This window comes from Taudactylus pleione, unplaced genomic scaffold (genome assembly GCF_031769625.1).
Source record: "Taudactylus pleione unplaced genomic scaffold, aTauple2 ptg001536l, whole genome shotgun sequence".
Taxonomy (NCBI): domain Eukaryota; kingdom Metazoa; phylum Chordata; class Amphibia; order Anura; family Myobatrachidae; genus Taudactylus; species Taudactylus pleione.
In genome coordinates this window covers 789,013-861,101 of record NW_028285933.1, presented here as the reverse complement: position 1 = coordinate 861,101, position 72,089 = coordinate 789,013, and the positions used below count along the sequence as shown (strand labels likewise).

Here is a 72,089-nt window from a genome sequence, read left to right as displayed (position 1 = left end):
CCATTCGTATGCTGACTAGGTGTTGACATGTGTCGACCATTTGCATGTAGACTATATGAGTGTTGACCTAATGACCCTGTCGACCTTCATACCTGTCGACCTTGTTACCAGTCGACCTTTAGTGTGTAGACCTTCTGACCCTGTCGACCTATTGCCTGTCGATCTCCTGTACCTGTCGACCTTCAGTCCCTGTCGACCTATTGCCTGTCGACCTTCAGTCCCTGTCTATCTATTGCCTGTCTATCTTCCATTGTCTACCTAAACACTTTCTATCTAGACAATGTAGACCTAAAGACCGGATACCGGTCTCAACACGCTGCAGCCTCTGCAGTTGGCGGTGTGGGTTGTGTACCCGAGATCCAAGTTGCAGCAAAGTTCCAGTTTGTATTGAAATTCAGGGCCTGATTTAGACCCATTCGCTAGATGCGATCGCTCGCTCCCTGCGTATGGAAATTCGGCCAAGTGACGTAAAGGCATCCGCTCGCAGGACAAGTCATAAGCACGCCTATGTCTTGGCGAGCGATCATTTTGTGTTTGTAGATGCCCACCAGCCTGTCTTAAGATGCCCACTTGTGTATGTCATCTCCAGGAAGTGTATGCAACCATCGGTACATCGAGCACCATCGGAAGTGATAGCAGCACTTGAGGTTGACTATACCCTCCCACAAGCACTGCGAGGACTTCAGTGTATTTTTCAACCAAGTGATGCATCCTATTACACTGGCTGTTAATATTATGCACGCCTCTAAAACGGCGTTGAACACAGGCACGCCTGCGTTCGCACCTCCACTCCCCCATTCCAAGTGGCCTGCCCCTGACACCACCCACAAACGGCTTGACCTGTCACTCATTCGTTTAGGCTGTCTATGCTTGGCGAGCGACAGTTTTCACATCGCACTTACTAGTTCGCACACGCGCATTGTGAAGCGTACACATGCGCACATTGAAAAACATCGCTTGCTCCGAGCGATCGTTTGCTAGCGACCGGGTCTGAATCAGGCCCTCAGTGTGGACATACAGTATATGAATTGGTAACTACTCTTTATGCATTCGAGAAGACAGTACAGCGGCTGGTAATATTATCTATGTATATATATATTAGGGGTGAGCGGGTTCGGATTTCTGAAATCCGAACCCCCCCGAGCCCCCCCGATCCGAGTCCGATCCGAGTTAGGCTCGACTTTTCCCGCCTGACTCGGATCTGAAATCGAGGCAAAACGTCATCATCCCGCCTTCCGAGTCTCGCGGGTTTTGGATCCTATATAAGGTACCCGCGTCGGCGCCATTTTCTCACTCGGCTGTGGACAGTGAAGAGGGAGGGTGGGAGTTAGGGCTGTGTAGTGTAGTGTAGTGTAGTGCTGCTGTTGTCCACTACTTCAAAGTCCATAGGGGCTGGCTGTGTTGTGCTGTGCTGCTGTTGTTAATAGGGGCTGTGTCCACTACTTCAAAGTCCATAGGGGCTGGCTGGACTGTGTTGTGCAGTCAGTTCTCCATAGGGGCTGTGTCCACTCCAAAGTCCTGTGCAGTGTCCCAGTCCTAAAGGAGTGCTGTAGTGTTGTCCAGGGGGTGCTCTGTCCATCAGGGGTGCTCCCCCCAAGTGCTAAAAAAATAATATATTTTCTGTGTTTGTGAATTGTGTGCGCAGTAGCCGCACGTGCATCAACAAAGTAGTGCCAAGCGTGCGCCTGTGTCATAAGTAAAGGGCCGGCTGGCTTGACCGTTAAAGGGTGCTGTAACCCCCGAAAGTACACTCCAGTCCAAACCAAAAAAAAATTATTTTCTGTGTTTGTGAATTGTGTGCGCAGTAGCCGCACGTGCATCAACAAAGTAGTGCCAAGCGTGCGCCTGTGTCATAAGTAAAGGGCCGGCTGGCTTGACCGTTAAGGGTGCTGTAACCCCCGAAAGTACACTCCAGTCCAAACCAAAAAAAAAATTATTTTCTGTGTTTGTGAACTGTGTGCGCAGTAGCCGCACGTGCATCAACAAAGTAGTGCCAAGCGTGCGCCTGTGTCATAAGTAAAGGGCCGGCTGGCTTGACCGTTAAGGGTGCTGTAACCCCCGAAAGTACACTCCAGTCCAAACCAAAAAAAAAATTATTTTCTGTGTTTGTGAATTGTGTGCGCAGTAGCCGCACGTGCATCAACAAAGTAGTGCCAAGCGTGCGCCTGTGTCATAAGTAAAGGGCCGGCTGGCTTGACCGTTAAGGGTGCTGTAACCCCCGAAAGTACACTCCAGTCCAAACCAAAAAAAAAATTATTTTCTGTGTTTGTGAATTGTGTGCGCAGTAGCCGCACGTGCATCAACAAAGTAGTGCCAAGCGTGCGCCTGTGTCATAAGTAAAGGGCCGGCTGGCTTGACCGTTAAGGGTGCTGTAACCCCCGAAAGTACACTCCAGTCCATACCTAAAAAAAAATTATTTTCTGTGTTTGTGAATTGTGTGCGCAGTAGCCGCACGTGCATCAACAAAGTAGTGCCAAGCGTGCGCCTGTGTCATAAGTAAAGGGCCGGCTGGCTTGACCGTTAAAGGGTGCTGTAACCCCCGAAAGTACACTCCAGTCCAAACCAAAAAAAAATTATTTTCTGTGTTTGTGAATTGTGTGCGCAGTAGCCGCACGTGCATCAACAAAGTAGTGCCAAGCGTGCGCCTGTGTCATAAGTAAAGGGCCGGCTGGCTTGACCGTTAAGGGTGCTGTAACCCCCGAAAGTACACTCCAGTCCAAACCTAAAAAAAATATATTTTCTGTGTTTGTGAATTGTGTGCGCAGTAGCCGCACGTGCATCAACAAAGTAGTGCCAAGCGTGCGCCTGTGTCATAAGTAAAGGGCCGGCTGGCTTGACCGTTAAGGGTGCTGTAACCCCCGAAAGTACACTCCAGTCCAAACCAAAAAAAAAATTATTTTCTGTGTTTGTGAATTGTGTGCACTGTGGCTGCACGTGCATCAACAAAGGAGCAGCGCCAAGCGTGCGCCTGTGTCCCATAAGTAAAGAGCCGGCTGGCTCATTTCTTAAAGGGTGGTGTAACCCACAAAGTGCACTACTCTCCAGCAAAAATAAAATAATATTTTCTGTGTTTGTGTGCGCTTTAGCCGCACGTATATATATCAATATAACATAAATGGAGGACCAAACTTTCTCCGATAAAAATAAAATAGGGAAAGATCAAGAACCTCTTCCTCCTAGTGCTGTTGCTGCTGCTGGGAGTTGTTCATCATCCCAGAGAGGAAGTAGGAACATCACTACTTTTACTAAACAATTGACCCTCCAACAGTCCCTAGCGATGAGGATGAAGTACGACAGCAGTCATCCTGAAGCAAAACGTATAACTGAGGCCTTGACTGCTATGTTGGTGTTAGACGTGCGTCCGGTATCCGACATTAGTGCAGTGGGATTTAGACAATTGATGGAGGTAGTGTGTCCTCGGTTCCAAATCCCGTCTAGATTCCACCTGCATCCTCAAAGCAGCAGCGACAAGCGTGCGTCTGTCTGTTAAAGGGTGGTGACACCCTCAAAGTGTGCTACACAAACAATTAAAATATTGTTCTTTTTTCTGTCTTTGTGAAATGTGTGGGCTGTAGCCGCACCTGCATCCTTAAAGCAGCAGCGACAAGCATGCGTCTGTCTGTTAAAGGGTGGTGACACCTCAAAGTGTTCTACACAAACAATTAAAATATTCTTCTTCTTTTTTCTGTCTTTGTGAATTGTGTGGGCTGTAGCCGCACTTGCATCCTCAAAGCAGCAGCGACAAGCGTGCGTCTGTCTGTTAAAGGGTGGTGTAACCCTCAAAGTGTGCTCCACAAACAATAAAAATATTCTTTTTTTTTTTCTGTCTTTGTGAATTGTGTGGGCTGTAGCCGCACTTGAATCCTCAAAGCAGCAGCGACAAGCGTGCGTCTGTCTGTTAAAGGATTACATCGGTGACAGCATCCAAGTAGGCATGTCAGACAGTCCGTACCTGTACTGGCAGGAAAAAGAAGCAATTTGGAGGTCCCTGTACAAACTGGCTCTATTTTACCTGAGTTGCCCCCCCTCCAGTGTGTACTCCGAAAGAGTGTTTAGTGCAGCCGGGAACCTTGTCAGCGAAAGGCGTAGGAGGTTGCTTCCACAAAATGTGGAGAAGATGATGTTCATAAAATGAATTATCAACTCTTCCAGGGAGACCAGCCTCCAGAACGTACAGAGGGACCTGTGGTTCCAGCAGGGACGAATTAATACTCTGTGAGGATGAGGATGTACACACTGAAGATGGTGAGGAATCGGTGGATGAGGAGGATGAGGATGACATCTTGCCTCCGTAGAGCCAGTTTGTGCAGGGACACATTAATTGCCAGCTTGTTTTGTGGGGGCCCAAACGAACCAATCATTTCAGCCACAGTTGTGTGGCAGACCCTGGCGCTGAAATGATTGATTTGTTAAAGTGTGCATGTCCTGTTTATACAACATAAGGGTGGGTGGGAGGGCCCAAGGACAATTCCATCTTGCACTTCTTTTTTTTCTTTGCATTATGTACAGTTTGGGGCCTAGTTTTTCTAACTGCCATCCTGTCTGCCACTGCAGTGTCACTCCTAGATGGGTCACGTGTTTGTGCCGCCCACTCGTGTCGCTTAGCATAGTCATCCAGCTACCTCGGTGCAACCTTTTGGACATGAAAACACTATTGTGAGGTGTGAGGTGTTCAGAATAGACTGGAAATGAGTGGAAATTAAGGTTATTGAGGTTAATACTAGCATAGGAGCAGAAAAACCTACAAAATCTGTGATTTTAGCTGTTTTTATGCTTTTTTAAAAAAAAATACAGATCCAAAACACAAAACCCAGAACCCAAAACACGGAAGGGTGGTTTTGGCAAAACCAATCCAGATCCAAAACACGAAGAAAGATCCAGATCCAAAACCAAAACACAAAACACGAAAAGTGGCCGGTGCACACCCCTAATATATATATACTGTATGTTCTAAAGACAGAGCAGGAAAAGCCCATATAGTGCATAAACAGTTTGTATTTTTAATAAGCAATCAATATAAGAACAGAACTTGCCATGTGTACCAAGGGTTATAATGTTATAAATCACTGCAAGTAAACTAGTTAGAATCAGGCTTCTCACACAGGAATCGTAGTTGACATTAGGCCAACGCCCCTAAGCAATTCCTCATTGAGACTTTATTGTTTATCTTATATATGATAATAACAGAACGCTGATGTCCAAAGGTTTTACCTCAGTATCTTTCAGTCAGTAATAATGGTCAGAGCAGTACAGCGGCCCCAATGACGCAGCACAGGGGCGAAACCTCACGTAGGTCTCATCATCAATCAATTCCAGGTCACGCATATACTGTATGTCAGTCCAAATTCTCAGGTATAAGACGATAGGAACATTTAAAGTCACAGATCCCATATGTCATTTGTCCTTGATTGTCAGTTCTGCAGACAAGTCCTTTATGGTTGGCACAGAGGCTCTGAATCAGGGCCGGGCTTTTTTTTTTTTGGAACGGCCTCTTGGCTGCTCGCATAGCTGTGGGTGACCACCCACAGCTATAGCGAGCAGCCATGATGATGGTCGCAATGGTCAAGATCATCGCGACCATCGGGCTTGCGACGAGACCCTTGTGGTAGTGTCTCGTGGCCGCAAGCCCCAGAGAGCTTCTGGCTCAAATTGAGCTGGAAGCTCTCCCACTCAATGGGGCTGCCCCCAAACGGTAGGCGTTCTCATGGGAACGCCTCCGTTTGGGCAGCCACCCGCCCACCAAAAGGGGCGAGCTGTCACTCAACATCGACAGCTCGCCCCCTTTGGAGCGAGACCCGGAGCTAGCCGGGTCTCGCACATGCGCAGGACAGAGCCGGCTCCGTCGTGCGCATGTGCTGTGGGCCACCATTGACCCGGTTGCGAGTGCTCAGCGCTTGCGACCGGGTCTGAATCAGACCCACAGTCTCTGGACCTCTAAGGAACTCATCTGATAGCCCAGCCTTCATCCTGGTACTATGCAGTCACAGCGGGTCCTTGATGCCATCAGACAATTGGGGACATCCTGAGGTGTGGGACTCCATGTCCTGTAGATTACAGCATAACACAAGCTTTAGTACATCATAAGGCAGAAACATCTTTGCTACCTTCAGCACCAGCACTTTCCTAGGAGCCATTCTAAAGTTTAAACTGCAATAAGACAAGCACTAGATGGGAAGGAGATACACCAACCGGTGGCACGTCACTTTATAACTCTACGACATCCACTATCCTCTCTGGTATACAAGATCATCGTTCATATTCCTCTGAATAAGAAGGGAGGTGAAAGAGAGAAAAGACTTCTTCTGCTTGGAACATTTTGGATTCACAAAATTAATACCGTGTCCCCATTTGGTCTTAACGAACAATTATCCTTTTCATGTTTCTTTTAATCAAAAGATCGTTATCTTTTGTTGGAACATGTGGATTCCACATTCACAGACTGAGTATTTGTTACTCTAGTGACTGTCCTTTGGCTTTGCCACAGTATTGCTGTTACCTTATCATTTCAATGTTGCACTGTCTATTGCTTTGCAGTACATCTTTGCCATTTCTTTTGTTCATCTGGTGGACAGGTTGGACATATACACTGGAGTATATCTGCATTTGCTACAGCCATACTACATTGGATACGCCTTATACCGTTCGATCTTTGAAGCTAAGCAGTATAGGCCAGGCTAGTACTTGGATGGGAGACTCCCTTGGAATACCTGGTGCTGTAGGATGGCAGGTTCCGTTGGTTACCCCGTTCCGATATGTCTACCACCTTGATTTGTCATTTTGTGGCTTATCTTTCATCTTCAGACATATCTTTTTCTGTTTCTTTTTACCTTCTACCCCTCTTAGAGCATACCCTTGGCACAACTTGCCCATTCTCACAGTGTGGTCTTCCTTATTGGTAGTTATGTATGGCACAGTTTGCCTTTATACTTACCTTGACTACCACCCCTGTGGATATCATGCATTTATCATCCCTTTTGTTACTTTGTGCCTTTGGCTGGGTGTCATGTGACACAGGATCACAGGCACTTGTTTTTCCAACTGTCACTTGATAATTTGTACTCAGTTGTTATATGTCTGCTGCACATCTTCACTTTGGTTGTTTTTTGTATCTGTATTATTTTCCCCATCCTTTGTATCTATGTTCACCATTTGTCATATATGTCCCCTTTTCTTGTTTGTTATGTTTCTCACTTATTTATTATCAGCCTGTCATTGCATCCACTCAGTGTTCACTCACACTGTGATCACAGCCATTTCTTCGTGGATCTCTTACATGTCGTTAGTTGATTTTACAAGTATTGTTTGTTGATGTTTGAGCATTACCATATCCCATGCTGAATCCACCACTCCGGAAGTGTCTGTCACGGAGTGTATGCAGACCATCAGCTGCGTGTGGTGCAGTTATGACACTGAGCTGTGTTGCCCTGGCTGGTTGCCATGATGGCGACACTCATATCTGCCGCGTCATGATGGCGGCGCCGGTCCCACACATGTGACGTCACTCACCCGGCGGACGGCACTGGGCAGGCTGCACGCTTTCACTATTGGATACTTCCTGGTATGTAGGTATGTACTGGTTCACTGTGTCCTTTGTTCTTGATAAAAGTCGTCCAGACTGAAACGTTGAACGCAGACCCTTCGGAGTCGTGAGTCTTCTTTATCAGGGCCTGTGAGTGCCGCTGGTTACTTTACCATCAGAGGGCACCCGGGCAAGTATCCCACATATGGTGGAGTGCCGGCATTACGACATTATATATATATATATATATATATATATTATATATATATATAATCTGTCCTTCAGTTTGGCAATAGGAATTCAACTCCTCCTGGCTCCGGTGACCTACAACTACAGATCTGCATGTCCAACACTAATATTTGTCTAAACCCCACTAACAAACTTTACCTCCCCCCTTTTTGTGTCTCTCCCCCACTTCCCCCCTTGCCCACTCCTACTTCTGCTCTTATTTTCCTTACCCTATTACCCCTTCTGTGAGGGCTCTAAGTCCACCATTGCCATCTACTGGCTCATTTTATTAATACAGTTACTCCAATATATCATTTTTATCTAACTGGGGCTTATTTTATAGTGATCGTTGCCTTTGTATTGTCTAAAAAATTCACTACTGTCATTGTCCCTAGTCATTCCCTTGTAGGGTTTTTAACCTTCCACTGTATTGTACAGGACCAGCTTCTCTTTACTTTTAGCCGTACTCTAATTGTGGTTTTGTGATTTATCAGTCACACCACTGCCCCCTACTGGTTAGTTTTATACATACAGTAACTCAGCTAAATTATTGTCTCTTCCCATCTACAGTAGGATAATGCCTCCTAGTGACCTTTTTCTTTGTCACTCTCAAACCCATTACTGTTAAGGCCAATCGTAGTAATCTACTTATATTTAAGTTAGGTTTTGTTTAAGATTGTGTTTGTACTGTGTGATCTGCTCCATTTTCATTATAAATAAATAAGATACACCAAACAAAAATGGGGAGGGACACACAAAAAATACAACAAAAAACATCGGAAAATATAAAAAATAAAATAAAAAATATATCTAGAAATAAATAAATAATACCCTTTTGTTCTTTCACTTGCTTGTCCTTCAAGCTCTAATGCATTTCAGGCTTTATCTCCGATATGTGACCCTCTCCGTCTCCTTTGGGGTGATGACCTATTTCTCTTCGACAAGAAGCGCTCTTGTATTTCCATTATTCTTTTGCTTTTCAGGCTATGGGCAAATGCCTAGGAAAACCTACAGGTTCCAACATGAGCAAATCAAAGGGACATACAGCTAAATCTCAAGCTTCCAAAGGTTCTCCGCCTTCTCCGGATTTGTTATTCACTCCTTCTGATATGTTTCCCTCTCAGGCTTCCCGGCTACCTGCTGCAAACGGAACCACCATAAGATAACTTTCTCTACTCCATCAACCGCTTATACAAAAATGGGTAATATCCAACAGTCTCTCAATAGTACTTTATCTCATCTGGGATCAAACACCAAACGTATAGTAGAGCTTGAAAAATGCACAAGTGATTCCAAAGATACCGTATTACTCACAACAGGAAGATACTATCCATGCGCTGTCAGACAAGTTGGATGACCTGGAGATCAGTCATCGCTGCAATAATTTGCGCTTCATAGGAATTCCAGAGAGCATTAAGGGTATTGACCTCCTGGATTTACTCAATACTGACTTAATCCATGTTCTCAAGGTCCCAACGTCCTCTGGGACAATTAAAATGAGAGAGCCCATCACTCGGAGCCTGAGAGAGGGGATTCTGCCCAGTTTATACGTCCAGTCATTGACAAATATTTCTACTATTAAGAATATACTAAGGTCCTATTGTAATACACAGTCTCTACAGATCTGTGATTTTAAGGTTCTCATTTTCCAAGACTTCTCAGCCCCAGTGATGCAGAAGAGAAAGGAGTTTCCCCTATTTGTAAATCTCTCGTTGACCATAACATCAGGTTTGCCCTTCTGTATGAGGCTAAGCTGAGGGTCTTCTCCAACTGCAACATCTTCTTCTTTGACTCCCCAGCTGCAGTTAGAATTCATTTGCATTTGGATGATCTGCTACCCCCTCTACTTCTCAATCACCCCCCACCCTCTCTTGGTGGAATCTGGCATCCTTGCTATATGGTTTGGCATTTATTTGCTTGTGCTGTCTCCTTGTGTTAGGCGATAATAGCGTATTGACATTTTTCGTAGAGTTAATGTATTGTCTTTGCTTTGTTCTTCTATATTGTTTTCTATTTTTTTTTATACTTGACCGTTTTGCTGGTTTTTCTCTTCCCTTTGCCCTTTCCTTTCCAGGTCCTTCTTGGGAGCGACACAGTGTCCCCGGCCTACTGTTACTAGACAATGTGGAATTCTCTTTTTCTCTTTCAACCTTGGCAGCTTGACCCAGCTTGTGGGGATAGGGTTGGATCCATCTTAGACATTTCTGGCATAATACTTCTGCAAGACAGGTATAGGACTGCTCACACCCCTAACACCACACAGTTTTCATCTATGATGGTCTCTAATACCCTTCATTTTATTTCCTGGAACGTAGCTGGCCTCAATTTGCCTATTAAATGCTGGAGAATACTTACACACCTTAAATCACTTCACCCTGATATCATAGTGTATCTCCGGGAAACCCATTGGCCAGACACTGGGGATAGTACACTGTGAAGTCCCTGGCTTAGGGAGTGTATTTCAGCCCTTTTACCAAGAAACACCGTGGGGTTGCGATACCCTTTAGTGCCCATCTCCAATATGAGACTCAGGTTGCTCTGATAGATCTAGAAGGTAGGTGCGTGTTCTTATCCGGGGAGAACACTTTATGTAGCTGATACTCCTAACCAATCTTTTTATAGGAAAATCTTCCAACTGTTGCTAGAAGCTGATATCCCCAACCTAATTCTAAGGGCGACTTTAACATTGCAGACCATCCATCTTTAGATAGGTTGTTGTGCTTGAGTCCCTTTCCACGTGCCCTGGGGTGGGATCCATATTTTAAATAATTAAAGTAATTCTGTATAACTTTGGATTCTGGATCTACCCCCTTTTACATCAACCATATAGTTGAAACTTATTACACTATAAGACTTTTGTTTTCTTTTGTTTTTAGATCCGTGGGGAGAAAATCCTGAGTTGAAAATCTGAACATTTGGATGATACAGAAGAAAGGGGGTAATATTATGCCATTTTTTTAACACATTATCTTTTTAGTAGTTTATTTCCTTCAATGGAGCGCGACATTCTCTTTGAACTGTGTATATTACGTATGTGTTATGAATCCCAAGAAGAATCTCTTTAACAGGAGGCAATAGATCTGAGGATTATTATAGCGATAGGATCAACTGCGGGATAGTGCAGTTGTAACCCAAGACCGTAGATGTTTGGCAAAGGTGGTGACCTGATGGTCACGGAGCAGCCTTGATGGCTGGAGATACTTGGCAAGATGGTGACCTGATGGTCATGGAGCAGCCTGAACGGCTGGGAATGTTCCGAGATGTAGAGCAGCGGAGATAACCTTGGTGTACAATAAAGTCCACTCAGACGCTACACGGTGGTTAATGCTGCCTGGATGGTACGGCAATTGTGATGACTGAAGACGCAGAGCAGCAGAGATTGCCGTGATGTTTAGGCTTAGTCCACTCAGGCGTTACACTGCGGTTAATGCGACCGGGAAGTGATGCAGAAACTGGGAGATGATGTGTACACAGACTGCGGAGGTAGTTACGGTGTAAGGCTGTAGACCCTCGGATGCAGCAGTGTGCACTGTGCCACCAGAATATGACATGGCACTTGGAAGGCTGGAGGCACTCTGCAGCAAAGACAGCCGCAATGTTACACTAGAACCTCAGACACTGCAGTGCGGTTAATGCGCTGGGATGTTATACAATGGGAGACACGAAAGACTCAGGACTTTAGATGCTGATAATCACAATGAGAAATACCAACTCTTTGGAACCGGAAACGCGTGTAAGACGCTATCACCGGCATCAAGCAACGCACCAGCAGGACAGAAAAAAGGAGGAAGAACCAATCCAGTCCCGGCAGGGATGACTTACAGCCAGGTGGGAGGGCTTCATGAGTTGACTGCATGGAGTCTCTGTCTCAGAGAATCACCAGGAGCACAGTTGTCCAACAAGACGCACTTGCGACAATATGTCCAGTTTTGATAACACTGGTGAATTCTCAGCTGCTCCTTTTCCCTTGCACAAAGGATTGAAGAATTGTTTTGTTTGAAACATGAAAATAGACCTGAATTTAATGATCTCTCATTTTGGAGTGTAGCTGTCTCCTCAGATGATATTGTGACTGCTGAGCAGAAGGCGTATGAGACTGCTAAAAGGGTGGTGACAGCAGTCTGTGGGGGTAAATACAGCAGAGAGATAAAGGAGCAATTCACCAGCTCTCCGGGATTTAAGGACAATTCTCGTTATGGGCACTTCAGGTTCTCCTTCCCCCTGTCTGACCTGCTGGCTCAGTATAAGAGTCAGTTCTGTGGAGATGAAGAATCACAGCTGAGGCTTCTGGGTACTGACCTTCTACAGATTGGAGATTGCTCATTACATTTTAGTACACAGTCCTGATGCTGCCCAGTACAGTGACCTCCCAATGGTCCCCAGGGTCACCAGCAGCTCCGGGCTTCTGCCCTTTGTCTATTGGATGGATGGAACATTGTACTGGAGGCCTGAGTCCACTTCTAAGTCATTGCAGGTGAAGATCTCTGAAGATGGTTCTGTTATGAATGAATGCTACCGGCGGTGTGATTGGTATAACAGTTGGGGTAATTGATGTCTTATAAATTATGGAGCCTGCAGTGTGTGGAACCACCTGGTATTCTCTTTCCATCTCCCTGGAGATCCCACAACAGGATCTTCTGAAGAACTTGGTGGCCTGTGGCACAGAGGAGCCGCTTCTGGGACATGAGCCCCTCTCAGTGAGGTGCAGGATATTATCAGCTATTTGGGCAGTTCCAGAAGCGTGCAATGACAATGGCGCAGTTACAGGAAAGTGTCACTTGTTTAGGTCCCTGTACAGATAGCAGACATTCAAATATATTAAATGTTTCTAACCTATCTACTTGTTAAATATGAGACGACATATACGAAGTGATTCCCTATTTACTACAATATACATTGACAATCAGCGACAATACATATTAGTCTCTGTACATGTCGCGGCACAACCCCACAAACATATGTGGTACCCCAGGGTTAGGTGATTCCACATCCCACCTCTACAAGAAGCTGGGCCAGTAAATATAGTCATGATGGTCCCCAATATATGTATCAAGGCAAATGTACAGTTATTTGGCAAAAAGAAGTATTGTTATATAGGGTCATTTGCTAATAAATGGCTGTATGAACTGCCCCCGTAAAAGGGAAATGATGGTACAGTCTGGACAGAATGGCCCTGTGATACTCGGGGCACGAGAGCAGGACGTTTCCAAGGAGCTCTAAACATGGGAGAAATACCCATGGTAGTCAATGGGGAGCACGGGAAGCCAGCGCGAGGGATAGAGCCTGAGGCTCGGTACACGTGATTGTTGCGCAGTTTGTCCCTGAGGTAACGGTGGCAAAGTCAGTCCCCGTTGCGCTGCTGGTATCTGAAGCGGTCGAGAGCTGATAGCGGACAATCCGGGAGACAAGAAGGGACTCCATCATCAGTCCGGAGACGTCACGATGGCCCGGAGGAGACGGGCAGCAGGAAGCGGAAGTCCCGTCCGGAGGTGCAGCTAAGGCGGAGTCTTGGAGCCCAACCCTAAGGCAGAGGTGCGGCTAATCCAAGACGGCTTCTGGCAGTGACTGGCTCTGCAGAGAGGGAGGAGACACGGAGGATCGAGAGTGTTGCGGATGGTAAGAGACTTCACCACAAACCCCACTGCAGTTGCCCGCAAACAGCTATCAACAGTTAGCTAGACGTGGCAGCCCCTCCAGAACCGCCATACACTAGTGACAGAGCTGTGCGCGGCCAGTGCCAGAGTTATAGACTCTCGGCACTAGAGTGCGCCCAGAGTCTATAGACTATGCGCAAGTCACCATGGCGGCCATTTTCCCTGTACTGCACATGCGCAAATGATGGGAAAATGGCAGCGGCAGCCATTTTCCAGACGTTTTTTCAGCGACGGACCCCCGCGCCGATGTGCGACTCCGGAGAGGTAACTATATGGGTGCAGGGTGTGCGGTGCAGGGCCCCCCTGGACCCAGGGGTCCGTGGGCCCCGCCCACCTTGCACCCATTATAGATTTTAAGGATTGTGGAAAACAAAATAAATTTGAATGGTAGTTTCTAAGTAATTTTAACTCACAATATAAGGATATTGAGGCTGTTTTTAAAAGAAATTGGAGAATTTTAAAGCAAGACCCAATAATAGGTGATAAGATTCCTGATACCCCCTTATTTATTTATAGAAAAGCACCCTCATTAAAAGATAAACTTGTTAGAAGTTCCATTGAGGTAAACAGGAGATCTAGTATAAGAAGTGTGGGTTTCTATAGGTGTGGTATGTGTGCCATGTGTAAAATTGTGAAAGGCCTCCCAAAAATTCAGTAGTTCACTGTTAATGGTACAATTTACCCTATTAAAGAGTTAACATGTAACTCGAAAAATTTTGTTTATGCACTTGAATGCCAATGTGGTTTACATTACATTGGCAAAACTACTCGAAATCTAAAACTAAGATTTAGAACATATTTACAATATAAAAAAGGGGTTAGAGACCCTTACTGTTTCTGCACATTTTAAAATAATGCATGGATCAAATCCCTGTTTTTTAAAATCGTTTTGGGCAGAACAACAAATAAATTCTATCTGGAGATCTAAAGATTTGGAGCTTAGATTATCAAAAGCCGAAATGAAATGGATATATAAGCTCAAAACACTGGCTCTAAATGGACTAAATAGGGATTTTGAGCTAAAATTGTTTTTATAAACATTTTTTATGTATTCCTATTTTTTAAGATGATTTTTTAAGATGGTATTTTAATATGTATTTATTGTTTGTTTATTCCCTTATATGTGAACCATGAGCATTGTACTTTATGGATATTTCCTGTTGGGAGGACTGTTGCATCACCAGCGTAGTACTGTATGGATATTCCCTTTTTCAATATGGCGAAATAAACACTTCCGGTGATCCATAGTGATGGAACGCAAAAAGAGATCACCGTCACATTCGACAACGGAGGAAGTTTCTTGAAGTCCTCTTCTGCCGGAGGTTGCAGGTCGGATGGTCATGTGACTTCCGGCGGGGACGAATTGCGGAGGACCATCACATCCGGCAATGGAGGAAGTCCTTTGAAGTCCTCTTCTGCCGGAGGTTGCAGGTCGGATGGCCATTTGACTTCTGGCGGGGACGAATCGCGGAGGACTTCCGGCGGGGGTAAACCCCGGAAATTGGAAAACTTACAAGCGGGAAGTATTTGGCAATTAGTGAGGGTATATTAGTTGGATTAGGCAGGTTTCCCACTATGCTTCTGACGAAGGATAAAGCACATCCGAAACACGTTAAGCTAGTGGGACGGACACTCCGGAGACGTTGGGATCGGGTGAGCGGTGAACCTAGCTTGGTGGTAACGGGTATCCGGAACCTTTTACCCCGCAGGGTTTATGACAACGAGTTACCGGTGTTCCCTGAACAACTGACCCAGAGAGTGCATCCATTTTGTGATGCGATATGTCTGTTATTTTTAATGAAATGTGAGTGTAATATTTTGAATAAATTGTCTTATCTGTGGGACATATTGCACTATATTTTTTCTCTTTTTTTGAGAGTTCCTGATTTAAAGATATGCACCATTGATGAACAAAGGTTGAACCCCATTGAGCTCTGAAAAATACTTCAAATTGGACATTGGTTTTTGATGTAAGAATCTTTCCTTTATTGATTAAGACTGCGCTGGACGGGGATTCTATAACATTTTCTTTCACATTTACTGTTTTAGAGACTGGTAGGGAGTCTCTTTAGATACCAGTGTCTGCGGCATCATCTATTGCGCAGGATCAGAACTACACTATTTGTATAGATACGCCCCTGACCAGGATTGTTTTCACTACTCTGTTGTGATAGCAGCATAGTAACTGAGACTGTCAGTCAGGACTTTCCGTGAAACGATTGCAATAGGAATAAGCCCAGTTTTTGCAGGAAGACTCAGTGCAGAAACACTACCAAGGACAGTTTAAGTCAGTGGGATCAACTATTAACCCGGGCAACGCAGTGCACACAAACAGGAACTGAGCGCTAGTTTTATTCATGAACTAATAGTTTTCTGGCCAGAAAATCTTAGGGAGATTGTTAGCATACAGGATAGCGAATTAGAGACTGTTTTTGTCACTACTGTTTGATAAATACACTGAGGGTATTGGTTATAACAAGTGTTTTAGATGTACTGTTCAAAAGTCTTGTATGCATTAATCAGCAGGAGGAGAGGAATATTTATCGATGGAAAGGAGGCTGTGTTCCCGAATAATAAAACTTGATTCGTTGTTTTGTTCTTGTGAATTGGAATTTTCATTGCAAAAGTGCAAATTGAACGGTTATGATTTCTCTAATGTAATAAATACCAAGTATAATCGTCCAGAGTTCAGTTTGCTGACCACGTAACCTCTCTGTACATAAAGAAGGAACCAGGAACCCGACTCTTACCAGAAGTGTAACCAGTTTCGGGAGTGTTACACATACACTGTAATTATAATAAGGCGAGTATCGTGGACCTGTCATGCCCTGGGTCGCTCCTCAGCACTGCATGGGTTATTGCTTTTTGCCCTCTCCCTTCTTCCACCTTCCCACCTCTCTCCCACCATTCCCCCTCTCCCGCCATTTCTCCCCTATTCCTCTCTCTCCACCCAGGATATTCTCATCCAAATCGGGGGACAGGCTAGGGGAGTGCCTGGTTAAGAAGCTTTTATTCTGTGTATAATGTGGGTGATGGAGGGGAGCTTAGTTCAGGTCTTCTCCTTTGTGGTGGTGGGGGGTGTCATGTAAAAGTTCTTCTCCAGCCAAGAGAGGGGGGGCAGATCTAGTCGGGTCCTCCAGCATTTCCACTGCGTTCCTTCCTCATTATTGCCAGTAGGGGGCGAGCACGTGCTGTTAGGCTTCCTTGCACTTGCACTAGACGGGCACACTAGCCCAATGTATAATAGATCAGTATAAGCACACACTGATGTAATATAAAATAAGTGTATAGTAATACCATACCATACCACTTTCACATCGCAAAAATAATCCGGGATATTGCCGGGTTGACTTAGGTCGAGGTGCAGCGTGAATGCGCCACCAAATTCCAGGGTCAGGTGACCTGGCATTTCAACCCTGCAATCGGAATGGGCATGTGAACATAATCCTGGGTGCGGCCCGGCAATCTAGTGGCAAAGGGGTTTTAGAGACACAGGGGTCTATGTACTAAGCAGTGTCCCAAGTGTCCTTTTTCAAACACAGCCTGTGAGATGACAGTTAGGAGCTGATTGGCTGGCACCTTATCACTTTTCACTCTGTCTCCTAACACTGCTTAGTAAATAGACCCCACAGTAAGATAACCACAGCTCATAAGGGAATATGCACATAGCTGAGACTGCATGGATTGGAACACATGTATTTAGAGGCTACTGTACACCAAGTAACAAGAGTATCCCAACCACTTGAAAATTGTGTCTATTTCTAGCAGAATCTATGACTGATATAATGGTCACTACATACAGTATGAGTCGTAAAAGACAGATAATAACTATGTAACAAATTGCACGGTTATCACCGTTAGCTGATTTATGAGGATTGGCGCAATCCTGCTGCCCGGTGAATTACAGAGTTGGATTAAATATACCATCCAACTGTTATGTATGCCATGGGGGTTATTTGCAGATTTTCCACAGAGTGTGGTATAAATAGGCTTTACGTGTATATTGTCACTGGATAGTGGTTACTAATGACTGGATACTGATACATGTTATTACAATAGTATAATTTACACCAGATAGTACAGTGGTTAATACAGTTTATTCATTACATTGGTTACTTTGTTATACTCCAAACATATGGAATATCTAGAAGGACTTACCACTTTATATTGGCTATAGTAGATATTACACCCGTCGTTCTATCAGTTACACATAATACAATTACACTTTATTTCACATCACAAAGGTTTTATCATTCACAACTTTATCAAGTGTTTAATAAAAGTTGATCTTTAAAAATATGTCTGCAAAAAGTGATTGTGCCCCATAACCGAATATTATTTATTTCCCTTTGATATTTTAGTAAGAACGTTAGTTCACTAAAAAAAATAATCACTATATTTGAATGTAGAGGTATAGAAGCACATAGTCACTGAGGTATAGTCAGTCACATAGTCACTGAGGTATAGTCACATAGTCACTGAGGTATAGAGTCACATAGTCACTGAGGTATAGAGTCACATAGTCACTGAGGTATAGAGTCACATAGTCACTGAGGTATAGAAGCACATAGTCACTGAGGTATAGAAGCACATAGTCACTGAGGTATAGAAGCACATAGTCACTGAGGTATAGAAGCACATAGGTACTGAGGTATAGAGTCACATAGTCACTGAGGTATAGAGGCACATAGTCACTGAGGTATAGAGGCACATAGTCACTGAGGTATAGAGGCACATAGTCACTGAGGTATAGAAGCACATAGTCATTGAGGTATAGAGTCACATAGTCACTGAGGTATAGAAGCACATAGTCACTGAGGTATAGAGTCACATAGTCACTGAGGTATAGAGTCACATAGTCACTGAGGTATAGAAGCACATAGTCACTGAGATATAGAAGCACATAGTCACTGAGATATAGAAGCACATAGTCACTGAGGTATAGAAGCACATAGTCACTGAGGTATAGAAGCACATAGTCACTGAGGTATAGAGTCACAGTCACTGAGGTATAGAGTCACATAATCACTGAGGTATAGAGTCACATAGTCACTGAGGTATAGAGTCACATAGTCACTGAGGTATAGAGTCACATAGTCACTGAGGTATAGAGTCACATAGTCACTGAGGTATAGAAGCACATAGTCACTGAGGTATAGAGTCACATAGTCACTGAGGTATAGAGTCACATAGTCACTGAGGTATAGAGTCACATAGTCACTGAGGTATAGAGTCACATAGTCACTGAGGTATAGAGTCACATAATCACTGAGGTATAGAAGCACATAGTCACTGAGGTATAGAAGCACATAGTCACTGAGATATAGAAGCACATAGTCACTGAGGTATAGAGTCACAGTCACTGAGGTATAGAAGCACATAGTCACTGAGGTATAGAAGCACATAGTCACTGAGGTACAGAGTCACATAGTCACTGAGGTACAGAGTCACATAGTCACTGAGGTATAGAGTCACATAGTCACTGAGGTATAGAAGCACATAGGTACTGAGGTATAGAAGCACATAGTCACTGAGATATAGAAGCACATAGTCACTGAGGTATAGAGGCACATAGTCACTGAGGTATAGAGGCACATAGTCACTGAGGTATAGAAGCACATAGTCACTGAGGTATAGAAGCACATAGTCACTGAGGTATAGAAGCACATAGTCACTGAGGTATAGAAGCACATAGTCACTGAGGTACAGAGTCACATAGTCACTGAGGTACAGAGTCACATAGTCACTGAGGTATAGAGTCACATAGTCACTGAGGTATAGAAGCACATAGGTACTGAGGTATAGAAGCACATAGTCACTGAGATATAGAAGCACATAGTCACTGAGGTATAGAGTCACATAGTCACTGAGGTATAGAGTCACATAGTCACTGAGGTATAGAAGCACATAGTCACTGAGGTATAGAAGCACATAGTCACAGAGGTATAGAGGCACATAGTCACTGAGGTATAGAGGCACATAGTCACTGAGGTATAGAAGCACATAGTCACTGAGGTATAGAAGCACATAGTCACTGAGGTATAGAGTCACATAGTCACTGAGGTATAGAAGCACATAGTCACTGAGGTATAGAAGCACATAGTCACTGAGGTATAGAAGCACATAGTCACTGAGGTATAGAAGCACATAGTCACTGAGGTATAGAGTCACATAGTCACTGAGGTATAGAAGCACATAGGTACTGAGGTATAGAGTCACATAGTCACTGAGGTATAGAAGCACATAGTCACTGAGGTATAGAAGCACATAGTCACTGAGATATAGAAGCACATAGTCACTGAGGTATAGAAGCACATAGTCACTGAGATATAGAAGCACATAGTCACTGAGGTATAGAAGCACATAGTCACTGAGGTATAGAAGCACATAGTCACTGAGGTATAGAGTCACATAGTCACTGAGGTATAGAAGCACATAGTCACTGAGGTATAGAAGCACATAGTCACTGAGGTATAAAGTCACATAGTCACTGAGGTATAGAAGCACATAGTCACTGAGGTATAGAGGCACATAGTCACTGAGGTATAGAGTCACATAGTCACTGAGGTATAGAGTCACATAGTCACTGAGGTATAGAGTCACATAGTCACTGAGGTATAGAGTCACATAGTCACTGAGGTATAGAGGCACATAGGTACTGAGGTATAGAGTCACATAGTCACTGAGGTATAGAAGCACATAGTCACTGAGGTATAGAAGCACATAGTCACTGAGGTATAGAGTCACAGTCACTGAGGTATAGAGTCACATAGTCACTGAGGTATAGTCACTGAGGTATAGTCACATAGTCACTGAGGTATAGAGTCACATAGTCACTGAGGTATAGAGTCACATAGTCACTGAGGTATAGAGTCACATAGTCACTGAGGTATAGAGTCACATAGTCACTGAGGTATAGAAGCACATAGGTACTGAGGTATAGAGTCACATAGTCATTGAGGTATTGTGGCACATAGTCACTGAGGTATAGAGGCACATAGTCACTGAGGTATAGAAGCACATAGTCACTGAGGTATAGAAGCACATAGTCACTGAGGTATAGAAACACATAGTCACTGAGGTATAGAGTCACATAGTCACTGAGGTATAGAAGCACATAGTCACTGAGGTATAGAAGCACATAGTCACTGAGGTATAGTCACATAGTCACTGAGGTATAGTCACATAGTCACTGAGGTATAGTCACATAGTCACAGAGGTATAGAGTCACATAGTCACTGAGGTATAGAAGCACATAGTCACTGAGGTATAGTCACATAGTCACTGAGGTATAGAGTCACATAGTCACTGAGGTATAGAGGCACATAGTCACTGAGATATAGAAGCACATAGTCACTGAGGTATAGAAGCACATAGTCACTGAGGTATAGAAGCACATAGTCACTGAGGTATAGAAGCACATAGTCACTGAGGTATAGAGTCACAGTCACTGAGGTATAGAGTCACATAATCACTGAGGTATAGAGTCACATAGTCACTGAGGTATAGAAGCACATAGTCACTGAGGTATAGAAGCACATAGTCACTGAGGTATAGAAGCACATAGTCACTGAGGTATAGAGTCACATAGTCACTGAGGTATAGAAGCACATAGTCACTGAGGTATAGAGTCACATAGTCACTGAGGTATAGAAGCACATAGTCACTGAGGTATAGAGTCACATAGTCACTGAGGTATAGAAGCACATAGTCACTGAGTTATAGAGTCACATAGTCACTGAGGTATAGAGTCACATAGTCACTGAGGTATAGAGTCACATAGTCACTGAGGTATAGAAGCACATAGTCACTGAGGTATAGAGTCACATAGTCACTGAGGTATAGAAGCACATAGTCACTGAGTTATAGAGTCACATAGTCACTGAGGTATAGAAGCACATAGTCACTGAGGTATAGAAGCACATAGTCACTGAGTTATAGAGTCACATAGTCACTGAGGTATAGAGTCACATAGTCACTGAGGAATAGAGTCACATAGTCACTGAGGTATAGAGTCACATAGTCACTGAGGTATAGAGTCACATAGTCACTGAGGTATAGAAGCACATAGTCACTGAGGTATAGAGTCACATAGTCACTGAGGTATAGAAGCACATAGTCACTGAGGTATAGAAGCACATAGTCACTGAGGTATAGAGTCACATAGTCACTGAGGTATAGAAGCACATAGTCACTGAGGTATAGAAGCACATAGTCACTGAGGTAAAGAAGCACATAGTCACTGAGGTATAGAAGCACATAGTCACTGAGGTATAGAAGCACATAGTCACTGAGGTATAGAAGCACATAGTCACTGAGGTATAGAAGCACATAGTCACTGAGGTATAGAGTCACATAGTCACTGAGGTATAGAAGCACATAGTCACTGAGGTATAGAAGCACATAGTCACTGAGGTATAGAAGCACATAGTCACTGAGGTATAGAAGCACATAGTCACTGAGGTATAGAAGCACATAGTCACTGAGGTATAGAAGCACATAGTCACTGAGGTATAGTCACATAGTCACTGAGGTATAGAGTCACATAGTCACTGAGGTATAGAGGCACATAGTCACTGAGGTATAGTCACATAGTCACTGAGGTATAGTCACATAGTCACTGAGGTATAGAAGCACATAGTCACTGAGGTATAGAAGCACATAGTCACTGAGGTATAGAAGCACATAGTCACTGAGATATAGAAGCACATAGGTACTGAGGTATAGAAGCACATAGTCACTGAGGTATAGAAGCACATAGTCACTGAGGTATAGAAGCACATAGTCACTGAGGTATAGAAGCACATAGTCACTGAGATATAGAAGCACATAGTCACTGAGGTATAGAGTCACAGTCACTGAGGTATAGAAGCACATAGTCACTGAGGTATAGAAGCACATAGTCACTGAGGTACAGAGTCACATAGTCACAGAGGTATAGAGTCACATAGTCACTGAGGTATAGAGTCACATAGTCACTGAGGTATAGATGCACATAGGTACTGAGGTATAGAAGCACATAGTCACTGAGGTATAGAGTCACATAGTCACTGAGGTATAGAAGCACATAGTCACTGAGGTATAGAGTCACATAGTCACTGAGGTATAGAGGCACATAGTCACTGAGGTATAGAAGCACATAGGTACTGAGGTATAGAGTCACATAGTCACTGAGGTATAGAAGCACATAGTCACTGAGGTATAGAAGCACATAGTCACTGAGGTATAGAGTCACAGTCACTGAGGTATAGAGTCACATAGTCACTGAGGTATAGTCACATAGTCACTGAGGTATAGAGTCACATAGTCACTGAGGTATAGAAGCACATAGTCACTGAGGTATAGTCACATAGTCACTGAGGTATAGAGTCACATAGTCACTGAGGTATAGAGGCACATAGTCACTGAGGTATAGAAGCACATAGTCACTGAGGTATAGAAGCACATAGTCACTGAGATATAGAAGCACATAGTCACTGAGGTATAGAAGCACATAGTCACTGAGGTATAGAGGCACATAGTCACTGAGGTATAGAAGCACATAGTCACTGAGGTATAGTCACATAGTCACTGAGGTATAGTCACATAGTCACTGAGGTATAGAGTCACATAGTCACTGAGGTATAGAGGCACATAGTCACTGAGGTATAGAAGCACATAGTCACTGAGGTATAGAAGCACATAGTCACTGAGATATAGAAGCACATAGTCACTGAGGTATAGAAGCACATAGTCACTGAGGTATAGAAGCACATAGTCACTGAGATATAGAAGCACATAGTCACTGAGGTATAGAGTCACAGTCACTGAGGTATAGAAGCACATAGTCACTGAGGTATAGAAGCACATAGTCACTGAGGTATAGAGTCACAGTCACTGAGGTATAGAAGCACATAGTCACTGAGGTATAGAAGCACATAGTCACTGAGGTACAGAGTCACATAGTCACTGAGGTATAGAGTCACATAGTCACTGAGGTATAGAGTCACATAGTCACTGAGGTATAGAAGCACATAGTCACTGAGGTATAGAAGCACATAGTCACTGAGGTATAGAAGCACATAGTCACTGAGGTATAGAGTCACAGTCACTGAGGTATAGAAGCACATAGTCACTGAGGTATAGAAGCACATAGTCACTGAGGTATAGAGTCACATAGTCACTGAGGTATAGAGTCACATAGTCACTGAGGTATAGAGTCACATAGTCACTGAGGTATAGAAGCACATAGTCACTGAGGTATAGAGTCACATAGTCACTGAGGTATAGAAGCACATAGGTACTGAGGTATAGAGTCACAGTCACTGAGGTATAGAAGCACATAGTCACTGAGGTATAGAAGCACATAGTCACTGAGGTATAGAGTCACAGTCACTGAGGTATAGAGTCACATAGTCACTGAGGTATAGTCACAGTCACTGAGGTATAGAGTCACATAGTCACTGAGGTATAGTCACATAGTCACTGAGGTATAGTCACATAGTCACTGAGGTATAGAGTCACATAGTCACTGAGGTATAGAGGCACATAGTCACTGAGGTATAGAAGCACATAGTCACTGAGGTATAGAAGCACATAGTCACTGAGATATAGAAGCACATAGTCACTGAGGTATAGAAGCACATAGTCACTGAGGTATAGAAGCACATAGTCACTGAGATATAGAAGCACATAGTCACTGAGGTATAGAGTCACAGTCACTGAGGTATAGAAGCACATAGTCACTGAGGTATAGAAGCACATAGTCACTGAGGTACAGAGTCACATAGTCACTGAGGTATAGAGTCACATAGTCACTGAGGTATAGAGTCACATAGTCACTGAGGTATAGTCACATAGTCACTGAGGTATAGTCACATAGTCACTGAGGTATAGAAGCACATAGGTACTGAGGTATAGAAGCACATAGTCACTGAGGTATAGAAGCACATAGTCACTGAGGTATAGAGTCACATAGTCACTGAGGTATAGAGTCACATAGTCACTGAGGTATATAAGCACATAGGTACTGAGGTATAGAAGCACATAGTCACTGAGATATAGAAGCACATAGTCACTGAGGTATAGAAGCACATAGGTACTGAGGTATAGAAGCACATAGTCACTGAGGTATAGTCACATAGTCACTGAGGTATAGTCACATAGTCACTGAGGTATAGAGTCACATAGTCACTGAGGTATAGAGGCACATAGTCACTGAGGTATAGAAGCACATAGTCACTGAGGTATAGAAGCACATAGTCACTGAGATATAGAAGCACATAGTCACTGAGGTATAGAAGCACATAGTCACTGAGGTATAGAAGCACATAGTCACTGAGATATAGAAGCACATAGTCACTGAGGTATAGAGTCACAGTCACTGAGGTATAGAAGCACATAGTCACTGAGGTATAGAAGCACATAGTCACTGAGGTATAGAGTCACAGTCACTGAGGTATAGAAGCACATAGTCACTGAGGTATAGAAGCACATAGTCACTGAGGTACAGAGTCACATAGTCACTGAGGTATAGAGTCACATAGTCACTGAGGTATAGAGTCACATAGTCACTGAGGTATAGTCACATAGTCACTGAGGTATAGAAGCACATAGGTACTGAGGTATAGAAGCACATAGTCACTGAGGTATAGAAGCACATAGTCACTGAGGTATAGAGTCACATAGTCACTGAGGTATAGAGTCACATAGTCACTGAGGTATAGAGTCACATAGTCACTGAGGTATAGAAGCACATAGTCACTGAGGTATAGAGTCACATAGTCACTGAGGTATAGAAGCACATAGGTACTGAGGTATAGAGTCACATAGTCACTGAGGTATAGAAGCACATAGTCACTGAGGTATAGAAGCACATAGTCACTGAGGTATAGAGTCACAGTCACTGAGGTATAGAGTCACAGTCACTGAGGTATAGAGTCACATAGTCACTGAGGTATAGAGTCACATAGTCACTGAGGTATAGAAGCACATAGTCACTGAGGTATAGAAGCACATAGTCACTGAGGTATAGAAGCACATAGTCACTGAGGTATAGTCACATAGTCACTGAGGTATAGAGTCACATAGTCACTGAGGTATAGAGGCACATAGTCACTGAGGTATAGTCACATAGTCACTGAGGTATAGTCACATAGTCACTGAGGTATAGAAGCACATAGTCACTGAGGTATAGAAGCACATAGTCACTGAGGTATAGAAGCACATAGTCACTGAGATATAGAAGCACATAGGTACTGAGGTATAGAAGCACATAGTCACTGAGGTATAGAAGCACATAGTCACTGAGGTATAGAAGCACATAGTCACTGAGGTATAGAAGCACATAGTCACTGAGATATAGAAGCACATAGTCACTGAGGTATAGAAGCACATAGTCACTGAGGTATAGAGTCACAGTCACTGAGGTATAGAGTCACATAGTCACTGAGGTATAGTCACAGTCACTGAGGTATAGAGTCACATAGTCACTGAGGTATAGTCACATAGTCACTGAGGTATAGTCACATAGTCACTGAGGTATAGAGTCACATAGTCACTGAGGTATAGAGGCACATAGTCACTGAGGTATAGAAGCACATAGTCACTGAGGTATAGAAGCACATAGTCACTGAGATATAGAAGCACATAGTCACTGAGGTATAGAAGCACATAGTCACTGAGGTATAGAAGCACATAGTCACTGAGATATAGAAGCACATAGTCACTGAGGTATAGAGTCACAGTCACTGAGGTATAGAAGCACATAGTCACTGAGGTATAGAAGCACATAGTCACTGAGGTACAGAGTCACATAGTCACTGAGGTATAGAGTCACATAGTCACTGAGGTATAGAGTCACATAGTCACTGAGGTATAGTCACATAGTCACTGAGGTATAGAAGCACATAGTTACTGAGGTATAGAAGCACATAGTCACTGAGGTATAGAAGCACATAGTCACTGAGGTATAGAGTCACATAGTCACTGAGGTATAGAGTCACATAGTCACTGAGGTATATAAGCACATAGGTACTGAGGTATAGAAGCACATAGTCACTGAGATATAGAAGCACATAGTCACTGAGGTATAGAAGCACATAGGTACTGAGGTATAGAAGCACATAGTCACTGAGGTATAGAAGCACATAGTCACTGAGGTATAGAGTCACATAGTCACTGAGGTATAGAGTCACAGTCACTGAGGTATAGAGTCACATAGTCACTGAGATATAGAAGCACATAGTCACTGAGATATAGAAGCACATAGTCACTGAGGTATAGAAGCACATAGTCACTGAGGTATAGAAGCACATAGTCACTGAGGTATAGAGTCACATAGTCACTGAGGTATAGAAGCACATAGGTACTGAGGTATAGAGTCACATAGTCACTGAGGTATAGAAGCACATAGTCACTGAGGTATAGAAGCACATAGTCACTGAGGTATAGAGTCACATAGTCTCTGAGGTATAGAAGCACATAGTCACTGAGGTATAGAGTCACATAGTCACTGAGGTATAGAGTCACATAGTCACTGAGGTATAGAGTCACATAGTCACTGAGGTATAGAAGCACATAGTCACTGAGGTATAGAGTCACATAGTCACTGAGGTATAGAAGCACATAGTCACTGAGGTATAGAGTCACATAGTCACTGAGGTATAGAAGCACATAGTCACTGAGGTATAGAAGCACATAGTCACTGAGGTATAGAAGCACATAGGTACTGAGGTATAGAAGCACATAGTCACTGAGGTATAGAGTCACATAGTCACTGAGGTATAGAAGCACATAGTCACTGAGGTATAGAGTCACATAGTCACTGAGGTATAGAGGCACATAGTCACTGAGGTATAGAAGCACATAGTCACTGAGGTATAGAAGCACATAGTCACTGAGGTATAGTCACATAGTCACTGAGGTATAGAGTCACTGAGGTATAGAGTCACATAGTCACTGAGCTATAGAGTCACATAGTCACTGAGGTATAGAGTCACATAGTCACTGAGGTATAGAAGCACATAGTCACTGAGGTATAGAAGCACATAGTCACTGAGGTATAGAGTCACATAGTCTCTGAGGTATAGAAGCACATAGTCACTGAGGTATAGAGTCACATAGTCACTGAGGTATAGAGTCACATAGTCACTGAGGTATAGAAGCACATAGGTACTGAGGTATAGAAGCACATAGTCACTGAGGTATAGAGTCACATAGTCACTGAGGTATAGAAGCACATAGTCACTGAGGTATAGAGTCACATAGTCACTGAGGTATAGAGGCACATAGTCACTGAGGTATAGAAGCACATAGTCACTGAGGTATAGAAGCACATAGTCACTGAGGTATAGAGTCACATAGTCACTGAGGTATAGAGTCACTGAGGTATAGAGTCACATAGTCACTGAGGTATAGAGTCACATAGTCACTGAGGTATAGAAGCACATAGGTACTGAGGTATAGAAGCACATAGTCACTGAGGTATAGAGTCACATAGTCACTGAGGTATAGAAGCACATAGTCACTGAGGTATAGAGTCACATAGTCACTGAGGTATAGAGGCACATAGTCACTGAGGTATAGAAGCACATAGTCACTGAGGTATAGAAGCACATAGTCACTGAGGTATAGAGTCACATAGTCACTGAGGTATAGAGTCACTGAGGTATAGAGTCACATAGTCACTGAGGTATAGAGTCACATAGTCACTGAGGTATAGAGTCACATAGTCACTGAGGTATAGAGTCACATAGTCACTGAGGTATAGAGTCACATAGTCACTGAGGTATAGAAGCACATAGTCACTGAGGTATAGAGTCACATAGTCACTGAGGTATAGAAGCACATAGTCACTGAGGTATAGAAGCACATAATAAAATATCTTTATCATTCATTCTTTCTCAGCCGTAGCTGTGCTGATCCGGAAACAGTCACAAGAACACCCCAACAATACAGTTACTCTTTATTTACATAATACTGTACACGACACAACCATGAATTTGTCCAAATATCATTTTTATTACACAATCTGATATATAAAACCAACATTCACAGAACCCATGTGCTGGATGAGGCTGTACATCAATACAAGTACAAAATGAACCCATCTACAGTACATAACGTTTATCAGTTTTCTCTGCACACAGCTAAAACCAATTACAGCACGTTGGACATAATAAATGATTACAGTATGATGGTTTTAGAGTAAATAATAATTACAGTATATTAGATTTAATAAATGATTACAGTATTTTAGATTTAATAATTGATTACAGTACGATTGAAATAATAAAGACATGAAACAGTAACTATGTCTTCTCTGACATCAGTGTCTATACATAATAAAATCTTCATGGGGAACTCCAACCGAAACTGACAATTTCTTATTGAAGTTACAATAAAATGTAGCATCCTAATAATCTGAGGTTCCCCATTCCCCAAGCTATAGAGTCCCCAGGATCCATCTGTGGCCCTATGTGGGTCTCTTACTCGGCTACCTATGGCCTCTCTCAGTAGCCAGCAGTGCTGTGTATGGCCTATCTCAGTAGCCAGCAGTGCTGTGTATGGCCTATCTCAGTAGCCAGCAGTGCTGTGTATGGCCTATCTCAGTAGCCAGCAGTGCTGTGTATGGCCTCTCTCAGTAGCCAGCAGTGCTGTGTATGGCTCTCTCCAGGGAACGTCCATGGGGGGTGACTAGAAACGCTTCGCCCCAGGTAAAAAGATGATCACATATCAATAGACGAATGCAGCGACGTTTCTCATTCTCCCCAGCCTTGCCATTCTTATCAATGTACGATAGCTCGGTTTTTTACAGGTCCGGCCCTCTGAATTTTCAGCCCGTTTTACAAAAACGTTTTAAAAGATATACCAAAAATTCAGAGGATAAATAAAAAAACAACAAGTGGACTTCTATTAATTGTGAATTTCCTGCCATCACATTACCTGATATAATTCTACAATTCCTCCATCGCTCTCTTGTGCTAACTAGAAAGGAAGGAAGAGGATCTACAAATAATGTGTTATCTATTTGGGTGGTTTCACCTTCTAAACGGGGCGTAAAATGAAAAAGTGTAAAATTAACTTGCCCAGTTGCCCTTTGATACAGTTCATTGGGTGTCACTGACAAAGAAAAAACCCTTTTATATGTAAATATCAATTTTATATATCTATTGCCCTTAATTACACATCTGACCCATCATGTAACGCATACTCCTCTGCGCCCGGGAACGAGGTAGTGACAGCAATGCTATTCATAAATCCTTGATTCAACCCCTGATTCATCCTCACAGCACCACTGGTAGTTTGGAGCAATAACTGATGCTCTCTATAGTCACCGGCAATGCGTTAATGGTGTCCCCCTGATTACATTACACAATCACCTCTGAGGTGATTTTCACCTTTGGTGTGGTGAAACTCCTTTATGCTCACAAATTGCTGCATACCTGTAAGGCCAATTCAGCACTGACTGTTTAAGCAAAATCTAGCTTTGAAGTAATCAGTCACAGTATAGTGATAACATGTGGATTGCACAAACATCTTACCACTGGCTACAGTACCTCCATCTTGTGGTGGTGCACATCTGTGCAGACCCAGGCACACGGTATGCAGGACAGGATGAGGAAGTGGGACTAGCTATTAGTTTTATTTATGTTTCCTCAACGTATTCTATGGCAGCAAGTACTAAGGGGTTAATCATACTTTTCAGCCAAGGTAGGACAGAGAAAAAAAGCACCAAGTAATCATCTGCTAAACCTCCCTGAGGCAGAAATCTGTGCTCTGAGTGTGGTCACTGCCAGGCCCTTATCTTTTTCTCCGTGCAGAGGCTCCAATATGTTGCTGTTACTTTTCCTGAAGATAAAACAGTTGTTGAAAATCTTCTAGTTTGCATAGAACCTGTTGGGCGTGGGACTTTCTAGGCCTGTGAAAGAGCGAATATTGCCCTTGTCTAGAAACCTTGTTGTATCAGCAGTCTCCATTCAGTATCCCCACCATCTATGAGAGACTCACTCACATCTATGGCCTGATAGGCACACCCATCCATGAGATATTTACTCACATCCATGGCCTGTAGGGGTCCCATCTTGAACTTCCAGCCTTTTATATATTTGTTAGGATACAGTAAATGAAAATTGTACAATAACTACTCATTTCTTTAATATGATGAATGTCCAGGACACGCCTCATCATGAGATTCACTTACCAGGTCCATGGTCTGGCCCGCTCCTCTGTGTGGAGGCCTCTGGCATCCACCAGCAACTAGGCACCAGAACCAGAGTCCGGAACTCATGTCCCAGCTCTGGAGTCCGGCCCACTCCTCCTACACCAGGCATGGCTGAAAGTCAGGCTCTTCTTCTGCTGCTCGTTTCCTGGGAGGACAGAAAGTCAGACTATTTGGAACTGTGGTCATGTGGGTGCGGATCTCATGCTGCCTGCCTAATTCATATGCCTGTACTAGCAATCAGATTAGCAGCTCTGAGCACATTATGGTGGCAGACTACTGGGAGTTCCTTTACTCCAGTATCCTCAATGGGAGAGAAAGACACCTGTAGAAAGTGAGGCCCGGGACAGAGATTTACCCCTTAGATCTGATTCCATGGAGAAGGAAGAGGAAACACACAGTAATACGATGGAGTATCAGTGACAATATATGATTTCACCTTCCTGACTGAGCTCTGAATGAGGGAACCCTCCGGTTCCGGACGTCTCCTCCCTGTATATTTCCCTCACTGTGATGGAGGTGTTACCCTAATAAGGTAGAATATTAGACCTGAAAAAAACCTTAGCGCACATTCATCAGCCATTTGCTACTCGATCCCTGTGACAGCACAACTCCTCCGATTCCACTATCAGAGAGCAGCTTTCTCCTGGGGCCCCTTCAGCATCCAGAGGACCCCCGCAGGCAGGGACCCCTCCTGGTGTTCCCAGGCTCTCATCTGGGGTTTCCACGCTCAGCTCTAGATAATGTTCTTGAGGGAGGGGGATCTGCTCGGGTTCTCCTGTATCACTTGGTGCGTCATCTGGGATCCCTACGCCAAGTACAGGGGGCACAAGCGCGTAACGCACTTCTGTCAGCTCACACTCTTCCTTCTTTTCATTCCTTACGATACCTGTTAAAAATATTAAATGTATTAAAACCTCTAAAGGTAAGGAGATAAAAGGTAAAACGCACTTCGGAATTGTATGCAGACTTTTCATCGAGCTGATAAGTGATGGAGTATTTCCCCCACAATCCAAAACAAGAACCAACGAAGAAGGTGCTGCCGTGCGGCGATACCGCGTGTGACGCTAAGCTATAAGGATGGCCACAGTACATAATGTATATACCGGGCATACAGTATGGTGTATATGACGTATTCTTCCTTCCCATCCGCCCATCACACTCTACGGAATCTGGTTAAAAGAAAAACTATTTCTGTTCGCAGGCCGCAGCATAAATCTACGCTGCTGAGCATTGTGCGCCTGATTATGAGACGTGCCGTGGTTGTGGCTATTGGCGGTCGCCCGTCTGTGAGTTTATGTAAATGCCACTACGTAGCCCTTCCCTTGTGTACATCCGTGCATCCAAATGTATAAGGATGGAGACGCCTGTGCGCCATGTAATACCGATCGGTGCATGACCTTTTGTTGTACCATCAGAAGTTGCGCCAGCTCTGTTCCTCCGTCCGAGTACGCCACCTCTGTGAGTGATTGGGCATCTGTGTATGCAGCCACTATCATCAACATGCGACACGCCCATAAGACGGGCATGCACTAAGTCACCACCATGTCACCACGCAGAAATGCCCGGTATATTTTCAATACACTTCTCCGTACACGGGTCCAATGTCGCAACTGTGACTCTGTATGAACACATTCAGGATGTGCACATGTGACAGACGCATTTGCAGAACAAAATAAATAATTTCTCCACTGCGTCCGACCGTGCGTGAGGTTCAAAATCAGGCCCGGTGTGCACTAACCATGGGGGTGTGAGGGGAACTGCCGGACGGAGCCCCCAATTTGGATACATAAAGAAGTGCGGCCCTACAGAAACTTGTTTTTGCTAATTGTCTTCTGGTTACCGATAGGCTGGACCATCTGATTAGGATATAATTGGATGAAAGAGCAAACACTTGGTTATTAGTTAACTTGTCTCGTTTCCTGACTTGTGGTCCTTAATTAAATTAGATAGCGGGAATTACTTTGTGGTACGCCGTAGCTGAGCCCCGGTGTAGCCTGTTCTACCATTATCACACCTAACATTCGGCACCAAAAATCATCAAGCTGATACGTTCAGAAAAGGTAAAATAATGCAGCAAGCTGAGGGGCTGAGAGAGGTCCTACCGCAATAAAACCGTGGCCTCTACTCAATTCAAATATTGACGCCAGGAGCACAGGGGGGTACGGGAACATCGTAATTCATGTAAAGGGTGGAGAGAGGAATAACAAAGAGTGAAATTAAGTTTAAAAAATTTGACGTGACCCCATAGAACTGGGCTCGACAAATCCTGGGCAGTCGCCCTGGTGACTAAGATTTTAGTCCTGGCGACCAGATTTTACTACAGCCAGGTACTGCCGAAAACTTGAAAATAAAGCTAATCGTAAAAGAAAAAAAAATCAGTTACAAAGCGCTCCTATTGGTAATTACAGGAGTGGGCGGGATGCTGCACACTTCTCACGGGGAGGAACGTGCACCTGTCACATCCAATTACTGTAGCAACTGCTTGCAAGACTGTAGATCCCGTCTGTCTCCCTGCTGCACTGCCAGCAGCTGGCAAGAGGGCACCTTTACTGGCCTGCATGGAGCTGCAGCCCGGGCATCAGAGGGAAAGAGAGTGATTGGGCCACGAGGATCTGAAACATGGCAGGCAGAGGGAAGGAGAGTGATTGGGCCATGGGGATCTGTAACACGGCAGGCAGAGGGAAGGAGAGTGATTGGGCCATGGGGATCTGTAACGCGGCAGGCAGAGGGAAGGAGAATTATTTGGCCATGGAGATCTGTAACGTGGCAGGAAGAGGGAAGGAGAATGATTTGGCCATGGGGATCTGTAACGCGGCAGGCAGAGGGAAGGAGAATGATTTGGCCATGGAGATCTGTAGTGTGGCAGACAGAGGGAAGGAGAATGATTGTGCCATGGGGATCTGTAACATGGCAGGCAGAGGGAAGGAGAGTGATTTGGCCATGGAGATCTGTAACATGGCAGGCAGAGGGAAGGAGAGTGATTGGGCCATGGAGATCTGTAACATGGCAGGCAGAGGGAAGGAGAGTGATTGGGCCATGGAGATCTGTAACGCGGCAGGCAGAGGGAAGGAGAGTGATTGGGCCATGGAGATCTGTAACATGGCAGGCAGAGGGAAGGAGAGTGATTGGGCCATGGAGATCTGTAACGCGGCAGGCAGAGGGAAGGAGAGTGATTGGGCCATGGAGATCTGTAACGTGGCAGGCAGAGGGAAGGAGAGTGATTTGGCCATGGAGATCTGTAACAGGGCAGGCAGAGGGAAGGAGAGTGATTTGGCCATGGAGATCTGTAACGTGGCAGGCAGAGGGAAGGAGAATGATTGGGCCATGGAGATCTGTAGTGTGGCAGGCAGAGGGAAGGAGAATGATTTGGCCATGGAGATCTGTAACGTGGCAGGCAGAGGGAAGGAGAATGATTTGGCCATGGAGATCTGTAGTGCGGCCGGCAGCAGAGAGGAAAGTAACCAGGATGTGGAAAGCTGTAGGGTGACCGGCTGCAGGGAGGATAGTGACCGGGCTAAAGGCAGCTGCAATACTACCAGCATTTAAGAGTAGTGACCACCAAGGAGCTGCAGCACTGCCAGCGGGGAGTAGAAGAGTGACTGATGGGGGGCTGGAGGACTGCTGACCGTGAAAAAATAATCCATCCGCAATAATTTTATTAAAATTGGAGCTCTCCTGTGTAGGGCACACTATAAATAGGGGGCACTCCTGTGTGGGGTACACTGTAAATAGGGGGCACTCCTGTGTGGGGCACACTGTAAATAGGGGGCACTCCTGTGTGGGGCACACTGTAAATAGGGGGCACTCCTGTGTGGGGCACACTATAAATAGGGGGCACTCCTGTGTGGGGCACACTATAAATAGGGGGCACTCCTGTGTGGGTCAAACTATAAATAGGGGGCACTTCTGTGTGGGGCACACTAAATTGGGGGGCACCTCTGTGTGTGGCACACAATAGAGGGAACCCTATGTGTGGCACACTATAAATAGGGGCCACTCCTGTGTAGGGCACACTATAAATAGGTGGCCCTCCTGTGTGGGCCACACTATAAATAGGGGACACTCCTGTGTGTGGCACACAATAGAGGGCACCCTGTGTGTGGCACATTATAAATTGGGGGCACTCTTGTGTGTGGCACACTATAATTAGGGGGCCCTCCTGTATGGGGCACTCTATAAATAGGGGGCACTCCTGTATGGGGCACACTATAAATAGGTGGTACTCCTGTGTGTGGCACACTATAAATAGGGGGCACTCTTGTGTGGGACACACTATAAATAGGTGGCCCTCCTGTGTGGGGCACACTATAAATAGGGGGCACTCCTGTGTGTGGCACACAATAGAGGGCACCCTGTGTGTGGCACACTATAAATAAGGGGCACTCTTGTGTGGGGCACATTATAAATAGGGGGCACTCCTGTATGGGGCACACTATAAATAGGTGGTACTCCTGTGTGTGGCACACAATAGGGGGCACTTCTGTGAGTGGCACACTATGAATTTGGGGCCATGTAAGAGGCACATGTGGTAGTCTTATGGCATGTTGGGGGGGGGTCTGAAGGGTTTTATAGGGGCATGTGTAATAGTCTATACAAGTTTTCATATATTTTAGATGGGCACAGTGGTCTGGCCTCTAAACTTTTCAACTGGCTCCTAGGTTTTCCAACTATTTGTAATCCCATGCCATATGGTTTCGGTTAACAAGACAATATAGACAAAGTAACACTGGATCCCACTGACACATATTACTACACGAGGTGTATAACTGAGCGGTGTAGCCAGCAGGGGGAGTAACACAGTAATACAGCACAATACGCAGAGCTGTGTCAGGACCGGATTCTGCAGTGCACGCTGAACGCAGATTTATGATTATCGGGAATCTGCACGAGTGCAGGTCCCATTCTGAGAGTGTATAGAATGGATCCTGCCAAGAGCACGCAAGCCCTTGGAGGCAGCCAGCGTTCCTGGAAACGGGACGTGTCCACCCAGTTTTTCCCAGGAGTGGCTAGCCCAGGGACTGCGTGGATGTACAGAGTCTCCTGGGATCGCAAGCCGGACAGTCTGGCGCCATCCACCATCAATTGTTGGAATGGTGATCCCAACCTGCCACCTCCGGGATCGCAAAAACAGCAGATGGTGTCGTACACCTCCTTTGCATTTGCATTATTGCTGAATCAGTCACTCAGACCGGAATTGGTATGAAATACCGCCGGCCGCATGGGTTCGATTCCCGACATCAGCAGAGATCCCGGCAGCGGAAGCCCGACAGCGCTGGAAATCCCGATCGTGGATAGGTAAGTATTGTCTAACCTAACCTAAACCCCCTAACCCTCCTTAGGGGTGCCTAACCCCAACCACCCCCCAAGTGCCTAACCCTAATCCCCCCTCTAAGTGCCTAACCCTAACCACCCCCTTCACCGCTGCCTAAACCTAAGTCCCCCGGGAGGGTGCCTAACCCTAACCCTCCCCCCCCCTAGCCTAACCCTAACCCTCCCGGGGGGGTGCCTAACCCTAAGTCCCCCCCGGGAGCCCTAAACCTAGCCCTCCCCCCCACGGCTGTCCGCTTGCGGCGCCCAGCATCACTACGATCGGGATGTCGGGCGCCGGTCTCCCGGCGTCGGGGAAATGCCGGGCGTCTACATCTAGACGCCTGGCATTTCACCCTTGCCTGGATATGACAGTCGGGAAGCCGGCTGCCGGTATTTAGGCAGTCGGTTTCCCGATTGCATACCCCTCAGACCACAGTTGATAACTACTGCGCACGCTATGAGGCCTCTGGCTGCGTATGGTGTTACAGTGGATAATTCATGCACACCCCTGCCACGGCGTTGCAACGCACTGGCACACCTGCGTTTGCCCGACCAACCCCCATCACCACCCAGAAACGGCGCTTCCTGTCAATCACTCTGCTTTGAATCTGCGTAGCCTCTGCAAACGCAGTTCCCATCACAATTACTATGAATACACATGTGCAATGCGAATTAATCGACCGATTGCATGCGTATTGGCAACTGCGTTCCTTGCTGATTCCGGCCCTCAGACCGCAGAGAGACTCAGACGGCAGAGAGATGAGATCACACTGATGACTATAAGATGTGTATAACTCTGTGTGCACTCTCCGTTCTGCTCCAGCATCCAGCATCCATTTACAAGCACAGGCCTTGCGCTCAGGGCCGGTTATTTGTCTGCTGGTCCATCCTGACTATACTTTATACAACTGCCGCCCTTCAACAATTCACCAGTGCAAGTATTTTGGTAATTCACCGCTGGCTGCCGCTGTGAGCGCCAACAGTCATTAGACGTTCAAAGTACGTGAGATCGTGTTATCTACCCATTATGCCATGAGCGATGCACGTCATCAGTCTCTGCGCACCTTTCCGTTCTTATACAGAGTCAGACATCCTATGTCAGCATTATCTACACGATAGCTGCTTAGTGTTACATCACCTGGAGGTCATAATTTGGGCATTAGTAAATATTATCTGTCCTATAAATTTAATTCCTACCTACAAGTACACTGGGCCTGGGCGCCCGCCAACACTTTCTCATAGGGTCTATATTCCCCGCCAATGTCCTATGCATCACACAACATGGACTCACATCCATAGAAGACAGCAGATAGAATAATCCAGACGAGTCCATAACTGGCAGCAGCAGAGCTCCATCGCTGTCTGTCCCGTTCCCTCAGTCCGCAGGGGCCGCTATCTGCAACGAACAAGGAGGGACCGAGTCAGGAACTGGGAGGAATGAATAAGTCACCGATGCAGATATGGGAGACACTTACTGTACATACTGTATACTGTACATCCCAGGTAACACTACAGGTGCCTTATATGGCAGATGTCACCAACACAGACCCCAGCGGTGCAGTCATGTCTGCCTCCATTGCTGTAACTATTATTTACATATCCCTAATGGTTATTAGTAACATTTTACTAGTGAAACTATTCAAACTAGACTCCACTAATGGCAGCGTATAGTCTCAGTCAGGTCACCAGCTCTCCGTGACTTCATAGGGTGAATAACGGTCCCAACATACATTAGGAGGATGGAAATTGGGGCCACACTAACATTAGCCCCGCCCCGACACTCCGCTAATCAGGACGGGCGTGACTGCGTCATAGTAAACATAAACCATAGTCTGCGCTACCACTATATAATACCCCGCTAAGAAACAACAACTGTGGGTATGTTAATAAGTATACACGATAATAATAAGCTGGACAAAAAAACAAAAAGATATGACATATAAAATATAAATAATACATTTATTAACCCCACTTATCACATATAAGAATAAGCAATAAACATAACATGAATACAGTATCAATGTTGCAGATATACAGATGATAATATCACTGATCTCTAAAATCCATTCATACTCTGATAATAGCGAAAGCAAATCTTTTGCGCATATTCTAGGTGAAACGCTCCTAGATAATGTCAATCACCACAGACAGTCCGGTAATAAGTAGTTCCCAATGGGAGACCCTCCCTAATAAACACAGTCTAAGACAGTAGGGTCACAGGGTCTCCCCACTCTGTGTAAGTGGCATCACATGGAATAATGTATGACGCCAGTGTCCATATATATATGCACTTTGATTAACTTGTGGATTGGCGCGTCTCCTCCTATGTGGGGAGGAGGATAACTTGCATATGCCGGAGTTTCTATAATGCAACGTTATTAACACTCACGGATCTTCCTTTGTGAGTGTATATATATATATATATATATATATATATATATATAAAATAAGGGGTGCTCACAGACACCTCTAACTACAGAGATGATTATACCGGTTCTTAGTGCAAAATATATAAATAGCCGGTCAAACAGACAAACACCCTCAGCCTTACTTGGCACGCTCGTCTCCGCGTATTTCTAGTAATGAACACGTTCTCGGTTGTACTAATACGTACTCACGGGAATCCGGTAGGACATAATGGGGGCCCCCCTTACTTGTGGTGTCCTGAGTCACGTTTGGTTATCCGGAGTATCTACGGCTGGCCGGACGCTGAGGATCCACTGTCCATTTATCTGTATCCGGAATCAGTGTGGGTGAAGCATGGATCAGTAACTACTTGCAACAGTGTGTCAGAATAGCGTCCCGCTAACGCGTTTCGTCACAGACCATGTGACTTTTTCAAAGGTAGTTGGGAGGTCTAAATTGTGCCTTTTACTTTATTAATTTAGTAAAAGGCACAATTTAGACCACCCAACTACCTTTGAAAAAGTCACATGGTCTGCGACAAAATGCGTTAGCGGGACGCTATTCTGACACACTGTTGCAAGTAATTGTATGTCCGTTCACATGCCCCTATATAAAGCTTGTTGTGACAATAATGCGGCCGACTCTGCAATTGCTCATGTGTGTCCGCTCATTACTGGTAATGCGCCATGTGAATATATATAAAATGTGCCAGACCAAATGGCGTAGTGCCCGCTCTGCGTCAGCCCCTGTGTGTAAGTGTAATTTATATTATACTCATCAGCCTCAGCCTGTTGGATGTTCTCATTGTTACCAGACAGACACAGGACAGCGAGTCCATCATTTGCTGTAACATATTCATGATATAGCGGATAAATAATTCCCAGTCACTAAGTGATGCATACAGGATGTAGAGACAGTGACATTACCCCCGACAGTAATACAGAGAGATATTGTATATGGCGCTCTATGCGTATTACTCACAATGCTCATTACTGAACACGTATATCATATAGCCGCAGAACGCAGGTACGAAGAGGAAATCGGACGTCTGTGTGAACAGACCGCAGATAAAGGTTACACCTAAGGGATAAACATCAGGAGAAATCCATTAGGCTACATATCAGATACATTGTATACCGCCCCTACCACTATGTAATATCACATGCATTGTATACCGCACCTACCACTATGTAATATCACATACATTGTATACCGCACCTACCACTATGTAATATCACATATCACATACATTGTATACCACACCTACCACTATGTAATATCACATACATTGTATACCGCACCTAGCACTATGTAATATCACATACATTGTGTACCATACCTATCACTATGTAATATCACATGCATTGTATAACTGCACCTACCACTATGTAATATCACATACATTGTATACCGCACCTACCACTATGTAATATCACATACATTGTATACCAAACCTACCACTATGTAATATCACATACATTGTATACCGCACCTACCACTATGTAATATCACATATCACATACATTGTATACCACACCTACCACTATGTAATATCACATACATTGTATACCACACCTACCACTATGTAATATCACATACATTGTGTACCGCACCTACCACTATGTAATATCACATATCACATACATTGTATGCCGCACCTACCACTATGTAATATCACATACATTGTATACCGCACCTACCACTATGTAATATCACATACATTGTGTACCACACCTACCACTATGTAATATCACATATCACATACATTATATACCACACCTAACACTATGTAATATCAAATACATTGTATACCATACCTACCACTATGTAATATCACATACATTGTATACCGCACCTACCACTATGTAATATCACATACATTGTATACCACACCTACCACTATGTAATATCACATATTACATACATTGTATACCACACCTACCACTATGTAATATCACATACATTGTGTACCGCACCTACCACTATGTAATATCACATACATTGTATGCCGCACCTACCACTATGTAATATCACATACATTGTATACCGCACCTACCACTATGTAATCTCACATATCACATACATTGTATACTGCACCTACCACTATGTAATATCACATACATTGTATACCGCACCTACCACTATGTAATATCACATATCACATACATTGTATACCGCAGCTACCACTAGGTAATATCACATACATTGTATACCGCACCTACCACTATGTAATATCACATATCACATACATTGTATACCGCACCTACCATTATGTAATATCACATGCATTGTATACTGCACCTACCACTATGTAATATCACATGCATTGTATACCGCACCTACCACTATGTAATATCACATACATTGTATACCACACCTACCACTATGTAATATCACATATTACATACATTGTATACCACACCTACCACTATGTAATATCACATACATTGTATACCACACCTACCACTATGTAATATCACATACATTGTGTACCGCACCTACCACTATGTAATATCACATACATTGTATACCGCACCTACCACTATGTAATCTCACATATCACATACATTGTATACTGCACCTACCACTATGTAATATCACATACATTGTATACCGCACCTACCACTATGTAATATCACATATCACATACATTGTATACCACAGCTACCACTATGTAATATCACATACATTGTATACCGCACCTACCACTATGTAATATCACATATCACATACATTGTATACCACACCTACCATTATGTAATATCACATGCATTGTATACTGCACCTACCACTATGTAATATCACATGCATTGTATACCGCACCTACCACTATGTAATATCACATACATTGTATACCGCACCTACCACTATGTAATATCACATATCACATACATTGTATACCGCACCTACCACTATGTAATATCACATACATTGTATACCGCACCTACCACTATGTAATATCACATATCACATACATTGTATACCGCACCTACCACTATGTAATATCACATATATTGTATACCGCACCTACCATTATGTAATATCACATGCATTGTATACCGCACCTACCACTATGTAATATCACATACATTGTATACCGCACCTACCACTATGTAATATCACATACATTGTATACCGCACCTACCACTATGTAATATCACATATCATATACATTGTATAACACACCTAGCACTATGTAATATCACATACAGTGTATACCACATCTATTACTATGTAATATTACATATCATATACATTGTATGCCACACCTAGCACTATGTAATATCACATACATTGTTTGCCACAACTATCACTATGTAATATCACATACAGTGTATACCGCACCTATCACTATGTAATATCACATACAGTGTATACTACACCTATTACTATGTAATGTCACATATCATATACATTGTATACCACACCTACCACTATGTAATATCACATATCACATGCATTGTATACCACACGTATTACTATGTAAAATCACCTATCACTATGTATCACATATCACATGCATTGTATTCTTCACCTACCACTATGTAATATCACATACATACATTGTATACCATACCTATCACTATGTAATATCACATATCACATGCATTGAATAATGCACCTATCACTATGTAATATCACATACATTGTATACCATACCTATCACTATGTAATATCACATATCACATGCATTGTATTCTGCACCTACCACTATGTAATAGCACATATCACAGGCATTGTATTCTGCACCTACCACTATGTAATATCACATATATTGTATACCATACCTATCACTATGTAATATCACATATCACATGCATTGTATAAAGCACCTATCAGTATGTAATATCACATATGACATGTATTGTATACTGTACCAATCACTATATAATATCACATACATTGTATATCACACCTACTACCACTATGTAAAATCAAAATACATTCATATACCGCACCTGTCACTATGTAATATCACATACATGCTATACAGCACCTATCACTATGTAATATATCACACATTACATACATGTTATACCGCACTTATCATTATGTAATAACAACATATCACATACATGGTATACTGCATCTTTTACTATGTAATATAACATATCACATACATTTTATATATTCAACCTATCACTATGCAATATAAGATATCACATACATGGTATACCGAACCTATTACTGCACATGTAGTATAATGTACAGGGGCACACGTAGGATAATGTACAGGGACACATGTAGGATAATGTACAGGGACACAGGTAGGAGAATGTACAGGGACACATGTAGGAGAATGTACAGGGACACATGTAGGAGAATGTACAGGGACACAGGTAGGATAATGTACAGGGACACATGTAGTATAATGTACAGGGACACACGTAGGATAATGTACAGGGGCACACGTAGGATAATGTACAGGTGCACACGTAGGATAATGTACAGGGGCACACGTAGGATAATGTACAGGGACACATGTAGGAGAATGTACGGGGACACATATACTGTAGGATAATACTTACGTGAGGGTATGTCTTTATATCTCTCTAGGAAGTAGGGGATCCTGCACAAGACAAGACATAGGAACACAGCAGTGGGAATATAACACCAGGGACCAGGAATAAAATCACCTGAAATGCATCAGAATACAACCTGGTTACTGAACATGAAAGATCTGAGGGGGAAGGAGGGGTGTAGGGGGGAGTCTTTTTATAATATAAAACTTTGTATCTGGTGTAGATGCAATACACATGATAGTGGGCCCTGTCTCCCAGGCCATGCTAGCACTTGTGGTTCTCCAAAGGGCCAGCATACCCTGGCAGCAATTTAAATTGGGCATGATAGAGCTAGCTGTGCCCCTCTCCAGCTATGACCCAAAAGGTGACCGCAAATGAATTATTTGAAATATATTTATTAACCTCACACCCACCACCTAAGGGGCACATTCAGGACAGGGCTGGTTATTTTATTTGTGAGCACCACTTCCCTAGAGGTATCAGCCCTAGGGTTTGTTGGAACTATGGGAGGCTGATCCCTCACAGTGTGCCCACCTGGCTATAGTGTTACCAGCCCTAGCGGTTACTACCGAGTGCTGGTAACTGGAGGCACCTCATGGTCTCTGTCCCTGGATTCCCACAACCCCAGCCTCCGCTGAAGCTCCAATTATAGCCTCACTTTGTTTGGGAAGGGGACAGGGGGGAGCACCATGAGTATATATATATACACACATCTCATTATGTAACCCTCGGGAGCAGACGGGACATTAGCAGCTCTCTTACTGACCAGAAACCTCTTTTGCGCAGCAACATTTTACTGTCGCATTTCAATCAAGCTGCAAACTCGCCGCCGATTACATTAGGTGACATATTTCACTTTAACACTGCAAGAACTTGAACGGTGCCTTACATCACATCGCGAATGACTCTGGCGGATTTGCGTTTATTACCACAATAACATACAGCAACTGGAAACTCGCTGCAAAATCATCAGATTCAAAATCAGAGGCCATTACGTTTCTCCCCAGTTTGTCCCCCTCCCCCCCAGATAGATGGGACCCATAACGCCTACGTACGAAGCTGCAGCTGTTGCTGGCAGCAAAAATGTGTATTTCTTTTATTTATTTTAAATATGTTTCAACCCAAAACGCTGGATTGTGCAATCGTCTAACTTTGCTAAACGAACACTCAATAAATTAGAGCCTATTAACTTTCTAAACCCAATGTGACTGCATCATATATACAATATTCCCACTGACATCTGCATAACCCAGTATGTAATATATAGCACTTACCCTATGTATCACCCTCCATCTGTCCTATACAGCAGTGGTTCCCAAAGTCTCCTCACTCTCCGCGCCCTAAAGTATCAGAATTGTTTTCACTCCACCCCTAGGCCAAACGTTTATTATTGAGAAATTCAGGGAAAAAAATATTAAATTAAGTCACTTATCTGTCGCCCTTAAAGTGCGTATCTGCTACACGTGCTTATCTACAATCGTTCATCATCCTTTGCAGTGGATAAAGTGCCCACACTGAATGATATATCGTACAGTGCAGAGACCCTCCCTCATCCCCGAACATACCCAACCTGTCGTTATCGGCAGACTGGCCTGCATGTTCAGGCAATGATAGATGCCAAAAACCAGGGCCGTAGCTAGGGTAGTGCGGCCAGTGCCATCGCGCAGGGCAGGGGGCGCTGTTTAGGCCTGTCACATTTCTGTTTATTATCATTCTTGCTTGTAGCTTCCTCTTTTTTCATCCCCAGCATCTCCTGGCCTCCCCTATCTCTTCCCTGGCCCTTCCCCATGAGGCCATGGTCCTCTCTCAGGTGCACTATATTATGTCCCTTTGTATCCCCAGCATCTCCTGGCCTCCCCTATCTCTTCCCTGGCCCTTCCCCATGAGGCCATGGCCCTCTCTCAGGTGCACTATATTATGTCCCTATTTATCCCCAGCATCTCCTGGCCTCCCCTATATCTTCCCTGGCCCTTCCACATGAGGCCATGACCCTCTCTCAGGTGCACAATATTATGTCCCTATTTATCCCCAGCATCTCCTGGCCTCCCCTATCTCTTCCCTGGCCCTTCCCCATGAGGCCATGGCCCTCTCTCAGGTGCACAATATTATGTCCCTATTTATCCCAGCATCTCCTGGCCTCCCCTATCTCTTCCCTGGCCCTTCCCCATGAGGCCATGGCCCTCTCTCAGGTGCACAATATTATGTCCCTATTTATCCCCAGCATCTCCTGGCCTCCCCTATCTCTTCCCTGGCCCTTCCCCATGAGGCCATGGCCCTCTCTCAGGTGCACAATATTATGTCCCTATTTATCCCCAGCATCTCCTGGCCTCCTATATCTCTTCCCTGGCCCTTCCCCATGAGGCCATGGCCCTCTCTCAGGTGCACTATATTATGTCCCTATTTATCCCCAGCATCTCCTGGCCTCCCCTATCTCTTCCCTGGCCCTTCCCCATGAGGCCATGGCCCTCTCTCAGGTGCACTATATTATGTCCCTATTTATCCCCAGCATCTCCTGGCCTCCCCTATCTCTTCCCTGGCCCTTACCCATAAGGCCATGGCCCTTTTTTGGGTGCATTATGTCCCTTTGAAAAATGAGAGGGGAACCAATGCTCTTTCTGGCACCGGGCACCAAAAAGTCTAGTTACGGCTCTGCCAAAAACAGCCAGTGGGAGTGCGCATCGCTGGTCGTTTTTGGCATTCTACTGCACAATTAATGACCGATTAATGAACGATTGAACAATTACAATGTCGTAATCGTTCACTCGCTCAATTTTTTTGGTCTACTGGATACGCACCTTTAGGGTTAGTCTGTCCATGTACTGCATTTTAGACCTGGCAGGGACCAGCACTGGTTTTGCCTATAACATGGACTATAAATCATTTAATTTGGTCCAGGACCACCAACCCGTGGCACCACTGCCAGTAGTCTGCAGCACCCCAGGGTGAAGCGGCACCCAGTTTAGGAACCACTGCTATAAAGTGTAAGCTTGCGAGCAGGGCCCTCTTTCCTCTAGTTATCTAAGTAAACAATGGTAGCCAAATGGATCACTATAAGGCAGCAATCACTAGCCCACCTATACTATAATAGAACTTCACCTAAGAGCAACTACTACGTGAGAGGTATGTAGAGTTGTGAGACGTGTCTGTGGGAGGCAGGTTCTAGTCTCCGGGAATCAGAGTGGACAATAGTACTAAGGCTTATCACAGTGACAGGCACAATTCCAATGACCACAATATTTGCTCAGTCTGTATAGATTACATGACGCGTTACTAATCCCAGTGCTCTAATTTGCTCATCTCCTATTACACATGTCCAGAGAGGCGCCTGATTGCTTTTTACATGTGAGCCGGGCGCAGAGGGGTGAAGCGCTATATCAGTGGCCACCAAAGTGTGGGATATAATGAAGACGCTATACCCCCGGCAGCAAACTGCTTGAAGGTAACTTACTATAATTATTTTGCGATCGTTTAGTGCATGGTGTAGGGCAGGGATGGGGAACCTCAGGCCCGGGGACCGTATAAGGCCTGCGGAATCATTTAGTCTGGTCCTCTGAGCTTTTTTCTGCTAGCCTCATCTGGCTTACAGGGTGCCTAGAATGGTGACTTGCAGCCAGAATCTATGCAGCAGTGCCACCTGGAGCGTCCTTCGGATGCATCAGATGGTCACACCGCTGCCCTTACAGCTCACCGGAGCATCCTCAGAAAGTTCCAGGCATTGCTGTAATCATCTGCGATTGTGCCCCCGCCCCCGTGTGACATCACACAGAGGAGGCGTGGCCTGCAACGGGCCCGCAAATAATATTATATATATCAAAATGGCCCCCAGCAGAAAAGAGGTTCCCCACCCCTGGTGTAGGGAGAAGCTGCAAAGGTATAGTCTAGTTATTTGCATCCATCACACTTACCAATCCGGGATATTATTACCGCAGCGAGTTCACAGAGGGATCCAAGGAGATAACCTGTGTATGTGATGGCCTGGAATACCGCCTCAGCCGTCCGCCCCTGTCCTTTATCTGTAACAGATTAATGATCAAATTCATCCAAAGGCTGCAAATGTAAAGAGGTAATGCAAAATCCCAAGGCACCGTGTCACTGATTAATGTTCTGCACGTCTTCTTAGTTACTGTACATCTCTCTGTATCATGGATACTGACTGCGCCCCTCATTATAACTTCCGTGGACACCTTTCCCCAAGTGAGGAGCGATCCACCCCTGGGTCAGCCTGTAACATTATTCTCTCTGCTAAATGGAAATTTTCTTCCCAAATGAATTTCTTCCTGAAACTTAAATCGTTGCCTTGGATAATGTATAACCGGGTCAGAATATACAAAGCTTGGTGTTGGGAATATGTGAAGTATGCACCAGGCTATCTCCAGTACACACGCCGCAGAGCGAGATAGAGGGGTCTATTCATGAAGTAGGGAAAAGCCCAGTTTAACTGAAAACAAGGCATGTCACTGCTTCATTGTGTTCATATAGCAGGTTACCGTGGAGGAATTCAGGACGTCTCCAGCTATAAACTATCCTGTCGTCTATCCAAGAAGTATCTGAGTATTTGTTACGTTTTCATAAAGAGAAAAGAATTTCCCCAGCGCTAATAAACAAATGTCTACTGTACGTGTTTTATAATATATGTCTAATGTAATGTCCAAAACTACACCTACTGTACTGTATGTGTAAAAAAGGACAGTCTGGTATATACACAGTGTATGGCACTGGTCAGGGCAGTAAAAGATCAAGACATGTTTAATGTTATAAAATTAGTACCGATTTAATTACACTCATAATATATAAGTCAATATAATAAATAGTATAGTCATTAAAAATGTCATATCTATAAATATAGAAAATCAGATGTCCTGACTGACTCCTCAACGCCCAGCCCAAACCACCTGGACCTAGAATCATGAAAATCGGGGATTATATTCCTTCCATGACGTAGGTGCCCGCTACGAAGACATTTTTTTAAATTCGACTCCTAAGGGGGTAAAAGGGCTAAAATGTTTCCTCCCTCTGTGCAATGTCCTGACTGGCTGGCTTATCGTGGCTGTAGCACAGTTCATATTCAAACACCAACTGTCACACCAAGTGCTGCCAAACATCACTGGCAGTTGTATAGTGAGGGAGGGGAATGTGTTACTACATAGATGAGGGAGGGGAATGTGTTACAACAGCAGTGAGAGGGGAATGTGTTAGTATAGAGGTAAGGGAGGGGAATGTGTTACTACACAGGTGAGGGAGGGGAATGTCAAAATCGTACTACAGAGCGAGAGAGAGGGGAATGTGTTACTACAGGTGAGGGAGGGAAATGTGTTACTAAATAGGCGAGGGAGGGAAATGTATTACTACAGGGCTGAGAGGGGGTCATGTGTTACTACAGAGGTGAGGGAGGGGAATGTGTTACTACAGAGGTGAGGGAGGGGAACGTGTTACTACAGGGGTGAGTGGGGGTAATATGTTGCTTCAGAGGTGAGGGAGGGGATGTGTTACTCTAGAGGTGAGGGAAGGGAATAAGTTACTACAGATGTGAAAGAGTAATGTGTTACTACAGATGTGAGGGAAAGATTGTATTTCTACACAGGTGAGGGAGGGAAATTTTGAATGTGTTACAACACAACGAGGGAGGAAAATGTGTTACTACAGAGGAGAGTGAGGATAATGTGTTACTACAGAGGTGAGGGAGTGGAATGTGTTAATATACAGGTGAGGGAGGGTAATGTCTTACGACAGCAGTGATGCATTACTATAGAAGTGAAGGATTAATGTGTTACTGCAGAGGTGAAGTAGTGAAATGTGTATACAGGAGAGGGAGGGTAATGTCTGACTATAGCAGTGAGGGAAGCAGGGCCAGCTCCAGGGTTCTGAGCACCCTGTGCCGGCTCTTGGGAGAGCGCCCTAACCGAATTTGGGGGCGTGGCCAAATTACAATAGGTCACGCCCCCTGTGTGACGTTATTTGGAGGCGTGCCCGCATGGCACGCCTCCAAATAACGTGAGGCTGGGGGTAAAGCCAAGCACTCCGTCACTGGCTGGGCTTCCCCCAGCCCTCACCCGTCAGTGAATGGTTGCAGCGCACATGCGCGCGGCATCCATTCACTCTCCGGGGGTCCGGCACTGCCGCACAGCTGCGGCGGTGGGGGTCCCCAGCCTCCCGATTTGACCACCCGCGGGCCACTTCAGCCCGCGGGTGGAACAGTGGGACAGTACCACTGAAATCGGGATGCTGGGGAGGGGTGCCGCCCTCTACGGGTGGCGCCCCTGTGCGACCGCACTGGTCGAACACCCCTAGAGCCGGCCCTGGAGGGAAGGGATGCATTACTATAGAGGTGAAGGATAAATGTGTTATTGTAGAGCTGAGATGGATATGGAAACAGTAAATATCTAAGGTCTCCCCAGATGAAACCAGGTACATCAGCTAGTAGTAATATACCCCTATAAGACATTCACCATGCTGGTAATAATAAGCCTCTTTAATAAGGTTTGACTAGAAGTTCAAATTAACCCTGAATACACATTCTCTATTGAATTGATAGATAAGTCTCTGTTGAACCACAAGTCCCAGAAGTGCAATTATCGGACCAACTAATTTGTGGAAGCTGATTCAATTAGCAGTATCCTCGGCTGTTGTTAGAATCCCAGATCCGACAAATGTGGTCAGTGTGCCTCTGGAAATCCCCGCAGGTATTATCTCTATTAGGGAAAATGTTAGGTAATCTAGTGGTGCCTAAAAATCCCACCTGGTGACATTTAAGGACACGTAAAGCCACACATTTATATATAATATATATATATATATATATATATATATATATATATATATTTATTTATTTATTAGGGATGAGCAGGTTCAGATTTTCGAAATCCGAACCCCCCCAATCCGAGCCGGGAACAAACAGAGTCCGGCTCGGGTTTTCCCGCCAGTCTCTGTTCCCGGAACAAGGCAAAAAGTCATCATCCCGCTGTCGGATTCTCGCGGGTTTTGAACTCTATAAAGGTCCCGTGATTGCCGCCATTTTTCATTCTGACTGTGGAGTGTGCAGAGATAGTGAGTTGGGAGCTGTTGGCTACTGTTGTCAGTGTTGTGCGTTACTTATAAATAATAAAGTACTGCTGGCTGGTTACTGTGAAGAGGGAGGGAGCTGGGAGCTGTTGCGGACGCTGACCATAGGGGCTGGCTGGCTACTGTTGTCCATATACATAGGGGCTGGCTGGCTACGGTTGTCCATATGCATAGGGGCTGGCTGGCTACTGTTGTCCATATAGGGGCTGGCTGGCTACTGTTGTCCATATAGGGGCTGGCTGTTCTCTTGTCCATAGGGGCTGGCTGGCTGTAGTGCTGTGTTGTCCAGGGGGTGCTCTGTCCTTCAGGGGTGCTCTTCACCCACCCCCAGTGTGAAAAGCTGCCCTTCATCCAAATAATTTGTACAGGGGCTGTCCTGTGTGGTGTAAGCTGCCCTTCATCCAAATAATTTGTACAGGGGCTGTCCTGTGTGGGGTACGCTGCCCTTCATCCAAATAATTTGTACAGGGGCTGCCCTGTGTGGGGTACGTTGCCATTCATCCAAATAATTTGTACAGGGGCTGTCCTGTGTGGGGTACGCTGCCATTCATTCAAATAATTTGTACAGGGGCTGTCCTGTGTGGGGTACGCTGCCCTTCATCCAAATAATTTGTACAGGGGCTGTCCTGTGTGGTGTACGCTGCCCTTCATCCAAATAATTTGTACAGGGGCTGTCCTGTGTGGGGTACACTGCCCTTCATCCAAATAATTTGTACAGGGGCTGTCCTGTGTGGTGTACGCTGCCCTTCATCCAAATAATTTGTACAGGGGCTGTCCTGTGTGGGGTACGCTGCCCTTCATCCAAATAATTTGTACAGAGGCTGTCCTGTGTGGGGTACGCTGCCCTTCATCCAAATAATTTGTACAGAGGCTGTCCTGTGTGGTTTGTGCAGGGACAGATTAAGTGCCAGCTTGTTTTGTGGGGCCCAAATGAACCAATCATTTCAGCCACAGTCGTGTGGCAAAACCAAAACACGAAAAAGTGGCCAGCGTTTTGGTTTTGGATCTGGATCTTTCTTCATGTTTTGGATCTGGATTGGTTTTGCCAAAACCACCCTTCCGAGTTTTGTGTTTTGGTTTGGGATCTGTATTTTTTGGGGGAAAAAAGCATAAAAACAGCTAAAATCACAGAATTTGTTTTTTTTGTTCCTACACTATTATTAACCTCAATTACATTCATTTCCACTGATTTCCAGTCTATTCTATCCAAAAGGTTGCACCAAAGTAGCTGGATGACTATGCTAAGCGACACGAGTGGGCGGCCCAAACACGTGGCCCACTAGGAGTGGCACTGCAGTGGCAGACAGGATGGCAGTTTGAATATCTAGGCCCCAAAGAGTACACCACACAGGACAGCCCCTGTAAAAATAATTTTGAAGAAGGGTAGCGTACAACCCCTGTAGTTTGATGAGGAGCAACGTACCCTTACACCAGCCCTGCGCACCTATCTACGCCGATGACAGGTGGCTAACACGGCACGCGCACAGAGGGAAAAAAATTAACACTAGTAGTAGGTGAAGAGAGCACCCCCTGAACACAGCACTACAGCCAGCTAGCCGGCCCCTATGGACAGGACAACAGAAAGCCCCTATGTACAGTATATGGACAACAGTAGCCAGCCAGCCCCTATGTACAGTATATGGACAACAGTAGCCAGCCAGCCCCTATGTATATATGGACAACAGTAGCCAGCCAGCCCCTATGTATATGGACAACAGTAGCCAGCCAGCCCCTATGTATATGGACAACAGTAGCCAGCCAGCCCCTATGTACAGTATATGGACAACAGTAGCCAGCCAGCCCCTATGTACAGTATATGGACAACAGTAGCCAGCCAGCCCCTATGTATATGGACAACAGTAGCCAGCCAGCCCCTATGTACAGTATATGGACAACAGTAGCCAGCCCCTATGTATATGGACAACAGTAGCCAGCCAGCCCCTATGTACAGTATATGGACAACAGTAGCCAGCCCCTATGTATATGGACAACAGTAGCCAGCCAGCCCCTATGTACAGTATATGGACAACAGTAGCCAGCCCCTATGTATATGGACAACAGTAGCCAGCCAGCCCCTATGTACAGTATATGGACAACAGTAGCCAGCCAGCCCCTATGTATATGGACAACAGTAGCAGCCAGCCCCTATGTACAGTATATGGACAACAGTAGCCAGCCCCTATGTATATGGACAACAGTAGCCAGCCAGCCCCTATGTACAGTATATGGACAACAGTAGCCAGCCCCTATGTATATGGACAACAGTAGCCAGCCCCTATGTATATGGACAACAGTAGCCAGCCAGCGTCAGCAACAGCTCCCAGCTCCCTCCCTCTTCACAGTAGCCAGCCAGCCTAGTATGTAATGTATGTGTAGCCCCACCAATTCTAAGGATGGTAGCTATATATGTATATATTTTATCCTTATATTGTGTGCCTCCACCTAGGATATTTTATAAGGGCTATCCTAGGGTTGCCCTAATATATAATTTGTATAATGAAATGTTTTGTTTGGATTCAAATATTTACACAGTACTTATACATCAACATTTATACATTGCACTTAGATCAACACCTGTCTCCTTTCTTCCTTCACAGCTTCCCGATGGAAGACGTCCGTCAGATACCTTAAGGTAAGTAGTTCTATACACGGTTATTGTTTTTATACATATATTGTCATCATACATCAGGCCTCACAAAGTATACACATAAATATACAGGTAATATCACAATACAATTCCCATGAACATTCTCTCTCCATGCAATAAATCTGCTATACTGTAATGAAACTATACTGATGGATTTCTGTAAATAACATTCACAGTTAAAATATATAATAGTTAATTCCGTGAAGAGAATAAATGAAGATGAGTCTATAGGAAGAGTCATGTCTCTTCAACTAAAATGTCTTAGTCCTAAAGAGTAGAATCCAGGATTATCCTAGGCAAAAGAATAAGTTTATAGGATGAGCCCCAGATTTATCCAAGGTTATGCATCCTTTTAGGGCCTATATATATGTATGAAAATCCTCTGACTCTGTAACTTACATAAAGATATACATATAAGTCTCTAGAGTGTAGTAGCCAGGGCTTTATCTACTGCAATATCCCTACTCTGAATTGCAAACATGAGATGAGAACTCACACTGTACTATAGACGTGTAAAGTCTGCTACAATTGTATCCTTCTTCTATTTGATACTTTCCTCCTGCGTTGGCTATACAGGTGCATATAGCAGTATTATATCCCTTAATTCATAGTGCTTGCTGACAAGAAAGGGATTCTCTCTGATATATCCCCTGCTGTATACTTATAAATTATGCCAGTCTGCTTTACTAATGATGCTTGTAAGTGTGGTGTGGGCTTTTATAGTACTCACACCCACTCTGGATAGCTGTCAGGGACTGAAAGGGTTACACTGTATCAACTGCTGAGGCGCTGGCTACACTCCGCAGCTCTCAGCGTATCTCCAGCTCCTGCTCACACATCAGGGTCCGCCTCTCCTTCTCTCCGCCTCCTGCGTGACCTCAGATCAGGGGATGCCCCTTCCGATGATGCGGCTTCCTGGAGCCAAGCCAGAACACACAGCTCTGTCTCCAGCAAACACAAAGGTAATGCCCACTCTGGCTTCAGTGCTGGAGCTCCCGGCCGCTGCCGCTACCAGCGCTCACTCCTAAAGTAGCGCCAGAGAGACTCCCAGCATGAGCACTGTTGGGGGAACTGCAGACTGGACTCTGTGCTGCGCCAGCATCCCTATATCCCCCGCAGCACGAGCATCCCTACCGAACCTAACTGCCACTGGTCAGAGCTCATGCCATTTCTGGCACTTTCTAAACTACCTGATGCCGCTGCACTGGCTAGTACCCCAGACCTATATGTTCACAATACGGAAATGTAATTACATACATTTATTTTATTTACATTCATTTCTCTATAATGATTATAGTATAAACCTATTATTAAACATTCAGATAATTTATATATTAACCCATGTGTGTGTCCTGTACCACTGGCCTATATTCATGTATTTTTTTAGCCATAAATTCATATGGCTACATATATATAAGTATTATACACAGTAGTAGCCAACAGCTCCCAGCTCCCTCCCTCTGCACGCACGCTCCACAGCCGGAATGAAAAATGGCGGCGATCGCAGGACCTTTATAGAATCCAAAACCAGCGAGAATCTGACAGCGGGATGATGACGTTTTGCCTCGTTCCAGGAACTGAGTCTGGCGGGAAAACCCGAGCCGGAATCCGAACCCGCTCATCACATACACAGAGCAGTTCGCAATACATGGTAATTATTGCATCACTGGCATACAAGGGCAGAATTAGCCTTTAATTACAAAATGCCCGCCACGATCTCAGCTGGCTGATCCATGGTAAAGAGTAACAAGGGGCAGATTGGGCAGGTAGATAATGGCAGTTCCACACACTCAGCTGGTGTTTGTCTGACTGATTATTCCAGCCCCCAGCGTCCCATGGAAGGTGGAATAGGCCTCGGTGTCATTCTGTCATTTTCTTACATGCTGTGTTTCCCTAGGGCACTCACCCAGGGCTGGGGCTTCCAAACCCTATGGTAAGGTGATCCTCCCGGTTATGTGTCCGCCCTGTTTCAGCTTTTAAGGTGGCTCTCACGTTGGGTAACCCGCCATATATGAGACTACTCCCAATATTACAAGATTCCGGTGTTTCCCTTCAGATCAAAGAGTCGCTCCGGGTTCTGACTAAAACCAGCGGATGCAAAACAATCCAAACCTCTCATGTATTGTCATTTTATGGACAACCAGCTCCTCCAATCAACAGCGGGTGCATTCCTGGCCAACCCATCGCATGCCAGATGTGCCAAGCTCCCTGCCAGTTGGGGGTCACGGAGACAGGGCAATAATAAAGACTGCAGCACAGTAATATAGATATACTGTATATAGGGGTGTAGGGAGAGTGTAAGGATAAGTTCTGTTCTCAGCTGTCACTTACCTGCTGCACCCTTAGGCTGTTGTTTCTTCTGTAGGTTTCTGATACGTTTATACAGGTAAAGTAGCGCAATTCTGGTGAAGAGTAGAGCGCTGTGAATCGTCATTGTAGTGATGACGTGCGCACTGATCAGCTCCAGGTCCGATGCTGAGGGATAATCACAAAAAACACTTTTGTCAAGACAGTTATTATAACTCACTTCTAGGGGCTTATTCATCAATCAGTCAGTTTGTCGCCGTATTCAAAGCAGCAATTTCTTTAATGGTTTATATCCAGCGTATAACGCCTTTAGAAAAAAAAATTAAAATCAGCAAAATCATGAAAAATTTGCGGTTTCAAAAGTGATTGATTGATAAATAAGCCCCCTAGTCTGAGAAAGTATTCACAATCAGAAGCGCATGCGTCAATCCGAGGTAAGCGTCTTTTGCTCTGGCCACTCTGAAGTCTTTACTACACACGGCTCGCTGCGCCTGGGGTCTGGAATGGGGATTGTAGGCGGTGTGTACAGGCGAGCAAGGTACAGAAAGTGTGTGTCAATGTGAGATGTATCGGAAGATGGCCACCAAACGCAGACGAATGCTTCTATAGGGAGTCAGATGACTTGTGTGTACTCATTCGCCGGTTAAAGTTGCGAGTGGATGGTGATGGCAGCAGGCCGCTTCTGATTTGCTGAATGCGTCTGAGATGCATCCAAGTAAGAGAATGTAACTGCAGCTGCGATATAATAGCCGGGTTACAGTGCACTGAGCACGTGTTTTATTAAAAACTAAAGTCTCCGTTCCGCTGAGCCTGGGAAGGCTGCTCATATAGGGGCCCATTCACCATCGTATATTTGAGGCTTAATCCCCAAAACCACCTGTTTTCGGGTGTTAACAGCAAATATTAAGTTTCCCCGGATGTATCTCTGATACCTGCTGTGATCCGTCCATTCCCAGAAGCAACCGCATCCCCCACAGATTTTTATGGGGGATGCGATGCTGCAATATTTACTAGGGATGAGCGTGTTCGGATTTTTTTCGAAATCCGAACCCCCCCCCCCCACGATCCGAGCCGGGAACAGAGTCCGGCTCGGGTTTTCCCACCAGAGGCAAAACGTCATCATCCTGGTGTCGGATTCTCGTGAGATCCGGACTTTGCATATTTCACACCTCCAGCCCCGCCCACCTCGCCATCTTCACTCCAGTCCTGGAGAATGTAGAGAGAAGAGTGTAGAGTAGTTTCTGTGGTAAAGTGGCTGCTGTATCAGTCCAGTCCAGTGGTGCTGTCCTGTGCTGTATATTCAGTCCAAATAATTTTTACAGTGGCTGCCCTGTGTGGTGTACGCTGCCCGTCATCCAAATTATTTTTACAGGGGTGATTCACTCCATAAAAATAATGGAGGACAGAAATTTGGAGGATAAAATAGGGAAAGATCAAGAACCACTTCCTCCTAGTGCTGAAGCTGCTGCCACTAGTCATGACATAGACGATGAAATGCCATCAACGTCGTCTGCTAAGGCTGATGCCCAATGTCATAGTAGAGGGCATGTAAAATCCAAAAAGCCAAAGTTCAGGAAAATGACCCAAAAAAAAAAATATTTAAATCGTCTGAGGATATATGTAAACTTGCCGGTATGCCATTTACGACACGGAGTGGCAAGGAAGGGCTAAGGTCCTGGCATATGTTCATGACTAGGATGGAAGCCCTCTTCCCGCTACAAAAATCAAACGAGTTAAGCTGGCAAAAGCACAGTGAAGAACTGTGCGTTCTAAGAAGATATCACAAATCCCCAAGGAGAGTCCAAGTGTGGTGGTGGTTGCAATGCCTGACCTTCCCAGCACTGGACGGGAAGAGGTGGCTCTTTCCACCATTTGCACGCCCCCTGCAAGTGCTGAAAGGAGCACCCACAGTCCACTTGCTGATATGCAAATTGAAGATGTCACTGTTGAAGTACAACAGGATGAGGATACTGGTGTAGCTGGCGCTGAGGAGGAAGTTGGCGAGGAGGATTCTGATGGTGATGTGGTTTGTTTAAATCAGGCTCCGGGGGAGACAGTTGTTGTCCGTGGGATGAAAAAGCCCATCACGGTCATGCCTGGGCAGAAGACCAAAAAATCCACCTCTTCGGTCTGGAAATATTTCTATCCAAATCCGGACAACAACTGTCTTGCCATATGTACCATATGTAAAGGTGAAATAAGTAGGGGTAGGGACGTTAACCACCTAGGAACATCCTCCCTTATACGGCACCTGCAGCGCGTTCATAAAAAGTTACTGTCAAGTTCAGAAACTGTGGCTAAGACCGTAAGCAGTCCAGGGACACCTAAATCCCTTTGTCCTGTTGTATCCAAGCGCCTGTAAACCACACCGTCAACTCCGTCCTCGTCAATTTCCTCCTCAGCCAGGATCGGAAGTAGTCCTGCAGGCCATGTTACTGGCATGACTGACTCCTTTCCTATCCGGGATTCCTCCGAAAGATCCTGCATTGCTACGCCTACTGCTGCCGCCGCTGCTGCTGGGAGTCGTTCATCATCCCAGAGAGAAGTTGGAACACCACTACTTCTTTTACTAAGCAATTGACCGTCCAACAGTCCTTTGCGAGGATGATGAAGTACGACAGCAGTCATCCTGTTGCAAAGCGGATAACAGGGTACACAGGATAACACAGGATAACACGGGATAATACAGGGTACACAGGATAACACGGGATAATACAGGGTACACAGGATAACACAGGATAATACAGGGTACACAGGATAACACGGGATAATACAGGGTACACAGGATAACACGGGATAATACAGGGTACACAGGATAACACAGGGTAACACAGGGTAACACAGGGTAATACAGGGTAATACAGGATAACACAGTGTATGAGAGAACAATCCGCACCTGTAGGTCGTAGCTCTATCACAGTGGAGATCTCGCTGCTGACTGGGTTAGATGAGGAGCAGGTGTATATACCGGCAGAATCTGGGTCCCCACAATGGACAGTCAGATTGGTGACACCGTCCTTCCTCGTTAGTGTCTCATTGATGATCACCTTCCAGTCTTTCAGAATTGACACATGTAAGGGACCATCTCCCGATACTGTGCACTCCAGCAGGACGTATTCCCTGAGGTTTTCCCTGGACAGATTTGGCTTGGTCACTCGCTCTGTAATAATAACATAATTATTGTCTTACACAAAGCATGGCCGCCTATTCCAGGCAGGACAACATCCACCAGTGGTTTCTACATGGGAACACAGGGTTTCATTCTATTCCTGAGCCTGACTGTCAGCGAGAAACCGCCAACCTGTATTTGGACTTTGCCAGGAAATCAACCGGCTTTAATGCCCCAAATTATTTACAGGGAGCGGCTCTGTAATGTAACGTTCTGTGGGCTTTCCAACATAATGTTCTGCTGCTCTGAATTATCTGTAATTTCTACTTCAGGGTCCATAGGGTTCCACAGGATACGATGGCGGTAGTCAACGGGCACCTCAGAGTCAAAAAACTACATCTCCCAGGATGCAACGCGAGTCCCTCTGTTATACCCCGCACCCAGGCCAGGCACCTTCAATTTCGTAGGTGCCCGTCACAGAGTCGGGTCACTATTCAGAGGGGGGCTCTTTCACACAGATCCTGAAGATTTTTTTCATAGCAGCTCAGAGCGGATATCATGGACAGTCCAATACGGTACTGATCCCGGGATCCTGGCGGGATTCCCGGGGGCCTCAGCTAGCGGAGACCCCGGAGGATCCCTGGACTGTGGCCGGATTCACGGGTGTTAAGTTAAGCGGTGGGGACCCACCGATTCACAGTCTCATTGTCCCCACGTTTGGGGGCTCCTTGGGAACGGCCATGTAGTGGGGCCAGGCACTAAATGTAAGGCAGGGATAGGGGAAGAGGATGTGGTCACTGGAGGTTTATGTACTACCTGGCATGCACTTTCAGGTCCACCTGCTGTCTCTGCCTCTGCGCAGGAACCTCCCTGAGCTTGTTTTGCTCAGGCTTTAACAGCCATTGCAGGCGGTGGTCCCATCTCCCATACAGGGGTTTCCCTGGCAGATGATGGTGCCTCAGTGCCTCCCTCAGCAGTCAGCGCCTACTCAGCTCTCTCCGGAGCCTGTTTGGGCAAACTCTCTGTCCACCACGGTACAAACCCTGACGGATGTTTTACAGGGGGAATCATCGTTGCGGCCTTCTAAACGGCCATTATTGTCATCTCAATCTACACATTGATGATGATGACATGACATCAGATGACGGTGAGATCCATGATTTATCTGACTCTGAACCCCCTCCCAGGGAGGCAGAGTCTAAGTTAAAGATATATATTCCTGGCCTGATACAGGTAGTCCGTGTGGCCATGGTAATTGAGGATGAAGATCCCCCTGTAGCTAAGTCCAATTATACCTATTTTAAGGTAAGCCACTATATTTCTTCTATCTGATCAATTAGTGGATCATTTGGAGTAGGCGTGGAAATTTCCTGGTAAGCGCTTCCAACCTCAAAGACGCCTGGCTTATGCCTACCCTTATGCGGAGGATTACTTCACTAAATGGGAGACTCCCCCTCAGGTGGATTCTCATGTGACGCATCTGGTGAAGAGTGCGACCTTACCTATGCTGTCCATGTCCTCCTTGAAGGATGTTACAGACCACAAGGTGGAAGTTTGTTTGAAGTCTATATACTCCCTCGCTGGGGGAGCTTCCAGACCGGCTATGGATATCTGCTGGGTAGCTAGAGCCATGGAATGTTGGGCAGATGCCTTGGAGGCATCTTTTTCTCTGGATACTGCCAGTGAGCAAATTGAGCTAGTGGGCAATCTTCGGGATTCAGCCACATAGATTAATGAGGCGGCTTTGGATGTCAGCCTCCTCACTTCTAGGATTTCAACTGCAGCATCGCAGCTCGCCGCTCCCTGTGGTTGCGTTCTTGGAGAGCGGATGTGGAATCCAAGAAGGGATTGGAATGCTTGCCCTATAATGGTCGGGTCCTGTTTGGCCCGGATTTGGACAAGATTGTGGATACGTTGGCAGCAGCGAAATCTGAGTGTCTGCCCTCGCCGTCTGTTCCATCTGGGTCTGGGACCTCATCCTTTTGGCCCTATCGGCCCCAGGGTAAGCCTAAGGTGCAGTCCTTTCTGAGGCCATCAGGTGCCAAAAAGGCTGCCAAGCCCAAGAAACAAGCTTGGAGCACCAGATGTCCGGCTGCCAAGCCCTCAGCCTGATGGGATGGGCCTCCCCTTGGGAGACCCCTGGGTGGGAGGCAGACCTCTTCAGTTCACCCAGTATTGGTGTCAGACCACCACAGACACATGGGTTAGGGAAGTGGTCTCTCACAGGTACGACCTCTCCTTTCGCAGAAGGCCTCTCCATCAGTTCTTCAACACAGGCCTTCATTCAAACCAGGAAAAGGCACTGGAAATCCAGAAAGTAGGGCACTCTATGCTCCAAGCAGGGGTCATAGTGCCTGTCCCGTTACCCCACAGGGGGATGAGTCATTATTCCAACCTCTTTCTGGTACAGAAACTGAATGGATCATACCGTCCTATCCTCAACCTCAAGTCCCTAAACAAGTTTCTGAGGGTACCTTGGTTCAGGATGGAGACCCTGCGCTCCATTATATTGGCTATGGAACCTGGGGATTTTATGGTGTCTCTGGACATTCAGGATGCATACCTGCATATCCCGATTGACTCAGCTCACCAGCGTTTCCTCAGATTTGCGGTGGTAAATCAACATTTCCAGTTTCAGGCACTGTCTTTTGGCTTCTCTACGGCTCCGCGAGTGTTTACCAAAGTCACGGCAGTTATGGCGGCCCATTTGCGGCTGCAGGGGGTCCGCCTGTTGCCCTACCTGGACGACCTTCTACTGTTAGCCGGGTCTCCAGAGGTACTTCACCGCCATCTGCAACTGACGATATCTGTGTTGCAGACTCACGGCTGGCTGATAAACTGGAAGAAATATTCCCTAACTCTTTCTCAGAGGATGCTCCATCTCGGTGCACTGTTGGACTCTCAACAACAGAGGTTCTTTTGACGGAGGAAAAGATCTCTGTTTTTCAGACGAGGATACGCCCATTCATTCGGCAATGAGGTTACTGAGATCCATGGTGTCGACATTCCAGACTTCTGCAGAAGTTAATCTTCTCCACATGGGATGGGTTGCCACGTCGGATAAAGACGCAGATGATGGTGCTTTTGCCGGAGGTACTTCTGTCTCCGACCTGGTGGCTACAGACGTCTCATTTCAACAAGGGACGCCCTTTTTGGATCCCGGACTGGGTCATCCTGACGATGGACGCCTGTGTCCAGGGTTGGGGCACTGTGACAGGTCCACACGTGTTTCAAGGACGGTGGACGTCAGCGGAATCTGTCCTTCCAATCAACATATTGGAACTTCGGGCAGTATTCAGAGTTCTACAACAAGCTGGAAACCCGGGCAGATTCAGTCAGACAACGCCACCACGGTGGCTTATATAAACCGTCACGGAAGAACTCGAAGTCAGGCGGCAATGACAGAGGTATCCCGCATTCTGACTTGGGCGGAAGGCAATCTCCCAGCCATCTCAGCAGTGTTCATTTCAAGAGTACTCAACTGGGAAGCGGACAGGTGGGGAATTCCCGAAATAGATCTCATGGCCTCCAGAAACAACCACAAGCTGCTAGTGTACGGGTCCAGAACAAGAGACGCAGGGGCTCTCCTGGTAGACGCTCTGTCGGTACGGTGGACCTTCCAGTTTGCGTACCTGTTTCCTCCGTTCTCCCTTCTTCCCCAAGTACTTCGAAAGTTCAAGCAAGAAGGAGGCACGATCCTGCTGGTGGCTCCAGCGTGGCTCAGATGTCACTGGTATTCAGATCTTCAGAGTCTCTCCATCAACACTCTGTTGCTGTTGCCTCAACGTCTGGGCCTGTTGTCTCAGGGTCCTTGCCTTTACCCGGACCTGGATCATCTGTCTTTAACGGCGTGGCTCTTGAGGCATACCGCTTAAGGTCAAAGGGTTTCTCCAGCTCTGTGGTGAACACCATGGTCAGAGCTCGGAAACCTGCTTCTGCCAGGATTTACCACAGGGTGTGGCATACCTATTTTGAATGGAGTCACCCTAAAGGGTATGATCCCCAGGTGTTTTGGATATCTAGAGTTCTGGCTTTCCTACAGGCGGGCTTATATCAAGGTCTCCACCTCGACTCCTTAAAGGTGCAGGTTTCTGCCCTGTCGGTGTGGTGTCAGCGTACGATTGCTCCGCTTCCCGATATCCGCACCTTTATGCAAGGTGTACTTCACATTCAGCCGCCCTTTGTCCCTCCAGTGGCTCCTTGGGATTTGGCTGTGGTCTTGAGGGCTCTCCAAGGACCTCCATTTGAACCCCTGCACTCAGTGGATTTCAAAAGGCTTACAGCGAAGACTGTGTTTCTTCTACCTATTGCTTCAGCTAGAAGGGTGTCAGACTTGGGGCCTCTCTCCTGTCGCCCTCCCTTTCTGATTTTTCACCAAGCCAGGGCGGTGCTTAGGACTCGCCCTGGCTTTCTACCTAAGGTGGTGTCTAGTTTCCACATTAATGAAGAAATTATCGTGCCGGCCTTCAACTCTCCAGACCTATTGGCAGGTGAGGCCTCATTGGATGTGGTATATGCTCTGAGGATTTATGTGGACCGTACCAGTTCCCTACAGAAGTCAGACTCCTTGTTTGTCGTATGGATTTCACAAGAAGGGATGGCCTGACAATAAACAAACGTTGGCTAGGTGGATTCGTATGACCATCTCTGAGGCTTACACTCATGAGGGCCTGTCAGTGCCGCCCTTTGTTACTGCTCATTCTACTCGGTCTGTGGGTCCTTCGTGGGAAGCTCGCCGTGGTGCCTCGGCTGTTCAGCTTTGTAAGGCGGCCAAGTGGTCTTCTGTCCATACCTTTGTGAGGTATTAAGCTTCTGATACCTTTGCCTCTCAGGATGCTTCCTTCGGGCGGCGGATTCTCCTTTCTGCACAGGAGCATCCCCACCCTTGAAGGGACTGCTTTGGGACATCCCCAAGGTATTCTGTGGATACCCTATGGACCCTGAAGTAGAAAATATGAGAAATGGTAAGAACTTACCCTTGTTATCTCTATTTCTGCGAAGTCCATAGGATTCCACAGTACTCCCGCCCTGTCTCACCTGTACTGCAGATGGGCTTTGTTCTGGTCACCGGTTTTCCATCTCCTTCTGTGTGAGAATGTGATTCTTGAGTGTTCCAGACTTCCTTCTCTCTCTTACTGTGCTCCTCCGGCCTAAGGCTTGTAACGTAACTGAAGTTGCCTGGCCTGGGGGCGGGGTATAGGAGAGGGACCTGCGTTGCATCCTGGGAGATGTAGTTTTTTTTACTCTGAGGTGCCCGATGTCTACCGCCATCGCCTATACCCCAAGGTATCCTGTGCAACCCTATGGACTTCGTAGAAATAGAGATAACAAGGGTAAGTTTTTACTATATCTCATATTTTAATTGTGTTAGGATCCTTCACATAGGTTTGGTGTTATGTGCTATGTGCATGGGCCTGCGTCATTATTACCTGGCTGCATGTAATGTGCGTTCCCCCATTTCCATGGTAGGAGAGGATGGACGGTCATGTGAAAACTAAGGGCCTGATTCAGAGCTTGAATCAGGGCGGAGGTTTCGTTTTTTTTCCTGCCCGCTCACCAAGCTGTGGGTGCCCACCCACAGCTTGTGCGAGTGGACTGGAGATGGTCGCGATTATCTAATAGAGCAGGAAGTCCACTACTGACATCACGAGTGGTGTCAGTAGGGCCGCCCACAATCAGCAGGCGTTCCTTCGGGAACGCCTCCGTTTGTGCAGCCACCCCCCTTACCCACCTACAAAACGGGGCGAGCTGTCGATCAACATCAACAGCCGCCCTGTTTTGTTATGAGTCCTGGAATGAGTGAAGTTCTCACTCGCTAAGGGGCTCGCATGCGCACCGCGTGTGCCCACTGGGCCACCATCGACCCGCTTGCGAGCACTATGCACTTGCGAGCGGGTCTGAATCAGGCCCTAAGTTTCTGCGTGCAGAGAGGGGCCACATTACAGTGCCGATACTAAACAAAGGTTGTGTTGATCGGAGGAGGGGCTGTTTTGGAGACGCACGTAGCAGCAGCCATCAGTGGTCGCTGTCCGCGAGTTTATTCAAATGCAGCGCCAGACTCCTTCCCTTGTGTACATGCGTGTGGCTGAATGTGCGAAGACTGAAATTCCCACGTTTAGCGTATGTGCGCGCTGTTATACCGGTGGGGCGTCCTTGGTCGAAACATCGCATGCAAGGCTTGCGTCTGTGAATAGAGCCGCTTTCATTGACAAGCAACACTCCCATAAAACGCCCACTAGACGGACCACCACAATAAAGCCCTAGATGTAACCTGGAAAGCACTGTACGTAAGAAGAAAACTGGAGATATCAGACATTCGGGAAGAATTTGGACTTACACAATTACACCAATTTGCATTTGTAAGGCAACTGGGGGAAAAAAAAAACCAAGACCACAGCCGAGTGAGACAGCAATGCTTAACGCTGTGCTACCGTGTTGCCCAGGTAGAATGAAAGGTAGGGGGTGGGCAGTTGGGTTCTAAGAGGAACAGTTGGGAGGTATGAGGTCTGGAGACCCTATAATCAGCTGTGGACACAAACATTAAATTAGTAAAATCTGAGAAGTTACTGATCTTCAGAACTCACCAATGACTTGGAGATTAACTTTACCAGAGATGGTCATATTAACCCAATGTTCGTAGGTCCCACTGTCCTCCCTCCGCAAGTTCCTCAGCAGGAAAGTCCCGTTACCTGGGAAAAACTCTCCCCGTCTAGCATATGGTTCACGCACCGTGTGGGTACCATGGAGAAAAACTACAAGGATGTCCCCTATCTTCAATTCGTAAGCGGTGTCTTGGTCGATACGCACTGGTGGGAACAGCACAGAGGAACCGACTGTCCCAAATACATCATGTGCCACAATGTCAGCATTTCCCAGAGAAGTCCCTGAGGAGGAAAGTGAGAGTCAGCATTCACTGGCGCTTCCAATAGGGCTCTTGTATTTCACATAGAACAGAGAAGAGGGTTCCGGACTATAGACAGTAAAAATGTCGACAATGTCTAGATAAAAACCAGATGTCAGACAGTCAATGAGTTGACTGGGACAAAAGGTCGACAGGGACAAAAGATCAAACACACTAACGGTCAACATGTAAGAAGGTCGACAGGTACAAATGGTTGACATGGTCAAAATGTTGACACAAAAATGGTCGACACATGTTTTTTTTATTTTTAGGATTAGGGTTAGGCACTTACCCCGACGGTTAGGGTTAGGCACCAGGAGGGAGGGAGGGTTAGGCACTTGAAGGGACGGTTAGGATTAGGCACCATAGGGAGGGTTATGGTGAAGATTAGGGCTTGAAAAACAAACACGTGTCAGCCATTTTTGTGGCAACCGTTTGACCCTGTCGACCATTTGTACCTGGCTACCTTCTTACATGTCGACCTTTAGTGTGTCGACCTTTTGTTCCAGTCGACATATTGACTGTCTAATATCTGGTGTCTATCTAGACACTGTTGACCTTTTTACTGTCTGTTAATCCAGACCCCAGAGAAGATTGATGGAAGATAATAATCGACTGGACCCATCTACATGATCATTCCCAGGCTCATGCTAAATACTTTTACAGCTGCTACACGTTTGCTTCAACAATACAGGGGCCTGATTCAGAAAGGAGAGAGGGAGAGAGAGACAGAGAAAGGACAGAGGGAGAGAGAGAGACAGAGAAAGGACAGAGGGAGAGAGAGACAGAGAGAAAGGAGAGAGAGACAGAGAAAGGACAGAGGGAGAGAGAGACAGAGAGAAAGGAGAGAGAGACAGAGAAAGGACAGAGGGAGAGAGAGAGACAGAGAAAGGACAGAGGGAGAGAGAGACAGAGAGAAAGGAGAGAGAGACAGAGAAAGGACAGAGGGAGAGAGAGACAGAGAGAAAGGAGAGAGAGACAGAGAAAGGACAGAGGGAGAGAGAGACAGAGAGAAAGGATAGAGGGAGTGAGAGACAGAGAGAAAGGAGAGAGAGACAGAGAAAGGACAGAGGGAGAGAGAGACAGAGAGAAAGGAGAGAGAGACAGAGAAAGGACAGAGGGAGAGAGAGACAGAGAAAGGACAGAGGGAGAGAGAGACAGAGAAAGGACAGAGGGAGAGAGAGACAGAGAGAAAGGAGAGAGAGACAGAGAGAAAGGACAGAGGGAGAGAGAGACAGACAGAGAAAGGACAGAGGGAGAGAGAGACAGACAGAGAAAGGACAGAGGGAGAGAGAGACAGACAGAGAAAGGACAGAGGGAGAGAGAGACAGACAGAGAGAGAAAGGACAGAGGGAGAGAGAGAGACAGACAGAGAAAGGACAGAGGGAGAGAGAGAGACAGACAGACAGAGAGAAAGGAGAGACAGACAGAGAAAGGACAGAGGGAGAGAGAGAGACAGAGAAAGGACAGAGGGAGAGAGAGAGACAGACAGAGAAAGGACAGAGGGAGAGAGAGAGACAGACAGAGAAAGGACAGAGGGAGAGAGAGAGACAGAGAGAAAGGAGAGAGAGACAGAGAAAGGACAGAGGGAGAGAGAGACAGAGAGAAAGGAGAGAGAGACAGACAGAGAAAGGACAGAGGGAGAGAGAGAAACAGAGAAAGGACAGAGGTCGAGAGAGAGACAGACAGAGAAAGGACAGAGGTCGAGAGAGAGAAAGACAGAGAAAGGACAGAGGGAGAGAGAGACAGACAGAGAAAGGACAGAGGGAGAGAGAGAGACAGACAGAGAAAGGACAGAGGGAGAGAGAGAGACAGACAGAGAAAGGACAGAGGGAGAGAGAGAGACAGAGAAAGGACAGAGGGAGAGAGAGAGAGAGACAGAGAAAGGACAGAGGGAGAGAGAGAGACAGACAGAGAAAGGACAGAGGGAGAGAGAGAGACAGACAGAGAAAGGACAGAGGGAGAGAGAGAGACAGAGAAAGGACAGAGGGGGAGAGAGAGAGACAGAGAAAGGACAGAGGGGGAGAGAGAGACAGAGAAAGGACAGAGGGAGAGAGAGAGACATAGAAAGGACAGAGGGAGAGAGAGAGACAGAGAAAGGACAGAGGGAGAGAGAGAGAGAGAGAGAGAGAGAGAGAGAGAAAGGACAGAGGGAGAGAGAGACAGAGAGAAAGGAGAGAGAGACAGAGAGAAAGGACAGAGGGAGAGAGAGACAGAGAGAAAGGACAGAGGGAGAGAGAGACAGAGAAAGGACAGAGGGAGAGAGAGACAGAGAAAGGACAGAGGGAGAGAGAGACAGAGAGAAAGGACAGAGAGAGGACAGAGGGAGAGAGAGACAGAGAAAGGAGAGAGGGAGAGAGAGACAGAGAAAGGACAGAGGGAGAGAGAGACAGAGAGAAAGGAGAGAGAGACAGAGAAAGGACAGAGGGAGAGAGAGACAGAGAGAAAGGAGAGAGAGACAGAGAAAGGACAGAGGGAGAGAGAGACAGAGAGAAAGGAGAGAGGGAGAGAGAGACAGAGAAAGGACAGAGGGAGAGAGAGACAGAGAGAAAGGAGAGAGAGACAGAGAAAGGACAGAGGGAGAGAGAGACAGAGAGAAAGGAGAGAGAGAGACAGAGAAAGGACAGAGGGAGAGAGAGACAGAGAAAGGACAGAGGGAGAGAGAGACAGAGAGAAAGGACAGAGAGACAGAGAAAGGACAGAGGGAGAGAGAGACAGAGAGAAAGGAGAGAGGGAGAGAGAGACAGAGAAAGGACAGAGGGAGAGAGAGACAGAGAGAAAGGAGAGAGAGACAGAGAAAGGACAGAGGGAGAGAGAGACAGAGAAAGGAGAGAGAGAGACAGAGAAAGGACAGAGGGAGAGAGAGACAGAGAAAGGACAGAGGGAGAGAGAGACAGAGAAAGGACAGAGGGAGAGAGAGACAGAGAGAAAGGACAGAGGGAGAGAGAGACAGAGAGAAAGGAGATAGAGAGAGACAGAGAAAGGACAGAGGGAGAGAGAGAAAGGACAGGGGGAGCGAGAGAGAAAGGACAGATGAGGGGAGGGAGAGAGGGAGAGAGAGAGAGAGAGAGAGAGAGAGAGAGAGAGAGAGAGAGAAAGAGAGAGAGAGAGAGAGGACAGAGAGACAGATGAGGGGAGAAGAGAGAGAGAGGACAGAGAGACAGATGAGGGGAGAAGAGAGAGAGAGGACAGAGAGACAGATGAGGGGAGAAGAGAGAGAGAGGACAGAGAGACAGATGAGGGGAGAAGAGAGAGAGAGGACAGAGAGACAGATGAGGGGAGAAGAGAGAGAGATGACAGATAGACAGATGAGGGGAGAAGAGAGAGAGAGATGACAGATAGACAGATGAGGGGAGAAGAGAGAGAGAGGACAGATAGACAGATGAGGGGAGAAGAGAGAGAGAACAGATAGACAGATGAGGGAAGAAGAGAGAGAGGACAGATAGACAGATGAGGGGAGAAGAGAGAGAGAGGACAGATAGACAGATGAGGGGAGAAGAGAGAGAGAGGACAGATAGACAGATGAGGGGAGAAGAGAGAGGACAGATAGACAGATGAGAGAAGAGAGAGAGAGGACAGATAGACAGATGAGGGGAGAAGAGAGAGAGGACAGATAGACAGATGAGGGGAGAAGAGAGAGAGGACAAATAGACAGATGAGGGGAGAAGAGAGAGAGAGGACAGATAGACAGATGAGGGGAGAAGAGAGAGAGAGGACAGATAGATGAGAGGGGGACAGGACACCAGACAGTGACTATATATAATCATGTGCTGGGCTCAATACCCATAAAGTGACTGATTGCAGAACCCCATGTACAGAACACCCCCCCCCCTGGCTTCCTACACAGGCTGCAGATTTGGGATCCTACAGGATGAGGACCCTGGGGTGAGATTATACCCTGGGAGTGGGGTGAGTTATGCCCCCTCTGTTACCGGAAGTTATAATGTCTCTTCTATCACTGATCAGTGTTGTGTGTGTGACATGAAGGAGGAGGAGAAGTGGGCGTGATGGTAAGTAGTGCCAGAGAAGCAGGAAATGGGAAGGGGAGGGCTGCACATGACTTACAGTGGGGGATTCCCAGATAGTTAACTATTTATTACTAGTTATTATATAGCGCACACATATGCCGCAGCGCTGTACATGGTATATATCAGTCACATCACTCCCTCCCCAGTGCAGCTTACACTCTATAGTCACCATCACACGCTCTCACACATACACACTGGGGATCATTTATTACTAGTTATTATCCATGCGTTACAGTATATGTAGTACATATAGCACATGTATAGGGTATTCCCTGCACAGGGATATAACAAATATACAGCATAGTGCCCCATATACTGATTATTTATATTACATTACACACAGAGGACCATTTTGTAATGTACAGTAATTGCTGTATCACTATAATGTACAGTAGGTACTAGTACTGGATATATAATGTAGCTTAGGTGCTGTATATCACTATAATGTACAATAGTTGCTGTATCTATAATGTACAGTATTACATAAGATAATATAATAACACAACACAATATTACTGGTGAAAAGAAAGTGAAAATCCCAGTTTCCGGCACGGCAGCCGCTGTACAGTCACCGATATTACATCACAGCCGTGTGTTACATTGTACACACTGCACCCTGACCCAGGGGGAGATGTACTAAGCCTTGGAGAGGGATAAAGTACCAACTAGTCAGCTCCTGTCACTTTTCAAACGCAGCCTGTAACATGACAGTTAGGAGCTGATTGGTTGGTACTTTATCTACATCCACTTTCTCTCTCCCCAAGGCTTAGTACATCTCCCCCCCATGTGAGCTGACACTCACAGACATAAGGCTCCGGTCTCACCTGTAAGCGCAGCGATGGCCATGAGCAGTGACAGCAGCGTGCAGGAGCCCATCGTGACCGTGGGTGTGAGTGGGGTGATGTGTGAGTGGGGTGTGAGTGGGGTGTGATGTTATTATGATGATGTAAAGCCTGCATGTGCTGTGATTGGTATTATACATATGGGGTGATGGTAGTACTGACAGAGCTAACGGGGGTTTCCTGTGTTGTACAACAATGTACATGTGATATAATGTCTCAGGTTACATGTCCTGACTTATAAAATGTAACAAACTCGTGATTGTGTGTGGGGAGGGGGAGGGGGAGGGGGAGGGGGAGGGGGAGGGGGGTCTGGGAGCAGCCTGATATGTATCTGTTTCCTGCCTGTCTGAGGCAATAACTTCTCCCTATTACATGGTAACACTCCAGCTGCTGTGGAACTACAGATCCCAGCATGCCCTGCCACAGGTTTACCATTCCCTAGCAGCAAATCTGTGGTAGGGCATGCTGAGAGGTGTAGTTCCACAGCAGCTGAGGCGCCAAGGGTTACCGTAAGCACTTTTTGGGAGAGATGGGAGCTTCCCTTGGCCTCAGGCTGGTCATTGTCAGTGGCACAGGGAGAATTAGGCACAACGCAATTCTGGGTGCTCTGCGCTTTGTGACGATGTGGTCGGTGCGGAAGTTACACGTCAGCAAGGCACCCGCCAATAGTGCGCATATTCGCCTATGTGTACAGTACGAGCTACAGTCACAAGGCATTTCCTGTACGTGCAACAAACGCATTTGCTATTTGTCAGCGCAGGTCAGTGACGGTCGTGTGCAGGTGTTTCTGCATGTGAAACGCTACGTTACAGTGTCAGTGGCTGTAGCGCTGTAACATAGCATTACGCATGCAGATACACCGCAGACACACACAGAACATGACGCATATCATTCTAATCGGCAGAATAAAAGACGCATTGCAAGGTAAAAAGATGCACAAAAAGATGCTCGGTGCTACAGAGTCACACTACGCTCCCACGTTATGTGTGGCGTGACTTGCTGTGCATGGAGGATAGATGTATGTGAGCCCATCTGTACACACGGAAGTGCAGTACAGTAATGTATAGAGTTCATTCTAGGTGCCAGAGCTAGAAAGGGAACTCTAGCGTGCGCCTACACTTCCCCTTTTGCCTGGCTGCCCCCAACCTCTCCTCTCTCTGAATAGATGGTGTGCACATTCGCCGCCATTTCCAGGAACGGTGACCAACCGCACACCTCACTCTGCCCCCGCAAATGCTGCAACATGCTGCGGCTTGTGGGGTCTGCGAGCAAGATCGCAGGACCCAGCAAGCAGACCCCAAAATATCGGACATGTGCGCTAAACATCGGGACCTTTTGATTGTCAGCATAAAGACTACATACTGTACCATTGGGAATAGGACAACCTGTTGCAGAGTGTTATTCCTGTAAGCTGGATGAAGCACTAAGGGACCTACTCATTATATTGCTAATGGCAAACGCAATTTACGGATCATGTTCCCCAGGAGATGGGGCGGCATATCCAAATCTACCGGAGCAATTACGTAATCCTCCGGTGCGGCAGGGTTGGACTGGCCCACAGGGGTATAGGGGAATTCCCCGGTGGGCCCCAGTGTCTGGGGGCCCCACCCCCTCCACTAGATGTCAGGTTGAAGACTGTGCACTCAAATTATACATTGTTATGGAGCGTACACACGGTCAGATTTGTCAGACTTGTCAGATTTGTCAGATGAACGACTGAACGATTAAACGATTTGAACGATTTGGACGATTTGATCAAAGTTTTGAACGATTTGAACGATTGAACGATTTTTGACTGCATTACAATGAATGGAATCGTCCAAGTCTGACTGCAAACCCATCAGATGTCAGATATCGTTATCTGACAAACGGGAACGCGCATCGTTGATCGTCCATCGTTCAGGCATGTCAGATATGAACGATTTTCCATCAGATATGAACGACTGAACGATTTTTAAATCGTTATCGTCCATATCTGAAGAAAAAATCTGATCGTGTGTATGCACCATAACTCTATTAGAGGGTCAGTTACCTGGTGGAGCAGGACCATGGATAAACATGGGTGCTTGATGCACTTCTAAAGAAACTACACCCAGATTTGCCTAATGATTAGCTCTGCAGCTGTAGTGGCTGACCACACCCCCTCTGGTGGCTGACCACACCCCCTCTGGTGGCTGACCACACCCCTTAAGCACGGGCCCCTAGCACTGCATACCCCCGGGGGGCCCTTTATGCCAGAGTCCGACACTGCCATGCGGAGTCCTGTCCTACCTCAGGGCACGGTTACTTTGCATGTGCACAGTTAGGTCCGGGGAAAGGGGGTGGAGGGAAAACCAGATTTTTTCCAATAGGA

The 72,089-nt window shown here is 45.8% G+C and overlaps 1 protein-coding gene and 1 pseudogene across 1 annotated transcript; one reads left to right on the top strand and one right to left on the bottom strand.

Annotated features, from left to right (window-relative positions):
- The first annotated feature begins 6,604 nt into the window (after nucleotides 1-6,604).
- Nucleotides 6,605-6,722, top strand: LOC148442410 (5S ribosomal RNA; annotated as a pseudogene).
- A 21,655-nt stretch (nucleotides 6,723-28,377) lies between these two features.
- On the bottom strand, nucleotides 28,378-69,957 carry LOC148442409 (uncharacterized). The gene is made up of 9 exons (XM_088463974.1): nucleotides 69,719-69,957; nucleotides 64,550-64,849; nucleotides 57,753-58,016; nucleotides 54,881-55,024; nucleotides 46,749-46,856; nucleotides 42,850-42,957; nucleotides 39,302-39,400; nucleotides 37,206-37,310; nucleotides 28,378-31,490 (listed from the first exon to the last, which is right to left on the bottom strand). The coding sequence occupies exons 1-9, from the start codon at nucleotides 69,768-69,770 to the stop codon at nucleotides 31,177-31,179; spliced, it is 1,494 nt and encodes a 497-aa protein (XP_088320100.1). The 5' UTR covers nucleotides 69,771-69,957; the 3' UTR covers nucleotides 28,378-31,176.
- Nucleotides 69,958-72,089: the final 2,132 nt, after the last annotated feature.

Coding starts and splice junctions, on each gene's coding strand:
- LOC148442409 (XM_088463974.1), bottom strand. CDS start 69,770: ATGGGCTCCTGCACGCTGCTGTCACTGCTCATGGCCATCGCTGCGCTT. Junction 46,857..54,880: donor ACAGCCTAAGGGTGCAGCAG/GTAAGTGACAGC, acceptor AATCTGTTACAG/ATAAAGGACAGGGGCGGACG. Junction 37,311..39,301: donor CGTGTTCAGTAATGAGCATT/GTGAGTAATACG, acceptor TGTTCGTTGCAG/ATAGCGGCCCCTGCGGACTG.